Source organism: Micromys minutus (genome assembly GCF_963924665.1).
Source record: "Micromys minutus genome assembly, chromosome: X".
NCBI classification, from domain to species: domain Eukaryota; kingdom Metazoa; phylum Chordata; class Mammalia; order Rodentia; family Muridae; genus Micromys; species Micromys minutus.
The window spans coordinates 29,851,894-29,923,982 of NC_137970.1; the positions used below are offsets into that span (position 1 = coordinate 29,851,894).

A 72,089-nucleotide genomic window follows, 5' to 3' on the forward strand; every position below is an offset into this window, starting at 1 on the left:
TAACATCAACTCTCCTGTCTGTAATGTAAGAATACTAGTATTTTCTTTTAGTTAAACATATTAGTGTTCTATTTTTACTATGAAGTGAGATTGTTGATATGCCTGGCATGTTATATGTTAAATATCTATCATGTTTCACCCTTACTTCTGCTCTGAATTACCCTAAATTTTATACCCTTCGTTCAGAGTCTTTCTCAGCTCCTACATCTTGAAACCAGATCAACACCCACCACTACCACTCAATTGGCCTTTGATATGGTATTGGCTCATGATGCTGCTTAATTTCTTACTGAAGTATGTTGTCTTCTCAGAGGCCTTGTAAATTCCATAAAAGAAGAAAATATGTTTTTATGTGTTGTACATCAACCACATTGCAGGATTATATTTAATTTTCATGCCATATTCTTTATGAGGAAGGAGAACCACAAATAGAATTCAGTGGCAAAAAGAGCTGCTCAGTTGTATAGTTACATATGTGTTCATAAGAGCTCCAAGTTTGCTTTAATGCATAGTTGTCATTGTCTTTGAATTCTTAGGACTTTGTGGACATTGTTATTTGCATTCTGTTTTGTTCTAGGGCCTGCAAATTATGGAGTTCTGTTTGCAAGGCTCTATAATTCGAGGAGAAAATTGAAGTGTTCAGAGTACAGGGTAAATCAGGATGAGAGAAGAACACTATAAACGAGAAGGTATCTGCCGGGTTCTCTTCAAAATCTTCACCTGTTTACTGTTAAGGACACACATATATGATCTAGTCGAGCCTAGAGACAGAACCACTAGAAGAGAGAAGGCAGAATAATTACTAAAGTTGATTACTGCATGTAAAGAGAGCCATAATAAAGCAATAATCTATCCAGATGACATAAAAACATTCATAGAACTGATGACAGAACCTTAAAATGCATAAATTAAAAATGTATAGAACTGAGAGGAAAACCAGCTAAGTTCACAATGACGGTCTGAAATTTCAACATCCTTCTCTCAATAGTTGATAGGACTAGTCACCATAACACAAACAAACTATAAAATTGATTAACACTGACAGCTCACTGGCTTGGCCTACTTGACATTTATGAAACATCTCAACATAACCACTGCAGAATCTTCATTACTTTAAAGTCACATGAAACATTTAGAAAGACAGTCCCTCTTCTGGCCTGTTTTTAAATTGAAGTTTTATTATAATTCACCTATGGCAAGGCCAAAGGATCAGGAGAATATTCTGTTGAGAAGATGGTTATGTGGGGCGCTGCCTGCACATTCTCCATTACAAGATGGCTCTGACATCCAGCTGGAGTTAGCAGTAAACAAGTCATGTGCGCATGTGCTGGGTAACTTTCCACTCCTTGAGCTCTGCCTCTCCCGTGGCGTCATATGGCCTGATGAGTTTCAACCCATCAGGGGGCTCCACGTCCAAGGCGAGGACTGATTCCAATATAAGGGGACGGGCTAGATAGTTCGGGGTCTTCGCTTCTACTTGATGTAAGCTTATGCTCTGCCTCTCGAGAGCATTAAAGTTTACTGCAGAAGAATCCTATTTTGTGTGCCGCGTCGTTCTTGCTGGCGAGATGGTTGCGCGGGACATCTGGTGCCTGAACCCGGGAACTCAGACCACTCCATCGTCAGCACCAGCGAAGATCCCCTGTCTCCGGTCAGGGAGGATCCAGAACTGCAGGGAGATAAGTTCGGCAAGGTATGTCTGACCCTGGATCTTTCTTTAAATTTGGTTTAAATCTTCCACGGCCTGGAAGGGTCTGTAGAGGCTCTGGTCTTTGTCAGTGCAGTTTTTATTCTCTTCCTCTTAATTTCCTCTTGTGTCCATTGGGGCTAGGGTTAGTTTTGTGCTTACTCGCCTTTCAGTTTCACTTTGTGCCGCAATGTAAATAAGCCTCGGGCATTACAACGCTGTGATGGGCTCTTCACACTCGACCGTTACAGCCCTGCAGTCAATTCTTAAGCAGAGAGATCTAGAATTGCCCACCCGCATCTTACAGCATTTCGTAATAGAGGTAGAGCGTGCTGCCCCTTGGTTTGCAGTCTCTGGGTCTCTCTCACCAGCCTCATGGAAAAAATTGGGTAGAGATTTAGACTATGCGCAGACTTCCGGAGACCTCGGGCCTGGGACCATGGCCATTTGGGCGATGGTACAAAATTGTTTAAAAGATGAGAGTTGTAGGCCCGCTATCACTGCGGGGCAAGAGGCATTGAGTGAAGTCCAGGATAGACTATCAGAAGCCGAACAGAGTGAGAGGATGGGCGCGCGCAGGAAAAGATATTCCCCCCTAAGGAAAAAGGACCTCCAGGTACGCTGCACAGCGGGAGAGTTGTTACCCACAAACATTCAGATTTTCATTCCCTTATGCCCTCTAATATTTAATAAAAGGAGAGTCAGCTTGTACCTTGTAGAAGACCTTGAGGCTCTTAACATTGATAGCCCCGAGACTTCAGATGATAATGAGCGAAAAGGCTTAGACCCAAAGAAAGGCAGGGTCTGGGCTTTTCCTAAGCGCCATTGAGGCAGTACGGCCCATACCATAGAAAACAGAGGATCCGGTATGGGTTCCTCAATGGCCCCTTACCTCCAAAAAATTAGAAGCTGTTACCCAATTGATTAGAGAACAACTACAATTGGGTCGTGTAGAACCCTCTACTTCACCTTGGAATACCCCCATTTTTGTGATTAAAAAGAAATCAGGAAAATGGCGATTGTTGCATGACTTGAGAGCCATCAATAAACAAATGCATTTGCTTGGCCCTATACAACGTGGCCTACCGGTTCTCACGGCGCTTCCAAAACATTGGCCTTTAATGATAATAGATATTAAAGATTTTCTTTTCCATACCTTTACATTCTCAAGATAGGCCTAGGTTTGACTTTACCCTTCCTTCTATTAAGCAAATGGATGTTACCCATGTCTCCTCCTTTGGTAAGCTGCAATATGTACATGTATCCATTGACACCTGTTCGGGTGTAATTGCAGCCACTCCCTTATCTGGAGAGAAGGCCTCACATGCCATCCAACATTGTTTGGAGGCTTGGAGTGCATGGGGTAAACCAAAGTTCTTAAAGACAGATAATGTACCTGCTTATACCTCACAAAAATTTCAACAATTTTGTAGCCAGATGGCTGTGACTCATCTTACAGGTTTGCCGTATAATCCACAAGGACAAGATATTGTGGAATGTGTTCACCGCACCCTTAAATCATATCTAATAAAACAAAAAGGGGGAATTATGCAGGCTTTGCCCCCTGTGCCTAGGACCGCAGTATCCATGGCACTATTCATCTTAAATTTTAAAAATCTTGATGACCATGGCCATACGGCGGCTGAAAGGCATTGCCTACCCATGGACAAACCAAGAGAGATGGTGAAATGGAAAGATGTCATAACTAATAAATGGAAAGGACCGGATCTTGTGTTGATCAGATCCAGGGGAGCTATTTGTGTTTTCCCTCAGGATGAAAATAATCCCTTCTGGGTCCCCGAGAGGCTCACTCAAAAAATGGTGGAGACTCCTGATGACACCATAAAAACACAGCAACATGAGAGGCTCTGAGAGCTCAGACCCTAGTCAGTGCATCTCTGATCTTGTGGCAGGGAAAAAAGAGGGAATTCTAAAGAAATGTGTGACTCAGGATATAAGGGAAGTGTGGAGGGGTACGTGCAGGTGGCAGATGAGCCCCACCAGAGGCCCTCCGCTGTCCCACAGGCTAGCCACCTGGTCTGTAAGTCTAAGGAAGTAAAGTGTGATCCTGACACCTCCTGTCGGGCTCTCCCTGTAGCAGCAAGGACCTCAGAACCAGCAATGACTATGGTGGCAGAGAGGGACGATGGTGGCAGAGGGGGCCGCAGATGCACATAATTACCGATGGGTCTCGAACACAGTGAGACCCTGTTGCAAAAACAAATGGCTGTGGGTGTAGCTCGGGTGGTTGAGAGCTTGCCCAGTGTGCCTTTCAAAGCTCTGGGTTCAATCCCTAGCATGCCTGCCTGTGCAGCCACACAAAGGAGCACTAGCACATATTTAAATTAAGAGCGGCACAGACAAGGTACCCCACACGAGACAGGCATCCACGCCTTATTACACCTTCACTGTGCACTGACTGTATTATACTGAAGGCTTCAGGAAAATGGAAGGCCACAAGTGTCTTATAGCACCTGACTAACCTCCTGGGTGTTGGTAATCCAGAAACAAACATCCTAAGGAACACAGAATTGATACATATAACATAGGTGTGACCCCAAAGATTAGCAATTGTGTAAGTCCTGGTCTACTAGTGAAAAACTGTCTCGTTCTGTTAATAAGTGAGTATAGAAATTCTTGGAAACTTAAAAATGAAAGTTTTTTCTCCTCCCCTACCCCCCCCCCCGACACACAAACACTGTTTTCTTGAAGCCTTAGCTGAAAAAAAAAACTTAAGAAAGCAATGTATCTGATGTATGCCATTTAGACGCATGGGCTTAGAAAACAGACTGCCCAATACCCACCTCTTCCTGGCTGAGCTCTAGTTCACTTCTGCAAACTCATCAGAAACTCAGCACTGCCTTAAACAGCCCTCTGCGTGACAGACAGCTTAAGTGCAAAGGCATTAAGTAAGGGAAACCTTACTGGGGAGTTTCAGTGAAGGACTGAAGCAGGCAGATCTTTTTCTTGCCCCCTGTAAGGCCTTTGCAGGCTGCAATAACGAGTCTGTGAACAGCCTGTGTCTTGGGGTTTTTATTGTTTTCTAAGACAGGAAGATAACAGAACTTAGGGGTCATCGATAAAACTGGAATAAAGGTTTTGTAGAAAAGCTTGGGGCAGGAAGAGGGAACTACACCCCCCACAATTCTACCTTCCCATTCACATCGCTCATCAACTATCTAAAATCCTGGGTAAATCCCAGCTAAGAAGTTTCTTTGAAACTTGATTCCAGATGTTCTGGTTTCCACAGCTGGTGGTTCTGCCCCTGAATCTTATGATAAAGCAGAGCATGGTGCAAAGGTACCGAGAGCAGCTCTCAGATGCTTCCTGTGCAGACATTCTCAGAGTCCCAAGTGAAGAATGGAGCAGCGCTCGCTGTTAAAGCCGCTGTGCCCCCCCCCCTGTATAAAGCCTTTCTGTAAGTGGATTTGATTCTGACAATTTGATCATTAGAATCCAGTCTCCATGAGGGCAGGGGTCTCTGTCTTGGTTTCATTTGTCTGCTTGACAACTTGAGACAGGATTTTGCTCTGTAGCCCAGACTAGCCTCCAACTCTTGGGATTCCTACTTCAGCCTCCCAAGTGCTGATTTGCAGCCTGAGCGCACTCATCTGCGATCTCTGCTTCTTACAGGATGGTCAGCAGTCACCAGATACTGAATAAACAAGTCACAGGGGATCAGCTGCAAGTGTTCTGGGTCTGGGGTCTTTTGTGACTTATGGCAGTCACCAGCCACTGGTGGCAGTCACCTGTCAGAGCTGGGGATTTAAGATGCCTGTCGGTGCTGCTACCTTTAAGGACGTCTCACATTTTTTCCAAAAATATATTTATTGTTAAAAACAAATATCAGGTAAGCTTTCTGCCGTCCAAGTTTCCAGGAACAAGCCAGAATTTGGCTTCCAGCCTATCCAAAAAGTTGGACAGCAATAATTTCATACAGAAGTTATGTCTCCCTGCAGGAGACAGAAAACATTCTGCTTGGTTTTACACTTAATTCTCTAAACCTGGTTTGTACTTCTGTCGTCATTGTATCTAAAATTCAAAGTTTCCAAACTGAAATGTGCGATTGTTGGTCTTTAGTTGGGGGTTTATAACCAATTCGATCATTAATCATTTGTTCCCGGCTCGTGGGGTCACTGCTGAGCCCAGTACCTCCTTCTCCATCACTGGTTCCTACACCTTCCACATCTCCCTTCTGTTTCTTACGGGCCTCCAGATCCTTTCGAATGCTCTCAAACTCCTCAATGTCATCAAGCTTGAGCTCCAGGCGAGTGGGTTTTCGTCGCAGCATATTGACATCAGCCAGGCCTTCAGAGGCCCAGATCCAGTGAGCTAGGGGCTGTTAAAATGGCAGGAGAGGAGAAACTGCGAGTGCTGGATCTCAGCAACAAACAGGTGAATCTCTTTTCAGGCCTCTAAAGCTTCCCAGAACCTCAACTCCCACCATGACTCCATTGCTGCGTAGCCCGAACTCTAAATACAGGTTCCTAATGAAAGAGCTAGAGAAAGGACTGAAGGAGCTGAAAGGGTTTGCAACCTCATGGGAAGAACAACATTATCAACCAACCAAACCCACCACAGCTCCCAGGGACTAAAACACCAACCAATGAGCACATATGGAGAGACCCATGGCTCCAGTTGCACATGTAGCAGAGGATAGCATTGTCTGACATCAATGGGAGGAGATGCCTTTGGTCCAGTGAAGGATCCTTTTCCCAGTGTAGGGGAAAGTCAAGGTGCTGGGGTGGGAGAGGGAACACCTTCATAGAAGCAATGGGAGAAGGGGGTGATGAGATTGGGAAAATGGGATAACATTAGAAATGTAAATACAGAAAACATCCAATAAAAATGGGGGGGAAAGCTGCAAAGAGCTCTCCTGGTTCAAGCAGCAAGAGTGCACACTTACAGCCCAAGGCCAGACCTGGCCCAGCCACTTCTAGACTGGCAGCCCTCACACACACAGGTTCCTAGGAGCTCAGAAGAGCAGGAATACTTTTCATCCTAAGCAAAAAGATCCACAGGAGAGACAGGGTTTATGCAGAGTTTATAACAAGATCACATATAATCACAGACAATAAGATGGCAAAAAGAAAACGAAAGAACCTAAGCAATGGAAACCAAGACAACCTGACATCATCAGAACCCAGCTCTCCCACAAGGGCAAGTAGAGGATTGCAAAACACACCAGAAAAAGAAGACTCAGAGGTGAAATCATACTTCATGATGATGATGGAGATCTTGGAGAAGCACATAAATAACTCCCTTAAAAAATCAGTCAAAGAACTACAGGCAAACACAACGAAACAGATACGGAATTGAAAACAAAAATAGAAACAATAAAGAAAACACAAAAAGAGATAACCCTGGAGATGGAAAACCAAAAAGAGAAATCAAGAATTATAGATGCAAGCATAGCCAACAGACTACAAGAGATGGAAGAGAGGCTCTCAGGGGCCAAAGACAACATAGAAAACAGACACAACAGTCAGAAAATACAAAAATCAAAAAAGTTCCTGATCCAAAATGTCCAGGAGATCCAGGACACAATGAAAAGACCAAACCTAAGGAAAATAGGTATAGAAGAGGGAGAAGAATATCAACTAATAGGCACAGTAAATATCTTCAACAAAATCATAGAAGAAAACTTTCCTATCCTTAAAAACGAGATAACCATGAACATACAGGAAGCCTACATAACCCCAAATAAATTGGACCTGAAAAGAAACTCCTCCCAACACATAATAGTCAAAACACCAAATGTTCAAAACAAAGAAAGAAACCTAAAAGTAGTAAGGGAAAAAAGACAAGTAACATATAAAGTCAGACTGATCAGAATTACTCCAGACGTCTCAACAGAGATCATGAAAGCTAGAAGATCCTAGACTGACGTCATACAGACCCCTAAGAGAACACAAATGCCAGCCCAGGTTACTATATCCAACAAAACTCTCAATCACCATAGATAAAGAAACCAAGATATTCCAGGAAAAAACAAATTTACAAAATATCTGACCACAAACCCAGGTCTACAAAGGATGATAAATTGAAAAATCCAACAAAAGGAAGGAAATTAGACCTTCCTTGTAAAGAAAGGAAGGAAAAGCAAAAATAAATAAATAGGCCAGCCGGAAAGGCGGCTCGTACAGGCTGAGAAACTGCGACCTGGAACAGATCTTAGGAACTTCTGTTCCCACCCGGAGACAACTTCAGGACGCAGAGCGGAGCCTGGCCCAACTGCCAGCCGGAAAGGCGGCTTGTACAGGCTGAGAAACTGCGACCTGGAACAGATCTTAGGAACTTCTGTTCCCACCCGGAGACAACTTCAGGACGCAGAGCGGAGCCTGGCCCAACTGCCAGCCGGAAAGGCGGCTCGAACAGGCTGAGCAACTGGTGAGTGGGAGACCTAGGCTGCGGGGGAGCAGAGGGATCTCTGCTGAGTGCACACGGAAAGGGCACCCCCTGCCCTGACCTGCCCTGTCCTCCCCGATCCAGTGACTGGGAACAGATCTTAGGAACTTCTGTTCCCACCCGGAGACGAATTCAGGACACAGAGCAGAGCCTGACCCAACAGCCAGCCAGAAAGGCGGCTCGAACAGGCTGAGCAACTGGTGAGTGGGAGACCTAGGCTGCGGGAAAGCAGAGGGATCTCTGCGGAGTGCACACAGAAAGGGCACCCCCTGCCCTGACCTGCCCTGTCCTCCGCGACCCAGTGACCAGGAACAGATCTTAGGAACTTCTGTTCCCACCCTGAGACGACTTCAGGACAAAGAGCAGAGCCTGGCCCGCCTGGCCCACCTGCCAGCCGGAAAGGTGGCTCGGAGAGGCTGAGCATCTGTGACCAGGAACAGATCTTAGGAACGTCTATTCCCACCAGGACGCAACTTCAGTACGCAGAGCTGAGCCTGGCCCAGCTGCCACCCAGAACCTGGGCTGCCGGGGAGTAGAGAGATCTCTGCGGAGTGCACACGGAAAGTGTACCAGGGACACAGACCAGATACAAGAGAAAGGCAAGAACATATCACTGACAACAAAATGGCAAGAGGAAAGAGAAAGAGTATATCCCAAGGAAACCAAGACAATCTAGCAACACCAGAACCCAGCTCTCCGATAGTAGCAAACATCAGAATTCCAAACACTCCAGAGAAAGAAGACACAGACCTGAAATCATGCCTCAAGACGCTGATAGAGTTACTTAAACAAGAAAGGGAGGAAAAGCAAAAAGATTCAGAAGCTTTTAAAGAAGAAACAAGAAAAACACTCAAAGAACTCAAAGAACGAGGTGAAAACAGAACCAAAGAAATAAAGGAATGGAAGAGGGAAATTAAAACAGAAATTGACACAATAAAGAAAGCGCTAAAAGAGATAACCCTAGAGTCAGAACACCAAAAAAAGAAATCAGGAGTCACAGAAGCAAGCATTTCCAACAGATTACAAGAGATCGAGGAGAGAATCTCGGGGGCAGAAGACAACATTGCAAACATAGACAAAACAGCCAGAGAAGATGCAAAAAACAAAAAGCTCCTAACCCAAAATGTCCAGGAAATACAAGACACAATGAGAAGACCGAACCTAAGGATAATAGGAATAGAAGAGGGAGAAGAGTATCAAATAAGAGGCACAGTAAATATCTTCAACAAAATCATAGAAGAAAACTTCCCTACCCTCAAGAATGAGATGACCACGAGCATAAAAGAAGCCTTCAGAACTCCAAATAGGTTGGACCAGAAAAGAAATACCTCCCGACACATAATAGTAAAAACATCAAGTGCCCAAAGTAAAGAAAGAATACTAAAAGCAGTAAGGGAAAAAGGTCAGGTAACATATAAAGGCAGACCAACCAGACTCACACCCGATTTCTCAACAGAGACTATGAAAGCTAGAAGAGCCTGGACAGACATTATGCACTCCTTAAGAGAGCACAAGTGCCAGCCCAAGCTGCTATACCCAGCAAAACTATCAATCACCATCGATGGAGAGACAAAGATATTTCAAGACAAATCAAAATTCACACAATATCTGACCACAAACCCAGCACTACAACGAATTATAGGTGGAAAACCCAATACAAGGAGGGAAAATACAGCCTAGTAAAAACAAGAAAACTCCAAAACAAGAAACCTAAAAGAAGGAAAAAACACAGACACAACTCAACCCAAAAAAGCAAAAATGGCAGGAAACAGAAACAATTATTCCTTGATATCTATTAACATAAATGGTCTCAACTCCCCAATAAAGAGACATAGACTATCAGACTGGATACATAAACAAAATCCAGCCTTTTGCTGCATACAGGAAACTCATCTCAGAGACAGAGACAGACACTATCTCAGAGTAAAAGGGTGGGAAAAAAACTTCCAAGCAAACAGCTCCAAGAAGCAAGCTGGAGTGGCTATTCTAATATCGAATAAAGTAAACTTCCAACCAAAATTTATCAAAAAAGATAAAGAAGGACACTTTTTACTCATTACCGGGGAAATCTGTCAGGAGGAACTCTCAATCCTTAACATATATGCTCCAAATAAAAAATCACCCACATTCATAAAAGAAACTCTACTAAAGCTCAAAAAATACATTTCACCCCACACAATAATAGTGGGAGACTTTAACACCCCACTCTCACCAATGGACAGATCAGGGAAACAGAAACTGAACAAGGACACTGCAAAACTAGCAGAGACTTTGAACCAACTAGAATTAATAGATATATACAGAACATACTATCCTAAAGTAAAAGAATACACCTTCTTCTCACCACCCCATGGCACCTTCTCGAAAATTGACCACATAATTGGACACAGTATGAGCCTCAATCGATATAAGAAGATTGAAATACTCCCATGCATCCTCTCAGATCACCATGGTCTACGGCTGGTCTTTAACAACAACAAAGACAACAAAATGCCCACATACACATGGAAACTAAACAACGCTGTGTTAAAGGATAGCAGGGTCAAAGAAGAAATAAAGAAAGAAATTAAGGACTTTCTAGAATTCAACGAAAATGATAACACAACATACCCAAACCTATGGGATACAATGAAAGCAGTATTGAGAGGAAAACTCATTGCCCTAAGTGCTTCCAAGAAGAAACTGGAGAGAGCTCACATCAGCAACCTGACAGCACAGCTAAAAGCCCTAGAACAAAAGGAAGCAGATATACCCAAAAAGAGTAGACGGCAAGAAATAATCAAAATTAGGGCAGAAATAGACCAAATAGAAACAAAAAAAAAACATTGAAAAAATCAACAAAACAAAGAGTTGGTTCTTTGAGAAAATCAACAAGATTGATAAACCCCTAGCCAGACTAACTAAAGGGCAAAGAGAGAGTATCCAAATTAACAAAATCAGAAAGGAAAGTGGTGACATAACAACTGAAACTAAGGAAATTCAAGAAATCATCAGATCCTACTACAAAAACTTATACTCCACAAAATTGGAAAATCTGGAGGAAATGGACGAATTCCTAGACAGATACAAGGTCCCAAAGTTTAACCAGGACCAAGTAAACCATCTAAATAACCCTATAACACCTAAAGAAATAGAAGAAGTCATCAAAAGCCTCCCAACCAAAAAAAGCCCAGGTCCAGACGGGTTCAGTGCAGAATTTTATCAGACATTTATTGGGGATATAACACCAATATAGGCCAAACATTTCAAAAAGATAGAATCAGATGGAATGTTACCCAACTCATTTTTTGAGGCTACAATAACCCTCGTACCTAAGCCACACAAAGACCCTACAAGGAAAGAGAACTTCAGACCAATCTCACTTATGAACATTGATGCAAAAATACTCAACAAAATCCTTGCAAACCGAATCCAAGAACACATCAAAACCATCATTCATCATGACCAAGTAGGCTTCATCCCTGGGATGCAGGGATGGTTTAACATAAGGAAATCCATCAATGTAATCCACCATATAAACAAACTTAAAGACCAAAATCACATGGTCATCTCACTAGACGCTGAGAAAGCATTCGACAAAATCCAACACCCCTTCATGTTAAAAGTCCTGGAAAGAACAGAAATCCAAGGCCCATATTTAAACATAATAAAAGCAATATACAGCAAACAAACAGCCAACATCAAACTTAATGGCGAGAAACTTGAAGCAATCCCACTAAAATCAGGGACTCGACAAGGCTGCCCACTCTCTCCCTACCTATTCAACATAGTACTGGAAGTCCTGGCTGGAGCAATTAGACAGCAAAAGGAGATCAAGGGGATACAAATCAGAAAGGAAGAGATAGAAACATCACTCTTTGCCGATGACATGATAGTGTACTTGAGTGACCCCAAAAATTCCACCAGAGAACTCCTACAGCTGATAAACAAGTTCAGCAAAGTGGCCGGATACAAAATTAACTCAAACAAATCAGTAGCCTTCCTATACTCAAAGGACAAACATGTGGAGAAAGAAATTAGGGAAAAGATACCCTTCACAATAGTTACAAAAACTATGAAATACCTTGGTGTGACTCTAACTAAAGAAGTGAAGGACCTGTATGACAAGAACTTCAAACCTCTAAAGAAAGAAATTGAGGAGGATCTCAGAAAATGGAAAGATCTCCCATGCTCATGGATTAGAAAGATCAACATCTTAAAAATGGCCATCCTACCAAAAGCAATCTACAGATTCAATGCAATTCCCATCAAAATTCCAACCCAGTTCTTCATGGAATTGGAAAGATCAATGTGCAATTTCATCTGGAATAACAAAAGACCTAGAATAGCGAAATCCATCCTCAACAACAAAAAAACATCTGCGGGAATCACTATCCCTGACCTCAAGCTATATTACAAGGCAATTGTGCTGAAAACTGCATGGTACTGGTACAGAAATAGGCAAGTGGATCAATGGAATAGAATAGAAGATCCAGAAATGAGCCCTCATGTATATGGTCACCTGATTTTTGACAAAGAGCAGTAAACATTCAATGGAAAAAGGACAGCCTATTCAACAAATGGTGCTGGTCTAACTGGCACTCAACATGCAAAAGAATGAAAATAGACCCGTTCTTATCTCCTTGTACAAAGCTCAAGTGTAAGTGGATTAAAGATCTCCACATTAAACCAGATACACTGGAACTATTAGATGAGAAAGTAGGGAAAACCTTAGAACACATAGGCACAGGAGAAAATTTCCTGAACAAAACACTAATGGCTCAAGCTCTAAGGTCAAAGATTAACAAATGGGACTTAATGAGATTGCAAAGTTTCTGTAAGGCTAAGGACATCATCAAGAAACAAAACGGCAACCAACAGAATGGGAAAAGATCTTTACCAACACCACATCAGATAGAGGCCTAATATCCAAGGTGTACAAGGAACTCAAAAAGCTAGACACCAGAGAATCAAATAACCCTATTAAAAAATGGGGTACAGAGCTAAACAAATCATTTTCAGTTGAGGAACACCGAATGGCCGAAAAACATCTGAGGAAGTGCTCGACATCCTTAGCCATCAGGGAAATGCAAATCAAAACAACCCTAAGATTCCACCTCACACCAGTCAGATTGGCCAAGATCCAAAACTCAGATTACAGCAGATGCTGGCGAGGCTGCGGAAAAAGAGGAACACTTCTCCACTGTTGGTGGGGTTGCAAGCTAATACAACCACTCTGGAAATCTGTCTGGCGATACCTCAGAAAATTGGATATAGTACTACCTGAAGACCCAGCTATTCCACTTCTGGGCATATACCCCAGAGACACTTTAATACACAACAAAGATATATGCACCACAATGTTCATAGCGGCCCTATTTATAATAGCCAGAAGCTGGAAGGAACCCAGATGTCCTTCAGAAGACGAATGGATACAAAAATTGTGGTACATATACACAATGGAATACTACTCAGCCACCAGAAACAATGACTTAACCAAATTCTTAAGAAAATGGCTGCATCTAGAGAAGATCATCCTGAGTGAGATAACCCAGTCACAAAAGAACAGACATAATATGCAGTCACTGATAGTGGGATGCTAACCCCAGAGGCTTGCACTCCCCCAGAAACAACTCACAGACTGTATGAAGTCCAAGAAATAAAGAAAACAAAAAATATACATATATTCACAAAACAAGAAGACTTTGACTATTCCCATGTTGTGTTTTGTTTTGCATGTACGTTACGCTTATTGCAACTAATACGTTTTCAATGCAGACTGTCAAGCCCTTGAAAAAAATCAAGTACTGACTAAAAAACATATTCACATGGTTTTATGTAAAATTTATTTTAATGTCTGAAAAAACAGTACTGACAAAAATGTATAATTTTAAGCAAAAAATGTTTAAAATCTTTACATTTATCTTTGTTTTGCAAAATAAAGTCATTTAAAAAATAAATAAATAAATAAATAAATAAATAAATAATCATGCAAAAAAAACAAAAAATAAAAGAAGAAAAGCACACAAACATAGGTCTACCTCTAACAACAAAAATAACAAGAAGCAAAAATTACTATTCCATAATTTCTCTTAACATCAATGAATTCAATTTCCCAATAAAATGACATAGACTATCAGACTGGATACATAAACAGGATCCAGCATTTTGCTGCATACAGGAAATTCATCTCAGAGACAAAGACAGACACTACCTCAAAGTAAAACGCTGGGGTAAAAAACCTTCCAATCGAATGGTCCCAGGAAACAAACTGGGGTCTAATATCAAATATAATAAAATTTAAACCAAAAGTCATCAAAAAAGATAAGGAAGGACACTTATTACTCATCACAGGAAAAATCTATCAAGATGAACTCTCAATATTGAACATCTATGCTCCAAATACCAGGGTAGCCACATTGATAAGATAAATCCTACTAAAGTTCAAAGCACATATTACACCACACAAATAGTAATGGGAGACTTCAAACCCCACTCTCATCAATGGACAGATCATGGAGACAGAAACTGAATAGAGACACAGCAAAACTAGCAGAGATTATGAACAAACTGGAATTAACAGATATCTATGGGACATTTTATCCAAAAACAAAAATATATACTTGCTTCTCAGCACTTCGTGGTACCTCCTCCAAATTTCACCATATAGTCGGTCACAAAACAGGCCTCAACAGATACAAGAAGACCAAAATATTCCCATGCATCCTATCAGATCACTATGGACTAATGCTGGTCTTTAATAACAACAAAAACAACAAAAAGCCCACATACACATGAAAGCTGAACAGTGCTCTGCTCAATGATAGCTTGGTCAAGGAAGAAATAAAGAAAGGAAGTAAGGATTTTTTAGAATTTAACGGAAATGACACCACTAAATACCCAAACTTATGGGATGCTATGAAAGCAGTACTGAGAGGAAAACTCATAGCTTTGAGTGCTTCCAAAAAGAAACTGGAGAGAGCATATATGAGCAACTTGTCAGCACAGCTGAAAGTTCTAGAACAAAAAGAAGCAGATATACCCAAGAGGAATATATGGCAGGAAATAATCAAACTCAGAGCAGAAATCAACCAAATAGAGACAAAAAAACTATACAGATCGTCAACAAAAACAAGAACTGTTTTTTAAGAAAATCTACAAGATTGATAAGCCCTTAGCCAGACTAACTAGAGGGCACAGAGAAAGTATCAAAAATTAGCAAAATCAGAAGATAAAGGAGAGATATAACAACAGAAACTGAGGAAATTCAAGAAATCATCAACCCCTACTACAAAAGCTGGAAAATGTAGAGGAAATGGACAAGTTCCTAGACAATTATCAGGCAGCAAAGTTAAATCAGGATCAGACAGATTATCTAAACAGTCCATAAACTCTAAAGAAATAGAAGCAGTCATGAAAAGTCTCCCAACCAACAAAATCCCAGGACCAGATGGGTTTAGTGGAGAATTCTATCAGACTTTTATAGAAGACATAATACCCTCGACATCCTTAGCCTTCAGGGAAATGCAAATCAAAACAACCCTGAAATTCCACCTCACACCAGTCAGATTGGCCAAGATCCAAAACTCATATGACAAGAGATGCTGGCGAGGTTGTGAAGAAAGAGGAACACTTCTCCACTGTTGGTGGGGTTGCAAGCTAATACAACCACTCTGTAAATCTGTCTGGCGATACCTCAGAAAATTGGACATAGTACTACCTGAAGACCCAGCTATTCCACTTCTGAGCATATACCCCAGAGACACTTTAATACACAACAAAGATATATGCACCACAATGTTCATAGCAGCTCTATTAATAATAGCCAGAAGCTGAAAAGAACCCAGATGTCCTTCAGTAGATGAATGGATACAAAAATTGTGGTACATTTACACAATGGAATACTACTCAGCCACCAGAAACAATGACTTAACCAAATTCTTAAGAAAATGGCTGCATCTAGAGAATATCATCCTGAGTGAGATAACCCAGTCACAAAAGAAAAGACATAATATGCAGTCACTGATAGTGGGATGCTAAGCCCAGAGGCTCGCACTGCCCCAGAAACAACTCACAGACTGTATGAAATCCAAGAAAAAAAGAAAACAAAAAAAAAAAAGTCATGCTCAATCCTTACCCACCAAGAACACATTGACAAATTCCGGGTTGCACCCTATATTACATGTACTGTTTGCTCATTGTTTTAAAAAAAAAAACTTTACACACCAAGGAAAATAAATAAATAAATAAATAAATAAATAAATAAATAAATAAAAGATGGATTTTAAAATAAGACATAATACCTATACTTTCCAAACTATTCCACAAAATGAAAACAGAAGGAAAACTACCCAACTCATTCTCTGAAGCCACAATTGCTCTTATACCTAAACCACACAAAGACACTACAAAGAAAGAGAACTTCAGACCAATTTCTCTCATAAACATCAATGCAAAAATACCCAATAAATTTCTTGCAAACCAAATCCAAGAACACATCAAAACAATCATCCACCATGACCAAGAAGGCTTTATGCCAAGGATGAAAAATGGTCCAACATACAGAAACCCATCAATGTAATCCACCATATAAACAACTCAAAGAAAAAACCACATGATCCTCTCCCTAAATGCCCAGAAAGCATTCAACAAAATTCAACACCTTTCCATTGTAAAAGTCTTATATAGATCAGGAATCCAAAGCCCATACCTAAACATTTTAAAGGCAATATATAGCAAACAAGTAGCCAACATCAACCTACATAAAGAGAAACTTGAAGCAATCTCATTAAAATCAGGTTCTAGACAAGGCTGTTCACTGTCCCCCTACCTATTCAATATAGTACTGGAAGTCCTGGCCAGAGCAATTACACAACAAAAAGAAATCAAAGAGATACAAATCAGAAAGGAAGAGGTCAAAATATCACTATTTGCAGATGACATGATAGTATACTTAAGTGACCCCAAAACTTTCACCAGAGAACTTTTATAACTAATAAACAACTTCAGCAAAGTGGCTGGCTATAAATTTATCTCAAACAAATCAGTAGTTTTCCACTACTCAAAGGATAACCAGGCTGAGAAAGAAATAAGAGAATTGACACCCTTCACAATAATCACAAAGATTATAAAATACCTGGGGATGTCCCTAACAAAGGAAGTTAAGGATCTGTATGACAAGAACTTCAAGACTCTGAAGAAGGAAACTGAAGAAGATCTAAGAAGATGGAAAGATCTCACATGCTCATGGATTGGCAGGATCAACAGTGTAAAAAATGGCCATCTATCCTAAAGCAATCTACAGATTCAATGCAATCCCCATCAACTCAATTCTTCATAGAGTTGGAGAAAGCAATTTGTAAGTTCATCTGGAATAATAAGAAACCTAGAATAGTGAAATCTATTCTCAAGAATAAAAACACTTCTGGGGTAATCACCATCCCTGATCTCAAGATATATTACAAAGTAATTGTGATTTTAAAAAAACTGCATGGTATTGGTACAGACATTGGCAGGTAGATCAATGGAACAGAATCAAAGACACAGAAATGAACCCACACACCTATGGTCACTTGATCTTGGACAAAGGAGCTAAAATCATTCAATGGAAAAAGGACAGCCTCTTCAACAAATGGTGTTGGTTCAAGTGGCAGTCAGCATGCAGAAAAATGCAAATCAATCCTTTCCTATCCCCTTGTACAAAGTTCAAGTACAAGTGGATCAAATATTTCCACATAAAACAAGGTACACTGAAACTGTCAGAAGAGAAAGTGGGGAAGAGCTTAGAACACATAGACACAGGGGAAATTTTCCTGAATAGAACACCAATGACTTATGCTCTAAGATCAAGAATCAACTAATGGGACCTCATGAAGTTGTAAAGTTTCTGTAAGGCTAAGATCATTGTTAAGAAGACAAAATGGCAGCCTACAGATTGCGAAGGGATCTTTACCAATTCTATATCTGATAGAGGGCTAGTATCCAATATATACAAAGAACTCAGAAAGCTAGACTATAGAGAATTAAATAATCCTATTAAAAATGGGGTACAGAGCTAAACAAATAATTCTGAACTTAGGAACATCGAATGGCTGAGAAGCACCTAAAGAAATGTTCAACATCCCTAATCATCAGGGAAATGCAAATCCAAACAACCCTAAGATTCCATCTCACACCAGTCAGAATGGCTAAGATCGAAATCACAGGTGACAGCAGATGCTGGCAAGGATGTGGAGAAAGAGGAACACTTTCCCACTGCTAGTGGGGTTGTAAGCTGGTACCACCACTCTGGAAATCATTCTGTCAGTTCCTCAGAAAAGTGAACATAGTACTACCTGAAAACCCAGCCACTCTACTCCTGGGCATATACCTCAAAGATGCTCCAACATATAACAAGGACACATGATCCACCATTTTTATAGCAGCCTTATTTATAATATCTAAAAGCTGGAAAGAACCCAGATGTCCATCAACAGATGAATGGATACAGAAAGTGTGGTATATTTATACAATGGAGTGCTACTCAGCTATTAGAAACAATGACTTCATGAAATTTGTAGGCAAATGGATGAAACTAGAGACTATCATCCTGAGTGGGAAAACACATGGTATGCACTCACTGATAAGCAGATACTAGCCCCACCAAGCTCTGAATACCCAATACCCAAGAAACAATTCACAGACATTATGAAGCTCAAAAAAAAGGAAGACCAAAATGGGGTTGGAGAGGCAGACCAGAAGGGAGTGCACCTTTGTGAAGGCAAATGGAGTGGAAGGGAGGAGGTGGGTTAAGGGGATAACATCTCAAATGCAAATACAGAGTATCTAATTTTAAAAAAGATTTTTAAAAATTAAGGTAAAAAAATTGAAAAAATATCCACAGCTAGCAAACATGTACACACAAACACACAGACAGACAATTTGCTTCAGACACATACAGAATTTAATAATGCAAAAGCTTAAGCTGTGAACTTCTGGAAGAAAGCTAGAACTACAGGATGACTTCAGACAATTTTAGAATCCAAACTTGTCTTCCTGCACCAGCCTCTCAGACACTGGGATTACTAGTGAGTGCCACTATGACTCATTAAAAATTTCCTAAAAGCACATCGAAAGTACAGAATATTTCATAAAGTATACTTAATCAAAATGGAAATGTGTCTTTAAGCTTCGAGTTGTTATACAAAGGCCACATTCCTTCATGCAGGTATTCAGAAATAGTTGTACTTTATGATATATATTTGTACACTTTAAAAGGGCTCATACATATACTAATTTATAATGTTTTCACTTACTAGATCTTAGATTTAGATAATACCTTTACTAAAATATTCACGTGAAATTACAAATAAAATTGTCCAATTTAACATTAAAGGAAGCCTATGGCATACAATTAAATAGAATTCATTGGAATTATGAAAGGATGTGTCATTACTTGAAAGCACATTAATTTAACTCATAATTATTGTCTAGTAGAGAAAATTGTATATCATAAAAAATGTTGAGAAAACAATAGAAACTCATTTTGCTCCAAGTTAAGAATGTTTAATAGAAAAAGACATAGATGAATACTTAAAACAACTTATACCTAAACAAATGCTGACATAATATTGTAAAACCATTTTTAAAACACAATTTTCATCTTTATCACTGAAATAAAAAGTATATACTTGTTCTAGTCTTGGGTTTCCTTGCTTATTAAAACATTGGTTGTTAATTAAAGATATAAAATACGACAAGATAACTTTTATTGGAAATATGATCTGTCCTGCCAAAAAATATACTGATTACAATGTACTTTGTTATTAATTCTACATGCTACTTGATAAATAAAGAGGTATAGAAACCACATGCTTCTTTAATAAGGAGCTGTAGAAAGGATAAAAGAAAAAAGGAAGAGGTAGCCATAACAAAGGGGTAAGCAAGGCTGGGTGTGGTGATTCCTAGTATTTAATCCTAGTATTTAGGAGACTGAGGCAGGATTGCTACAAATTCAAGGCCAGCCTAACCCAGAAGTTTCAGGCTACCTGAACTATCACATGAGACTCTGTCTTAAATCACCATTCTCCAGAAAGATAAGTCACACTTTAGAAGAAAATGTTTACAAAGTTTATATTTGGAAAAGAACATTTATGGAAAACATGAAAAATTCTTACAACTTAGTAAGTTAAGTAATCTAATTTAAAAGCTACTGAAGGATTCAAAGTACAGTGGGTAGCATAAACATAAAAGTTTACTTTCTTACAGTCTCTGAGGTGATATTAAGTTATATATATATATATATATATATATATATATATATATATATATATATATATACTTCCTTCTGGGGTCCATGATGGAAAGGATTTATCTTAGAACTCTTTCCCTATGTGCTTACATGTTTTTCTTTCTCAATAAATGAGTGTCTAAACATTTTCTAATCCAAATTAATAAAATTAGAGATGAAAGAAAAAACATTATGACAGATACTGAGGAAATACAGAAAATCATAAGGATATACTTTAAAACTCTATACCCCACAAAATCAGAAAACCTAAAAGAAATGGGTAGATTTCATGACAGATATAGTCTATCAAAGTTAAATCAAGATCCAATAAGCAGCCAAAATAGACCACCATAGTGAAACATAAGCACTCAATAAAAATCTTCCACACAAAAAAGCACAGAGTCAAATTGGTGCAGTACAGAATTATATCAGACATTCAAAGAAAAAATAATGTTAATACTCCTAAAATTATAATTCAGAATAGAAACTGAAGAAACTTTTCTTAATTCTTTTTATAAAGGCACCCTAGTACCAAAATCATACAAAAACCCAACCAAAAAAGAAAACTAGAGATCAATATTCTTTATGGAAAAATTCTCAATAAAATACTTGCAAACAAAAATCACGAACACATTAGAAGCCTGATCCACCATGTTCAAGTTGGCCTCATCCCAGAGATTTAGGAATGGTTCAATATGCATATATCAATAAATTAATCTACCACATAAACAAACTGAAAGACAAGAATCACATGGCCATCTCAAAAATACAGAAAAAGAAAACTTTGTCAAAATCCAATATCCCTTCATGAGAAAATCCTAGAGAAACTAGGGATACAAGAGACATACTTCAATATAATAAAGGCAGTTTAGAGCAAGCCCATAGCCAACATCAACCTAAATAGAGAGAAACTCAAAGCAGTTCCACTAAAATCAGGAACAAGACAACATCGTCCACTGTTTACATACCTATTCAATATAATACGTGTAGTCTTATTTCAAGCAATAAGACAACTGAAGGAGATCAAGGGGCTACAAATAGGAAAGAAAGAAGGCAAAATATCTTCATTTTCAGATGATATAATTTTGTACATAAAAGACTAAAAATTCTACCAGAGAACTTCTACAGCAGAATTAACACTTTCAGTAAATTATCAGGATACAAAATTAACAGAAAGAAATCAATAGCTTCCCTATATAAAAATAGCAAACTGTGAAATCAGAAAAACAACACCTTTCACAATAGCCTCAAAAAATTAAACATCCTGGGGTAACTATAACCAATCAATCAAATGAACGATGTAAACTAAAACTTTTGAGACATTAAAGAGAAACATTGAAGATACCGGAAAGACAGAAAGATCTCCCAAGCTCAAGGATAACTAGGATTAACATAGTGAAAGTGGCCATCTTACCAAAAGCAATCTACAGATTCAGTGTAATACCCACTAAATACAACAAGACAAAGAATAATCCTGTATAATAAAAGAACTTCAGGAGGTATCACCAGTCCATATTTCAAGTTGACTGTGGAGCTGCAGAGCTATGGTAATAAGAGCAGCTGAAGACAATTCATACTTATGCTGTCAAACACAGAGAAGACAAACTTGTACCTAACTAGAAGCCCCCGCCACCCCACCCCTCTGACTATCATGTGTGGTACTAGAAGGCACTCTGCATGCTACAGGAGCAAGTTAGTCATTAATGTCACCCAGCTGCAAACCCTGTAACCTGCCAGCAAGATAGACTGGTATAATAATGAAATAAATGTTATGGAAGTAACCAACAGCTTTTTAAAGTTGGATTTAAGGCTCACTCTATGCAATTGAAACCACATTAGACACTGCTATAGTGGCCAAGACTCTGAGACTAGATAGATAATAGGCTTAAGGGAAAACCTACTGCTACTTTTTATTCTGTTAAAAGAACACAGCAATAAAATGACTCCAAATGACATACTATATTGAGGAACTTTGCTATTAAAGTAGTAGTCTCCCATGACTGGATGGTTTTTGGAGCAGTCGGTCCTAAACAGAATGTTTTTTTCAAATCTCCCCACTCAAGATTCAGAGATCTATATAGAAGAGGAGGCAGAAAGGTTGTAAGAGCCAGATGTCATGGATGATTCCAAGAAAAAGTATCTTCCAGACACAACAAGGGTGATGCACATAAAAAGTTACAGAAACTGAACCTGCACAGAGGAGACCTGCACAAGTTCAATCCAGGGAACCAACACTGAAAAAGGGAAGTGGACACATGCCTCCATCTTATTCCAGAAGCTATCTCCAGTTGATACCCACTGACAAGAGGAAGATCAGCTGTCTCCAATGCTGTCTCACTGTGTATATAACCACATATCAGGGAAGGCCCATGCTCAGGAGTAGTTGGTCAACACGAAAGAAACTCAATGGTGATTGCTAGGGGATCCTTTCGCTCAGCATGGCTGCGATTCCCCCAGACACCTGGCAGCCGCCCAACGTCTACCTGGAGACTAGATTTACCTGCAATCCGATTTTCATGGCAATTGAAGGGAACCTTGCTTGGAGCCTGATCAGCCAGCCATCTACTGACTTTAGCCCCACTTCGTCTGCCCCTGCATCCTGAGTGCAGACACTAAGAAGGCTCGAGCCATTGCTCCTAGCTCTACAAAGTGCTCACCTTGCTGGACCTCCTGAAGCTGCTCTATACAGATTCAACTCAGTCTTTACGTCCCTAGAGCTCACATGGGAGTCATTGTGCTGGAGCTGTACTGGAAGCATGCTCCGAAGACCTGCAAGAACTTTGCAGAGCTGGCTCGGCGGGGCTACTACAATGGCACCAAATTCCACAGGATCATCAAGGACTTCATGATCCAGGGCGATGACCCGACAGGCACAGGTCAAGGTGGCCCATCTATTTATGGCAAGCAGTTTGAAGATGAAGTTCACTGGGGCTGGGATTCTCGCAATGGCCAACGCAGGACCGGACACCAACTGCAGCCAGTTAGTTCTTCGTGACCCTGGCCCCCACACAATGGCTAGACAGCAAGCATACCATTTTTGGCCGAGTGTGCCAAGGCTTAGGGATGGTGAATCGAGTGGGCATGGTGGAGACAAATTCCCAGGACCGTCCTGTGGACGACGTGAAGATACTTAAGGCGTACCCTTCCGGATAGATAGGGTGCTGTCTCCAGTACATCCAGGTCCTAGTGAGCTGTTTTCCTTATGACACGGGGTGCCGAGATTCAGCATCATGCATACCTACTCTGAACCAGCGGGGTCGTCTCTGGGGACATTTGCATTCTGGCCGACAGTCACAGACTTGAGAAGCAGGCTGCGTGGATGAGCTGCACAGCCCCTTCCAGCCTCCAGCACGAGTTCTCCAGGAACATGCGCAGCTCTCTCTTCCTCTCAGAGCCCGAGCATCAATACTGCTGCTTCTGACACAAACATCCCACGCAAAGCCATATTGAATTGTTGCCAAATGAAAACTGCATCCAACAATCAAGTTGCTAAGAAGGTGTCAAGTGGGGAATGATAATGTGTAATGACTGGGCAGTGAGTCTCTGAGAGGAAGCAGAAGTGTTGGCCATTTTCCTCTGGGAGGGAGTGGGAGTTTAGTAAGCACAAGGCCAGGCCTTCATGAACCTCCCCACGAGAAGTGACACTCTTTAGGGCTTTAGAGAAAATAGGTAAGAGGTTTTGATGCATGATGTCTTTAGTTTTTTTATTTTTTTACTTTCTGAATTTGAAGGGGGTCGGGAAAGAAGGGTGTTTATACCTATGAAATATACAGAACTTCCAGAATAAAACAACACTGGTAGTTGGGAAAAAAAGAAACTCAATGATGTTTTGTGGACTTTTTGTTTCATTTTGTTTTATTTTAGCTTTTTTTTTTTTACTTATTTGTCTTTGTCTTATTTGTTTTGGTTTTCATTTTTGTGGTTTTTTTTTTTATGGAAGAGTTGTGTTTCTTGCTTTTTCTGGGGGTGTTTAAGGGAGAGGCACTCTGCAACCTGCAAGTAGCATCTCATGCTCCTTCCCTTTACATCCCCATCATTCTTTGAACATGTTTCCATAGACTGTACTTGGTACCTAGTGGACATACAATACCATTTCCACCAGCAGTCCATGTCATAAAATCAAGTGCATCCCTAGAATCTCCTTGCTGACATCTGTTCATGCTTGGATATGTCTTCTGGTCTTAGCTGCAGGGAAATCTGTATTGATGGTTTTAGCTAGGCATGTTGCCTTCTAGGTCAAAAGTATGTTGTGAATGAGAGGAAGTTGTGATGGTTTGCATATACTTGGTCCAAGGAGTGGCACTAGTAGAAGGTGTGGCCTTGTTGGAGGAAGTGTGTCACTCTGGGGATGGGCTTGGAAACACTCCTCCTAGCTGCCTGAGGATGCTCAGTCTGTTCCTGGCTTCCTTTGGATGAAAATGAAGAACTCTCAGCTCCTCCTGTACAATGCTTGCCTGGATGCTGCCATGCTCCTGCCTTGATGATGATGGACTGGACCTCTGAACCTGTAAGCCAGCCTCAATTAAATGTTTTTATTTATAAAACTTGCCTTGGTCATGGTGTCTGTTCACAGAAATAAAACCCTAACTAAGTCAGAAGTATTAGGCATGTGTTTACCAAAGTTTGGCCTGTCACTTAAAAGTTAAAAGAAGCTAGGATATTCTTCTTGCTCTCTATGGAATGTACCAAAACTTTTAAGGCATGGGAAGCTAAAGAAAAAAATGAAGAGGAGTAAAATATGTAATGATGTATTTCACCTAAAGGGCTAGCTGATTTTTGACATAAAATTAGCTCCTGTGTTTTTAGCATACAGAATCCTGTAATGATCCCAGACCACATATGATTATTCAGGATCTCTGGGAACAACATCATTCTGCCTGGGTACTAGTATTATTAGTCATATTGTATTTCATACCCACTACAGAGGTGGATGGAAAAACAGATAGATCTTGTGGTTCACTGCCCTGAAAAAAATTTTCTGTAATTGTATCCAGTAGAGTTAACTGTCTCTGGGAATCACCCACAATTACTTCTGGAAAAAGGATCATAGCAAGTAATAACTTTCATAGTGTTTGCCTTGTTAAAGTGTTAAGGACCATGGGATAAATCTTTTGGTCCCATATATAAAGGTTTTACCATGGTAGTATTAAATAAACTCTGTTCAGTATTCTGGATTTTTGTATGTCATTATACAAGAAAATAATTTTATATCTGACTAACAGATTAGTCCAAGATGGCAGACTACATTCCCTTCCAGACCAGCAGGTGCCCCTGTGAAGACACAAAGCTTTGGAAGTGACAGGCAAGCTATATACATACAGTTTCAAAAATAACATGTTAGTGTTAGAAAATAGCTACTGTTAGGAAAATCTGAAGACTGTATACAATTAGTAAGAAATAGAAATTTTATAAATGGTCTTTTAAAGTTTTAATGTGCATATATAGTATATGTGTGTGTTTGTGTGTGTGTGTGTGTGTGTGTAAGCACGTACATGCTCACACATGCACACACACATGCACATGGTATACCCATATGCACAAGTATGCCCATGTGCAAGGCCAGAAGTCAATGTCAATTGTCCTTTTCTAGTGACTGATCTCAACCTTACTTTTGGAGATAGATCCTCTTGCTGAACTTGGAGGTAAACAGCCCAACTGGCTGGTGAGCCCTCGGGATCCACCTGTCTCTGCCACCCAGCACTGGGATTCGAAATGTGCACTGCCACATTCTGCCATTTATGTGGGTACATAGGGATCTGAACTCAAGTATTCGTACTTGCATAGCAACAATAGAAATTACCATTGAGGTTGTTGTTGCTACTGTTTTGCCTGATGACTCCAAGCTACTAATAAGTCCTATGTTCTAAGCACAAAGCACTTTCCAACTTAATGGGTTGGTTGTTTAGGGGTTTTTTTTGTTTGTTTGTTTGTTTGTTTCATCACAGGAAAGACTGGAGAAATTACTCAGTGGTTGAGAGCCCTTAGTACTCTTTCAGAGGACCCAAGTTCAAATCACAGCATCCACATAGGTTATTTCATGACCATAACTCCAATTCCAGGGGATCCAACACTTTCTTCTGGCCTTCCTACTTACCCACACACAGATGACAACCAATAACATATACACAAAAATAAAGTCTAATAAACAAGTAAGGAAACAAATTATATACAACAGCTCTTTAAAAAAAGAAAGAAATCTTTTTTTTTTTTTAATTTGGAAAAGGGCCTCGGGTGATTCTGAAAGGCCAAGGCAAGTCTGATCAATTTATGAGCCCAGAGGAAAGAGAGAGCACTGCTTATGGAAAGCCAGCAAGTCAGTCTCCTTCCTAGCCATGAAGACACGCCATAAGATTCCATGAGTCTGAACAAGGCTTACATTGTGACCAATGCCAAGATGGCACTGGAAGCTTTGACAGAACCATCTGACTTTTTTTCATATGGTTTACAACCCTTGGGCTTTCCAAATCTCAGCTGGTAATACTAGAAGCAGAATTTCTCTCATAGTTTTGATGTTTGTCCGCTAAAATCACCTGTGTTTTTTGTACTAAGTGAAAGATTGGAATTTGACTGTATGAAGTGAATTATTATGCAATAAAATTATTTAAAATAATCTAGTGTATTCATTACTTGCCCATAATATTTGGCACAACTACAATAAAACTTAATTAAAGTGTGGGATTTCTTAGAGAAATCTGAAATGGCCAGGAGAATTACCTGCTTTTAAAAATGATGGGAAAAAAAGAGCACTTAGTTGTTTGAGAAACAATGGTTTCTTTGAATTACATATTCGTTAAGTTTTAGTATATGGTAGTTCTAGTGTATCTAATATTTTTATTTTTGTTGTTTTGTGAGTTTCATGTATCCTAGGCCAACCTTGAACTTGCTGTGTAGTTAAGGATTATCACCCTGTCTCTACCTCCCAAGTGCTAAGATAATATGTACATATCACAATGCCCATTATATGTGTTCCTAGAATGGAACTCAGGGCTTTATACATTCTAGACAAGTCATCTATCGACTGAGATACACCCCAGCATGCAAAAATATTATTTTATAACAATGAGAAAATGTCAGGTCTTTTTTTGTTTTGTTTTGTTTTGATTTGGTTTGGTTTTTTGTGGAGGTTTTCTCTTTTTTTTTTTCAACTTTATTTTAAAAAACAAAGATAAGTGTACAGATTTTAAGCATTTATGCATAAAGGTATGCAAATACATTTTTGTCAGTACTTGACTTTTTTAAAGGTTTGATAGTATGCATTAAAATCTTACTAGTTACAATGAGCATAAAGTACATGTAAAACAAGATGTAACCTGGAAATAGTCAAAGTTTGCTTGGTGTGTAAAGATTAAGTATAATGGTTTTTCATTTTCTTTTTTGTTTTTTTCTTGAACTTCATGTAGTCTGTGAGTTGTTTCTGGGGTGTTCAGAGCTTTCTGGAGTTAGTATCCAATATCAGTGACTACATATTATGTCTGTTCTTTTGTGACTGGGTTATCTCACTCAGGATGATATTCTCTAGATGCAACCATTTTCTTAAGAATTTCATGAAGTCATTGTTTCTAATAGCTGAGTAGTACTCCATTGTGTAAATATACAATTTTTGTATCCATTCATCTACTGAAGGACATCTGGGTTCTTTCCAGCTTCTGTCTATTATAAATAGAGCCGCTATGAACATTGTGGTGCGAAAATGTTGGTCTTAAGACAGAAAATTTTAATTTTAGTTCCACATCCACTTGCATGCCTAGTGACTTTGAACTTCAGTTTCTTCATGGATATTATGACAGTATTAGACAGAAATGTTCACAGTGTTTTTGTTTGTTTGTTTTTTGTTTGTTTGTTTACCTTTAAAATACTGTGGCTTCACTTTTGGCAAGGGTTCCTTTTTTCTTAATTTGAACTTTGCTCTCTCTCTCTCTCTCTCTCTCTCTCTCTGTGTGTGTGTGTGTGTGTGTGTGTGTGTGTGTGTGTGTGTGTTACCTGAATGCTTGTATATCACTTGCATGCCTGTTGCCACAGAAACCAGACATGAGCATCAGATACTCAAAACTGGACTGACAGACAGTTGTGAGCCACTGTGTGGTGCTGGGGATTGAACTTGGATCCTCTGAAAGATCACTCAGTGCTTTTAACAAGTGAGCTACCTTTTAACTCCACACAGGTTTTCTAATCCCCATACTTCCTCCATAAATTCTAAATCTTCAGCTACTCCTCTGTCTTTATTTCTTCTTCTATCTAGTGTTATCTACCCATAGCAGTGGGCACCAGTGCCTGTCCCGGGGACATAAATAGAAACTCACTGTCTTGTTTCCTTGGAGCCAGTCTGCTTATGGAAGACACACCCTTTGTCTAAAGTGGGAACATGATGCTGAGTTTGAGATACTATGTCCAGACCAGAATAGGAGAGGGTCAAATTCTGTTGTTTCTGGCTCCTTTAATTTTTTTTATTTTAAAAGTTTTATGATATATTCTCTTTTCCCAACTTCTTCCAGATCTACCACCCCCTAAACCACAACTGGAAAAAAATCTGCTATTTCTTACCTGCTACCAGAACCTTCTATGTGTGGTACCACACATACATGTAGGCACAATGCCACAATACCCATGTATAATATTCACAAGTTCTTATGAAGTCAAAAATCTCTCCACACACCAAGTTACTCTGAACATTTCTCCTGTATGGAATGGCTCAGCTGTGACTTTTTAATTCCCAAATTCAGTATGCAATCATATAAGTATGTGTTTATGCTACAGGTTAAATGATCTGGTTACAACTTTCTTTTAATATGTTTCAATGAGAAATGTCTCCAGCATATAATCTAAAACTCTAAGATTCATCCCTACCAAAAACATGATATCTTACCTGTCACCTATTAGAACCATGGTAGAAATCCTAAGTCTGCGAAAACTCAGGCAAGGAACTTCTGTATCCTCTCCCTTGGTGTTGAACTTCCCCACCCCCACCCTTGTGTCTAGACATTGTGGCAGGCTTCACAGTTACCACCCTTTTCCCCACATTTCATTAATAATCGTACAAGTCAAACAATAACTAATCTGGCAATTATGTGCAAGTTGAAGCACTGGAATATGTCACCCTGCATTGCCTGCCAAATCACACTGAAATCCAAATCAAGGAAAGCAGTGTAAGACTGTTCAAGGACATTTGTCCTCCATTTCTTCCTGGTTTTTTTGGGGGGGGGGAAGCAAAATTTTAAAGGAGACCAGACATAATTCAAAAGCAAATTAACAGCAACATGAATCCTCTCTCCTTGTTCCCCTGTTTTTCGCTGTTAACTGGAACCCAGAGTTTGGGGTAGGGGAGGAAAAAATGGGGAGTGAGGCAGAATGTACTCACACCCTGAGTTCATTGCATCAGGCTGAAAAAATGAGTACCACACCCCAGGCAGTCCGATGTCTTGGGTCACTTAATCATATGCTCTACACCTGTGCCCTGGGAGCAGCACAGCTACAAAGAAACTAAAGTCCTTGTTTCAACCTAGGCTCCAGGTATCCACAGCTCACAGAACCTCAATTTCCCATGACAATGATGTTTTATTCATGTCCTGAGTGGATGGTGAGCTCTATCCATGAGGGTCTCTTGCAGCCTCCAGGAGTGCTTTCAGAATTCAGGCAGTACCTAAAAATAGTGCAGGCTATCCAGACTATGTCATCCTGGGTTTCTTTGCCTCTGTTATTCCAAGGAGATTTTACAAAGAAGGAAGAACTCGCAGGAAGCAGAGCATCAGTTTTCCCTGAATCACAGATTCCCATGGAACTCTTGAAGCACAAAATTAGGTTCTTAGTCTAATCTTTTGTAAACTTCTGTCAGAGGTCTGTGGTGGATGATCATTCAAGTCAATATCGTCCTGAAATACTTCAATTCCTCGTCAACATACTTGACTGACATTTGGATCTGGTTTCCAATTACAGTAGTTACCTTCCTTGCATCAAAGGATGTTATGGTTCATGGTGGGTTCCTGGAGAGATCTGATCTACCTCACATGTACAAACAAGGACTCAGTATCTGGAAAGACAACGTGGGATGGTTTAATATTGCTATTTCATGAGCCCAAATCTACCTTGAAAACCTCCATAGAGATCTGCCTATCCATTTTCTATAGGACACGTGCATAGAGAAAGGTGTGGGATTGGCCTTAAACCTCTGAAGCAGTTATTAACAGAGCCCTATCCCATCATAGAAATCTAACTTACTGTTTACTTCCACTCACTTAGAGCACAGAGATGATGAAGTAGTCTTTATTATCCACTACCCACACCTTATTCTTTCTCTGTTTTTTTTCCTTACAGCTGATGAATATGCTCATAGATCACATGAGTGACACAAAATTCAGCATTTGGCCTGGCTTCATGAGCTCTGGTACTTCCCCCTGGCCCCCTCTCACTCAAATTCTACACTAACTTCTGATCTTGAACCTTCTACAGTCCATTTTCTACTGGAAAATACAGACACATCAGGTCATAGTCTTGCTCATGACACTCTACCGGCTTTCCGTTAACACTGATTTAGACTTCGTGTTTCTTTCCATGTTCCCATGTCACTTAAGATCCAGTCTGTGCTTATCTCTAGCCTCATTACTTACTTCTCCGTGTAGCTGTTGACAGCATGTACAAAACTCTTTAGTGCTTGCACTGCGCATGCCTTCCGGCCTTCATACCTACTATTCCTATTTCTGGAATGCTCTTTACCTCCTTTGCCCAGGCCACCTTTGGCATAATACCACCCTCCATCTTTCTCTCCCACAGAGCCCTTCGAATCACTGTAGAGGGGGACTTATATTGTTTTACAGCATCTCCAGCAATGCGTCTTTGTCATTGCTTGGGGTATTTGTCTGTTATCCCCACTGGACAAAAAGCTCCACACATGTAGAGAATTTCTGTTTGCCCAACTAGACATCTGAATGCATTCTTACTGGATGCATTCATTCAAAATTCAATTCAAATTTGCTTACAAATTTTAGCTTGAAACCTTTCATCTCTGTATCTGATATATTTTTAAAGGCAGTAATAATACCTAATAATTCCACTTTGTTCATCTTTGAGATATTATTATCCTGAAAGGTGATTAATGAACTCCATCTTAAGATAGCCCTCAGTCGGTTCTCTCAGTGTCTACAATAGAAAAGCCCCCATGACAGTAGCTAAGGATCAATGATGAACCTTTGAACCCGAAGATCTCAAAGTCCAGTCAGGAACAACACCTTCAAACTGTGAGGTGGAAAAATCTGAGCAGTAACAGAGGAGAATGGCTATTATAGTGGTCCTCAACCTATGGGTTGTGATCCATTTGGGGTTTGAATATCAAATATCCTGCATATCAGATATTTATATTACAATTCATAGCAGCAGCAAAATTAGTACTGAAATAGCAATAAAATAATTCTATGATGAGGAATCAGCACAACATGAGGAACTGTATTAAAGGGTCACAGCATTAGGAACTTGAGAATAAGTGCATTATTCAGTCAGTTTGGGGAAACTAAGAAAGATGACATTAAGCAAGTCCCTTTTCTCGTAATACAAACTTCTACTTCTCCTTTGAGACTAACTCGACAGGGACTTCTCCTTCTCTTCTCTCTATCCCTTTCTAAGGCTCCCTCAGTCATACACACAGGCAGGACAAGTTCAACTGGGTCAAAATAGGACACGTCATCTATAATTCTGTAAGTTTCTTTGTGTCTGTGGGAACTTTTACAACTTAGACAAAGTAAGAATTTTTGAGCCCAAAAAAATGTCTGGTACCTATAAACTAAGGGGTCTTCTGAGAGATAAGTTAGTCATAGACACAAAGAGATTGTTCTAATGTGGACCTTTGGATATCAATCAGGGGAGCAATCTAAGAGCAAAAGGATAGGATGCATTTCTAAGCATGGCATTTGAGATACTTTCGCCTCCTCCCCCTCCTCATCCTCCTTCATTTCTTCCTCCTCCTCCTCTCTTCTTTTACTCCCTCCTCCTCTTTATCTTTCTGTTTTCCTTTCTTATTTTGTGATTTTGGGTTTTTTTATGACTTTTTATTGTGATGGGCTAAGTGAGATAGCTCAGCAGGTAACAGCCTTGAAGGCTGACAACCTGAATTCAATGGCTAGAACTAGCAGTAGAAAGAAAGAACTAACTCCCAAAAGTTGTCCTCTGGCCTCCACATGTACACTGTGACATGTATGTACTGAGATAGATTCATAATAATAAATAAAATATTTAAGTTAAATTTCATTGTGTATATCAAATATATGTTTTATGTGTGTTATAAAGGTACAAAGCTATTTTCATACAAGACAACATATTCTTTTCCATGTCCCACTAGCTGCCTTCTTCTCTTTTCATCTTCTGTCAGTACCCCCATGTTCCTGTATGCTTTTACTTTACTTCCCTGTCATATATGTATGCATAATTTTATGCATATATATAAAATCCAAGGATAACAAATGAGAGAAGCCATATAATTGTGTTTCTGAGACTGGCTTGCTCCCATTTTTTGCAAATGATGCAATTTCATTCTTTATAGCTGAAAAATATATTCCATTGTGCATACATTTGGTATAAGTAGAGGCTACCATATTTCTAAGTTCATAAACAATCCTAGGGGAAGGTGTCAGTGGTGGTGGTGTCACACACCTTTAGTCGCAGCACTTTCCAGTCAGGAGCAGGCGGATCTGAGTTCAAGGTCAACCTGGTCTACAGAACACCCAGGACTACACTGAGAAACCTTGTCTCAAATAAAACAAAACAACAACAAAGAATCCCAGGAATAATTAGGAAGGGTTTGCAAAAGATACACTTATGCAGTATGGTAGCTGTGAGTGTGTGTGTGTGTGTGTGTGTGTGTAAGAGCATATACTACAAAAAAGAGTATAAGGTGAAATCTAGATCTAGAAGTTTATTCAACATGAAAACTTTAGTTGAAGCAACAATGAGTGTGTTCAAAAACAGTGGTTGAACCAAACACAAAACCTAAAGTTGGAAGAAGAAGAAAAAAGTAAAGGATCCAGAACAGAAAGTGGGAAAGAGCTTAGAACACATAGGCAAAAGAAAAAATTTCCAGAACAGAACACCAATGGTTTATGCTCTAAGATCAAGAATTGACAAATGGGATGTCATGAAATTGCAAAGCTTCTGTAAGAAAAAGGACACTGTCAAGAGGACAGATGGCAACCAACAGATTGGGAAAATATCTTTCCCAATCCTGTGTCTGATAGAGGGCTAATATCCACTATATACAAAGAACTCAGGAAGTTAGACTCCAGAGAACCAAATAATCCTATTTAAAAATAGGGGACAGCTATAAACAAAGAATTCTCAACTGAGAAATAACGAATGGCTGAGAAGCACCCAAAGAAATGCTCAATACCCCTAGTCATCAGGGAAATGCAAATCAAAACAACCCTGAGATTTCACCTCACACTAGTCAGAATGGCTAAGATCAAAAACTCAGATGACAGCAGATGCTAACGAGAACACAGAGAAAAAGGAACACTTCTCCACTGTTGGTGGGATTGTAAGCTGGTACAACTACTCTGGAAATCAGTCTGGCGGTTCCTCAGAAAAGTGGACATAATACTACCTGAAGAACCAGCTATTTCAATCCTGGGCATATACCCCAAAGATGCTCCAACATATAACAAAGACACATGCTCCATCGTGTTCATAGCAGCCCTATTTATAATAGCCAGAAGCTGGAAAGAACCCAGATGTCCTTCAACAGAGGAATGGATACAGAAATCGTGATACATTTACACTGTGGAGTACTACTCAGCTATTAGAAACAATGACTTCATGAAATTCATAGGCAAATGGATGGAACTAGACACTATATCATCCTGAGTGAGGTAACCCAGTCACAAAATAACATCCATAGTATGTACTCAGTAATAGGTGGATACTAGCCCCAAAATGCTCTTAATACCCAAGAAACAATTCATAGATCTTATGAAGCTTAAAAAGAAGGAAGGCCAGAATGTGGATGCCTCAGTCCTTCTTAGAAGGAAGAACAAAACTGTCACAGAAGGAAATACAAGGACAAATAGAGGAGCAGGGATTGAAGAAAAGATCATTCAGATACTTCCTCACCTCGAGATTCACCACATATGTAGCCACAAAACCCAAGCACTATTGCTGATGCCAAGAAGTGCTTGCTGGCAGGAACCAGACATGGATGACTCTTCAGAAGCTGTGTCAGAGTCATATCAATACAGTTGAGGATGCTTGCAGCTAACCATCGGACTGAAAGCAGGGACCCCAATGAAGGAGCTAGAGAAAGGATTGAAGGAACTGAAAGGGTTTGCAACCTCATGGGAAGAATAACATTATCAACCAACCAAACACACCACAGCTCCTAGGAACTAAAACACCTACCAATGAGCACACATGGAGAGACTCGTGGCTCCCATTGCATATGTAGTAGAGGATAGCATTGTCTGACATCATTGGGAGAAGAGGCCTTCGGTCCAGTAAAGGTGCGTTTTCATAGTGTAGCGGAATGCCAAGACACTGTGAGAGGGAGCACCTTCAAGGAAACAAGTAAAGGTGGAGGAGGGATGGGAGTGTGTGGAAAGGGGATAACATTTAAAATATAAATACAGAGAATATCTAATAAAAAGAGAAAAATAAGTTTGATGTTTGCTCATAATTAATTAGGCTTGTCCAGTGAGCCATATTATATAGTAGCTCAGAATTCTGGCTGGTCATTCAATGGAAAGAAATCAAGAAACAGGATCAGAGCAAAAAAAAAAAAAAAATGGAAGAAGGAAAAAGATGAAAAAATGAGCAATACGAAGAAATAAGGCTGACATCTTCTAGGATGGTCTTAAGAGCACACAAGACATCAGCAATGAAAAAAATAGAGCATTGAAACACATTATCCAGAGAACTCACACGCTAAAGATCCCAACTTCAGAGCGCTGTCACATGTGACTTCATGGTAAATCTAAAGATTCCAAGTGTCTTGTTTTATTTGGTGTTGCCAAGGCAGCCCCATAGCTTTGAAACTTTTGGCAAAGCAATCCTTGGCCAAGAGAGAAGCCATCTCTCAGAGGCCTCGCTTGGCCATTCCCCACAATGTTGATCTACTTGATGCTACTCTCAGAACAAATTTTCCAACAGATGCTAAGTTAATGAAAACACACTGAGAATCGCAAGAGAATTTCTTTTCCATCTGCTTACACCTGCGTTCAATTGAGACTCCCAGATCATAGCCTAGGCAATATGTGACAGAGGGCCAAGGGCTACTCCACCCACATTTTATAAAGTGCTGATGGTGCCAGTTTTAACATTACAGCTATAAATAACAAGACTGGAGAGTCCTAAGGAGTGATCTCACCCTCTAACATACATGTGATGCTTAAAGAAGTCCAATGTGTTGTAACGGATGTCCCTGAGCTCACTAACATTCATATGGCCCAGCTGCATTCCCTTAGGGTTCCCCTGTACATCTTCCTCTCCCTTCTCCATCTGGGAATTTTATAAACTGTCTCCCAGGGATTCAAATATAAATGCTATATGCAAGGAAACTTGGTACGAACTGACACAGTCACATCCACCACTACAAACATAGTCAGTTGATTCCATTTTTGTGTTATTCCATGAAAAGTTTCCTAATGAGGTGCTATAGTTTAGATTTCAAGTATTCCCAAAAGGCTCATATGTAGAAGGCTGTTCTCAGAACATTTAGGAGATGTGGCCTAGAGAGAGAAATTAGGTTACTGAGGATATACCCCTGACAAAGATATTGGGACACTGACCCTTTTTTTGGCCTTTCCTTTCCTTTTTGTTTTCCTTCCTGGCTACCATGAGGTGAGCAGTTTTGCCCTATGATATAGTCCTTTTCGGCAAAGACAAAAGGCCCAAGTGGCAATGAATTGCACTATTCAAAAATGTGTTCCCAAATAATTTCTTTTATGTTTATTTTAGATTAATTCATTTATTATATGTGAGTACACTGTAGTTGTCTTCAGACACACCAGAAGAGGGCATCTGATCCATCACAGATGGTTGTGAGCCACCATGTGGTTGCTGGGATTTGAACTCAGGGCCTCTGGAAGATCAGTCAGCACTCTTAACCACTGAGCCATCTCTCCAGCCCTTCTTTTATGTTTCTGTCAAGTATTTGTCATAGTGAATGAAAGCTAGCTAACACACAAAACATACCTGGACATGGCAACTGCTCACTTCTCCCTGTTAGAACACTTCTCAGCTTTCTCCAACCTTGAGAATCAAAAGAGAATCTCAGCTTCCTCCAACCTTGAGATCAAAGCCCTAGCATGTCTAATGAGGACTTCCGAGTTCCCTTACCCCTCCAGCATCACTCAATCCTTCACTACCTCTCACAAAGCTCACTTCTCACTCCCTCTGATTCCTTGGCAGAAAAGGTCTTGGTCCCTCTGTCTAGAATCCACTCTACTTCACACCCTCTCTTCACCTAGGTGGATATTTTTCCTTAAATCTACTAATTTAAAGTGGGGGCGGAAGTCAAGTGAACTTCCTTTGGTAATGGGCTACAATGTAGAACCAAACAAACTCTTTTCTCCCCAAATTGCTTCTGTTCATGGTGTTTCATCACAGCAATAGTAACTCTAACTAGGAAATCTAGATTATTTTGGATATTCAGAGTCCCTTGAATGTTCACATGAACATAGGGGTGAGTTAATCTATTTCTACAAACAAGCTGGCTGCTATTTTGCTAGAAGTTACTGAATCTGTAGCAATTTGAGAATCATTCCCATATTAAAAATATTAATTCTTCCTGCCCATAAACATGGGATAGCTTTCCACTTATTTAGGTCTTCTGAAGTTTCAACAATATTTGATAATTTTCAGCACATACGTTTTTTAATACCTATGCTAAATTTATTCCTTGCAAATACATTATTATTCTCAGTGTTATTATAAACGAAACTCTTTATTTATAAATGGAATGTCATTATTGTATTGCTCATTCGTGTGTAAAGGAAGAAATTTTTGTGCACTAATCCTGTACCATATAATCATACTGTTCAAACATCTTAAAGCTCTTACAACCTGGGACCTGAAGTGTAAGTTCTGTTTCATCTAATTAATCATTATACTGCCATTCAATGTTCATCTTTGTATAAAGGTCTTACATACATTTGTTTGTTTGTTTGTTTGTTTGTTTGTTTGTTTGTAGAGTACTACCAATGAAACCTGTGACTTCAATCCCGCTAGTAAGTGTTGTGCTACATTTATGTACTACGTAACTATGCCTAGCCACCTAAACAGATGTATTTAAAGAGCACTTAGCCCGAATATAAAATGCATAAACCATTCTTTAGTTTAACAACAGTGTTGGAAACATTACCCTGTTCTCTTTGGGCTAAACGTAGCCGTAGAGATGAGTTAAAGCAGCCATTTCACGGTCTCCTCTTTTGTGGTTGCTTTGTATTGTTCCACTAAGATTCTTGATTGAAACTCACTTACTTGCTAGTTTCATAGCTTTTTCCTAGAATGTAGTGGTGTCCCTTATATCCATAGCAGTTATAAGTCTCAGTAATGTAAAGGTCACTACACTTTAAATCTTGTGTACACGTTGCAGTTTTGCTAGTTGACCCAGTAACATTCCTTAAAGTATTTTCCCCTGGAATGCAGTCTTCTAGATGTTCATGTTTGAAATTAAGTTGTCAAGTTCTTTAATCCCTTTTAATGTAAATCATTTCCTCAGTATTTGTCCCTTATGACATTGATATTTTAAAAGAATTCTTCCTGTTGCCTTTAAATTAAAAGTGCCTTACCTTCTGCGTCTATATGTCCAACCGGAATACCGTGCATCATGTCTTTCTCCAGGTTCTATAAACATCTTACATCCATCTGACTCTCATTTCAGGTGGTTCTGATCCCCTGGTTGAGCTCTTACCCAATTGTATTTAGTTATTAATATTCTAAATTTTCCTCACTTTTCTTTTTCTTTACTTTTAACTATATAACCTCAAGATTTTGCTCTGTTATTAATTTGATAAGGTACTTTTAGTCCATTCTATTTCTAGTGAATTCTTCCAGCCCCTAACAGGGTTATGCTAGTTCTCAATGTGTTTTCTTAACTCCGTTATGTCACTTTTATACAATGTGTTATTTCAGCAATGTTTTTATTGTCTTTTATTTATTTTTAAATCTTGTATATATTTTGATCATACTTTTTCCCTTCCCCAATTCCTCCCAGAATCCCCACATCCCTACCCATCTAACTTCATATTCTTTCTCTCTTGAAAAAGAGAAAACAAAGCAAAAAGGTAAACATAAAAAGTAAAAAAAAAAAAAAGAAAGAAAAGAAAAGAAAAGAAAGAGAGAGAGAGAGAAATAAAAGAAAACAAAGCAAAACTTGGAGTCCATTTGTGTTGTTAGACAATTGTTCCTGAGCGATAGTCCTGTCCTGGATGTGGCTGATATACTCAGTGACACTCCACTGAAGAAAACTGATATTCTCTCTTCCTGCAGCCATCTTTGCCTGCCATTTAACTGTGTACAATCAAGCTTTCTCTGTCATTAATTTGTATTGTCTTTCTTATTTTATTGTTGTTGTTTGTTTGTTTTGTATATTCTGTGGATAAACTCTTGATCCTCTTCAAAGTTACTTAACCTTCTCTTAGAGCTCAGACACACATGCAAACAAAATTAGGCACAGAAAATAAAAGAAATAATTAATATACATATATCTGATATGTGTATATATCAAGAATGTATAAAGTATGCGTGTAGAAAGGTACTCCCACTATGTCCAAGTTCAAGGTGCCAATGTGATGTTTGCTACTATATGTGGAATTGGCACATCTGTCATGTAGGGTCATTATGAGGCATTGCAAGTATATGCTTATAGTGGGTGTGAAGAACCTCAAGAGCATAGATATCAAAGTGAGGTTAAAATTCGAAAGTAAAGTTTCTGAGAATTCACTACCTTTGTTTTAAATGTAACTTATTTCTAATAATTGCTGTACATATTAACTGGTCGGGAAGGTCTCTGACAATTGGGCTAATGGTTTCTTTTCTTTTCTTCTTTTGTTTTGTGCTATTTTTTAAGACAGACTCTCATCACATGTACTAGGCTGGCCTTGATTGTTCAGCAATTCTCTTGCCTCTGCCACCTGAGTTCTGACAATATAAGCACGCATCACCATACACTGCTTAACTACTGCTCATGTAAGCCAATGTGAGCCTGTTCCAGCACACCGCTGAGCCTAGAGTACGAGCCCAAATCATCCATTTCTTCCTGAAACCACCATTATTTTTATTTTTAATTATATTTACTCATTTATTTGAGTGCAGTGAGCTGTGTGTGCCTTCATGCACACAGAGGTTAGTAAATAATTTGCAGAGTTCTATCCTTCTACCTAGTGAGTTCCAAGGATCGGATTCAATTCATCAGGCTTGTGGGCCAACGTATTTATCCACTGAGCCATCTCATCAACCCTCATTTTGCAGTTTTTAGTACAGGAGCGTGCTTATTTATTTCTATGGTCTTCTATTGATAATTTTTTGCCATTCTTTCAAAATTTTCCCTTTTCTGAATTAAGGGGAAGAAATGCTATGCTTAACTTCTCCCATCTCTCTTTTTTTTAATTATATTGAGAATTTCACACATGAGTATTTACATCATTTTAACCACTTCTCCCCAACCTTTCCTATGTCTCCCCAATTTCATCTCAGACAATTGGTCTTTTTTTCTTTGTTATTGTTACACACACACACACACACACACACACACACACACACACACTGTTGAGTACATCTAGCCTTGTTCATGTATATGTACATATATATATATATATATATATATATATATATATATATATATATATATATATATATATATATATATATATGTTTAGGGCTGACCATTTGGGGTTGGACAGCCTGGCGGGGTGGGGGAGATGAGCATTTGTGGCTAAAGAAGACAGATTTTTCTCTCAACAGCCAGGAAGACTTCAACCTTGTACCATTTCTCCCATCTGCATCTGGATGCCAACTTGTATTATCATTATGCTGTTCTTGTTTACACTGCTACCATATTGTTGAGATTTTTGTGGATGCAGCTTCCTCGGCAGATATAAAAGCCAATATATCACAGCAGACTTCTCCATCCTCTGGCTCTTACTCTCGTTCTGCCCCTCTTCCTAAAAGTTCAATAAGCCTTAGGTGTAGGGGTCATGCTGTGAATGTATCAGCTGGAGCTGGGTATTACATGTTCAGTTGTTTACTGCACTTTAACCAGTTGTGGCTTTTGATAATGATCTTTGCCTGCTACGAAAAGAAACTTCTTCACATAAGGAGTGGGAGCTACATTTATCTGTCGTGCTGGAGAAAAGTATTAAGAATGCAATTAGAAATTTTACTGTTTTAGGAAAGGGGTCCTATGGTAGTAAGTTTTCTTCTAATGCCCATGTCTATCTATCCATTGGCCACTAGCTATGTTTAAAGTTCTAGGCATAAGTTCCCTCCTATTGAGTGGGCCTAAGCCCAACTAGACATCTGTCAGTTGTCCCCAAGTATTCAGAAGGAACCATTGTATATATCTTGCCATGGTGTTCATTGCTGGGGTCTTACAGCTCGGTTTTACAGCTCAGTGGGACTATTGGTTGCCTAGCTCCTTCAGATACTATAAGAGTGAGAAGGTCTCCAGGTTAGTAGCTCAGTTCTTCCAGGGTTTTAAAACTATAAAGTATCATTCTAAGTGAGGTGTCTCAGATGCAGAAAGACAAATGCTGCATATTTTCCCTTATTTGTGGATCATAGCTCCAAATACTTAGATCACCATATATAACTTAACCACAGACACCAGGGAAGTACAAAGGGACCATATGGGGGAAGGAGCTCTAGAAAGAGTGACAGTGAGACACTGGTGCTATGAGGGAAGGATGGAAAAATGGGAAGAGATTTTTAACTGCAAGGTGGAGGGGCAGTACAGAGGGGGAGAGAGGGAGGAGGCATAAAGAACAAAAGGATGGTTTTTTAAACACAGGGAAATATAGTGTTTTATATTTACTCCAATACATATCTAGGGGCTGGAGAGAGAGATGGTTCCATGCTTAAGAGCACTTGCTGCCCATCCACTGGACCCAGGTTTGATTCCCAGCAGCCACAGTCACCTGTAAATCCAGTTCCAGAAGATCTGACTCTTCTGGCTTCTACCAGCATAGGATGCATACATGGTGCACAGACATACATACAAGCAAAATACATATACACTTTAAATAGTGAAGTTTTAAAGAAATATTCAAATGAAAAACCACATTATATATATATATATATATGTGTGTGTGTGTGTGTGTGTGTGTGTGTGTCTATGTCTCCCCCCATGTGTGTGAGTGTGTGTGTGTGTGTGTGTGTGTGTGTGTGTTTTAAAAGAAATGATACCAAGTGCAGAGTGGTAGCACACACCTTTAATCCCAGCACCAAGGAGGCAGAGGCAGGTGGATCTATGAATTTGAGGCCAGCCTGATCTACATGAGTTCTGGGACAGCCAGGGCTATATAGAGAGACCTGTCTCCAAAAGAAACAACCAAAAAGAGATGACATCACTTGGGGTGATAATCACTTGGGGCTCACTCCAAGATCCATAACCTCTGTTTCAAGAAGTATAATAAAAGAGGAAAAACCCATGAGAAGCCTCTTCTTCAGTAGTTGGTTGGGAAAGTCCAAAAGATTCCCAAAACAATATAGGTTATTTGCCATTGCCCTTGGTTTTCTCCCAGAACTTGAAGGTGAGTCTCTGTTGCTGAACGAATCAAACACAATACATGCTTCCATTTCTAGCTCGAGATTGTGCTCCTTTTCTCATCAATGTTGCTTTGAGCCTCAGATTTTATGTACAAATGCACCATCATCTGTTTAGAACAAGAATGCTGTCTTCCTCTAAGCATAGCACTAACATAAGCTGTACAAACAGGAGCTAAGCACTCCAGCTGAGGAGAGGTAACAAAGAAACAGTAGCACAATTACATAAACACCTCTAATAGCTTGTATTCACGCCTAGAGATGGAAATCCATCACCCTAAAGAAAAAAAGAGTGATATCTCAACACACACCTCTTGTATATTATTTTAAAAGAGGTTTGGAGATGGCTTGGTAGGACAGTACTTGCCTGACATGAGGCCCCAAGTTCAGTTTCCAGAACCAGTAAATAAAAACTTGAGGGCTGGGAAGAAAGATCAGTTGATAAAGTACTTGTCACATGAGCCTAAGTAACTGAGATTGACTCTCCAGCAGTGACATAAAAGCCGGGCAGGGCAACATGTGTTTGTAGTGCTGTTGTGCTACAGAGACTGAAGACCAATCCGTAGAGCACATTTGAGCTTGCTGAATTCACCAGGACCAATTTCATTGACAGACTCTGTTTCAAGAAATATAATGAAAGAGCAGTTGAGAAAAACACCCAACTTGACCTCTGGCCTCCATATGCACGTACACACATGAGCAAACATTTCTGTAAGCACATATAACCATGCCCACATACATACATGCAAATACCACACATGAATGAATGAATGAACAAATAAATAAATATTAAAAACTTGGAAAGGCGAGGTTTGGTGAAATTTACCTTAGAGTGACCAAGAACATGAGCCCCGATTAGATTTATTACATTTATCACATACGTGTCTATATTATGCTTTAATGGAAATGACTCTATTTAGGGAAGTTGTTTTTAAAAGATTAGTTACTAAATGATTCATTGCTGAACCAAATCATACATTCTAGTCAATATTTCCAATAATGTAATTGTTCTAAGCCCTGTCTGGACATTAAAAGTCACCTAGGGAGCTTTTAAAACCACCAATGCCAGGACCCCACTCCAAAAACTTTGGATGGAATTGCCTGGGGTGGAGTTGGACTATTAGGAACTTTGAAAGACTCCCAGGTGATTCTAATTGGCAGCCAAGGTTTTGAATCCCTGTCATAATGTAACAGTTCACATTTTATTGATACTCTGGAGAATCGGCTAAAGTAAATATATTACCCCCCTAAGAGAGGGGAAATAGGAAAAATCTGTAAAATCTTGGTCATGTCTGAAGAAAAACAAGATCATAATCATATCACTAAGAAGTTCCTTTTGTTTGCTGAGCCTCTGAATGTTTTCTAATTAAAAACAAAGAAGTAGTAATGACTTACGGGGCAGCAGCAGGTTATGAAATGTAATCATATCAGGAAGAAAGTCTTTTAGGACAGAATTTCAGTTAACACTGGAGTCCAAAGATGGTTTTTGAGCTGTTTCTCAGGAGCATAATTTAAAAATCATAAATAAAATTGTGAGAGGGAGATCTCAGAAATATTTAGCAAATAAACGTTCCTGAAGGGCGTAATTATAAAACAAGCTCAAGGACTCATTAGGGGCTGTGGTCACCTGCTCTCTGAAGCAGAATCCCTGAAGGTCCCATCTACTTTTGAAAATTCGATTCAGCTGTTAACTGTTCAAAATGAGGCAATCATATTAGTCAGGATTTCTTGAGTTGTAAATAAGTCCAATTAAACTAAAATTAAAGGAAAACAGGATTTATTTCATTATATTAACTGAAAAGTTCAGGACTCACATAAGGCATGGCTGAATCTAGAAAGAGACTTGGAGAGTTTGGACCAGTAGAAGAGCTGCTACCTAGAAAGGGCAAGGCCCTGAGTTTGGTACCCATAAAACACACAAGAAAAGGCCTTGTATTTTTCATTTGACTTTTGTTCTTCCTGTAAGAAATCTCCATTCTCTGACTAGGTGTCTTCACTGTGCTATCAAGATGGCTGGAAGTAGTGTTAGGCTAGTACCACTGCCCTAGTTAGGTTAGTACTACTGCCCTAGTTAGGCTAGTACTACTGCCCTAGTCAAATATCATACCATCTCCAGATCTCAAAAAAAAAAAAAAAAGAAAGAAAACAAAAAACAAATAAACAAAAAACTCAGACTTACTGGTCTAGGCAGGACCTTGGGCACATGCTCATTCCAAAGTAACCCCAACAGCCACTAGAACACAATACTCTTTATGATCATACTTGTATCACATGGGAATCAGTGGGAAATGCACCTCCATGACTGAGGCTGGTCAAGATGACAGGTCCTCCCAAGAGAGGCTACCATCATAAGATTTGTGAGCAGATGGCAAGCAAAGAAATACAGAATTTTACTACAATTTAGAAAGAAATATTTCACACTTCTCTGCCACTCTTTCTTCTAACATCCCATTTAGCTATAAGATGGCAATTTATGACATCTTAGAAAGCATTCTTTCAAGCATCTTATTTTCCATTGGTATTGTGAATAAGCATCTTCTGATACTCAAATAGTAAATGCTGAAGGGTGTGGCCATTAGTAAAGTGTGGCATATTACTTTATGTGCCTAAACTAGAGCTACAATGTATCTGGTATGAGAAATGGGAGTTTTTAAGAATAGAATAAGGAGACTATAGCTTGGTGACAGAGCCCTCACTTAGCATGCATGAGGCCCCAGGTTCAAATTCTGCTGCTAAGGAAAAGAAAGGAAAGGAAGACAAAAGAGCTGATTAAATAGATTCGGGCCTGAAGAGATCGATCTGTGGTTAAGAGCACTGACAGTACATGGGTTTGATTCCCAGAATCCATATGGTGGCTCAAAGCTATCTGTAACTGCAGTTCCAGAAGATCTGGTGCTCTTTGCTGGCCTATTTGGACACTAGGCAGGCATACAGTGTGCACAGACTTTCATAAAAGTGGGGGGGGGGACCCACAGACATACACACAAAGAATAAAACAGTAATTTTTTTTGAAAAATTGATGAATAAAAAATATGGCCAAAGACACTGCTTAATACTCTTTAGCAGAAGTCAAAAAGCCTATATCTAAGTCTCTATTAAACATGAAGTTAGTATCTTCTGAGATGATTTTCAAGCTGCTGGCAGTAGATGAAGATAAAAATATGTACTACCTCGGAAACACCATTAACTTTCATGGTTCTGAGGTGGGCTGTTAGAAGCAAATTAGTGACCGATGTTGAAAGAGTTCATAGTTTGTATTTTGTTAGTCTCCGTTGTCATGGCAACCCACAAGCTCTGCATAAACTGCCTGAAGCCAGCAGACATGTAATGGAATACATTCCTCCCAGTGAGTCAAAGTCTCGTTGAAAAGGAAGCAATCACACTGTTATGGAAATAAATTATAAACTCCTATGAACGGCTCAGGATTGAAATAAGCAACTTTTTTGGAATTCACTCCCCCCCTTCCCACATACTTTTAGTGATAAGTAACTTGGCAATGCTTTCTTTCTGATGGCACTATCCACCACATCTTTAAGAAGGGGCGTGGTCACACATGGTCTGCCTACCAACCTCACAAGGTTGGAATGAGGAACCAATGAGAATGTGTGTAGAGGAACTATGAAAAATACAACGGACTGCACTAACATGACTAATGCTGTTTGTTGCCCTTCCTTAACTGCAGAAACGGAAGTTCCAGATCAGAGTTTTAACTTATTTCTGAGCCATTAGAGATGACTTCCTATGACACACCTGCTAGCTTTGCTCTGTGTAAAAACCCCACGTGATGAAAGCAAAGACACTCTGCTGCAGTATCCAGGGCAGAACCAGAAAGTTTATGCCAATAGAATAGCATCTTCTGAGGTATGGGAACCTGAGCGTATTACTAAATCTGCATTTTATATCCTCATTTACAAGGCTGGTAAAGGGAGTAATGGTACCTATCTACCCCATAGAGTTGTGAGGAGAATCTATAGAGAAAAGATCCTAGCAGTTTCTTGCTTATAGTTAAGAAGTGTTAATTACCTTATTCCTTAGGAAGTACTAAATTCCTACAATAATTAATGATTTTTCTCTTCTTGATTTTCTCCCTTGCTTTCAAACATCAATTTAATACTTTCTGCTGTCTTAATCCTCAGCGTTTGTCACCATCTCTCTGGTGAGGATAACCCATTTATTGCATAATCCTCAGATCCTAGATTCCACAGTGAAGGCATGTTTAATTCCACATTATCTGGGAGCTAGAGTGTCTAAAGTACCTGGGACATAATGAGCCCAATGCGCCTCCATATTCTTATGGCACATCACTAACTTGGCAATGAGGATGATCTTAAAGTGTCCGTGGGAGAGTCCATCTTGGAAAGCCAGATAGATACCTGGGGTCAACCTTGATGGCCATCCACTACCCAGCACCTTCACCTGGCAGGCAGCTGGACTCGGATGGTCCACAAAAGCCAAATTGCACAACTTTGGCAGCAAATTTTGTTCACTATGTATCCTTCACTTGGACAACCCGGGTAGATTCCTGCAACTTGAGCCTATCTGGGCTCTTCGTTTTAGCACTGTCAGCCCAAACAGACCAAGTCCAGCTTCAGGGAACATTCCTTTGGAGAGCAGCATAAATGTCGTCAGATTGTCTATTGCTCTTTCCAACTCCTAGACTGGTAAGGCCCATGAACCAATTCTCCTAATAGACTCAAAAAAAAAAAAAAAAAAAAAAAAAAAAAAACAAAAAACAGTATTTGAAGCTGCAAATTTGCATTGGATCAGTTTTTCCACGCAGTGCAGTCTCCCCTTGGGATGCTTAATTTGGAAACATTGGCATTTCTTTCTACCTGGCCACATGTGTTTTCTCCATCTTGGACACTGACCTTAAGTAGTCTTTCTATATCTGACTTTACAGAGATTCCATGTACTCTTTTCCAGCATCTTCATTAGTTTTAATACTAGACTGATTTTTCTTTTCCATAAAGGGATTTCAGAGTCTTTCATTGTTCGATGATTCCTCCTGAACCTACCCCTCCCATGTAGAGTAAACTTAACAAAAGGGAGTTTTACAAGCACACTGTGTACCTTATGACAGACGTGATAATTAATATAATTTCTTGGCCTTCTCTTTCACAAGTAAACCTTAATAGTTGGGGGTAAGGTACAGTAGTCAATTTCCAGAACAGACTTTTGTCTTCTTACTCAAAGACACCTTGGGAACCTCAAGTTTAAGCCAGAACTATTCTCGGTAAAAAGAAGATAAGATATTCAATACCTTTGTGTATGGTAAAACTCTTTCCAAATAGCACCAGATCTCAAAGGTTCCTTGTAGTTGCTAATGCTAATTATTCCTTTCTCATTCAAATTCTGAACTGAATGAAGACCACTTCCTTTTAGGCTAGACTCTCTGTAGTTGAAGCCCTGAAGGTCTGAAGGGAAAATGCTCTTGATTAGACACACACACACACACACACACACAAACAGAAGCCATGTGCTCCAAAATTATTTTATTCCATCCGACCAAGTGGCCTGGTTTCTATTTTGGAAAACATCTATTATGCACTGCAATAAACTTGCCATTTTCAGAATGCACCAAGCTCCAAGACAGTGATGTGTGCTGAGTGATTTCCAGGGGTATCAGGAAACCAGGGATACCTCACTTAATTGGAGTGTGGTTTTCAAATTGCCAAGTTACGGACGTTATTTCACACCAATTTCCACACTAATAGAGCTGTAATTGCATGTAGAGAAAAGTTCCTCAATTTCACCACTTGGAGTCAGATAATTCTTTGTTTAGGGTTGAAAAGGAGCTCTCCTATATATTTTATTTAGCAACATTCCTGACCCCTATACACTAGATGCCAATAGAAATTTCATTCCACTAGTGGCGGCCAAAAATGTCTCCAGATATTGCCAAATATCCCCAGAGGGACACAACCACCCCTAGTTGAGACTCACTGGTGTCTCTCCTTTGCTTGCTTTTGTAAACTATAAAAATCTTAGAGGCCAATGAAAACTAAGCACGTTGGGCCGTAGAGTGTACTATTTGGACGTTATTATCATAAAACCCTTCACTTTTCTAACTTGAGAATTTTTTTAAGACAATTAAGTTTCCAAATATAGTTGCAGTATATAAACACTAGTCCCTAGCAGCTCTTAGCTCTCTGTTCTCAGCACAATTTTACAGGAGGTTTCCCAAGAGTTTGTAGGGCCCCTGTCTGGCCTGGTTCATTGAGGGCCAGGATAAAACTACTCATTAGCAAAGTGACTAATCCAACAGCTTATTAGCTGAAATAGTCAGGGAGGGAAACAGGAGTGTCATGTTTCCTGAGCTCTGTCTTCCCTCCTAAAGCAGAATATGCAGCTGTCTGAGTAACCACATCCGGGTTGTTTTGGTGCATTGACAACCTCAGTCTTTATTATCCAATACCTAAATGAAAACAACCAACCATTCTCACTGAACAACCACCATCAGGTTCCCAACCAGAAACAAATGGCACACTCAATCTGTGACGTTTGAGGAAACTTAATAAAGGAGTGATTTGTAGAGTCTGATCAGAATTTAGAGTAAAGAGAACATGGCCCCATGCATCTATCTATATCAGGAACCTGGTACAACCCTAAGCAATCCTGAAATTGTAAAACAAAACAAAAATAGAAAGGAAGCTGCTGTGTTTCTTACACACCACCCAGGAAGCCACACTAACCAAGTATACGGCTTGCTGAGGAATAAATGCATTATAAACATGCCCAAAGGTTTCTCTTCTAGTTGAGTTCTCCAAGTGACAACATTATCAATTACATGGGGCATTACATCATTTGGCTTTTTTCTTGTAATTTGAAAAGTCATTGCTTCAAATTAGTAGCATTGCAAACCCTTGCAAGCCACAAGAGTAGGAATTCATCTTTGAATACCCACCTAAACTTGAAAAGTATCTTCCAAAGCATCCTACCATTCAGAAATATCAGTTTCAGTATGGGTTCTGGTTGGTGGGAGGTTGTATGAACAGTATGGTCAGGAAAGCCCTCACCAAAGAGGTTGAACAAATGTCAGTGGGTTGAGAAACAAGTTGTGAAAGTATGTAAAAAATATTTTTGGTGGAAAAGTTAACATGCACAACAGACCTGAGCTGACAATAAACTTGATGTGCTTAAAAATAGAAAGAAACATTAGGGTGGTCATGTAATCCCAGAATTTGGGAGGTAGAGGCCAAAGGATAGAGTCCCAAGGCCAACCTAGGCTATAGAGTGAGTTTGTAGCCAGCCTAGACTACATGAAATAATGCCTTAAGACAAACAACCAGCGGGCTGGAGAGATGGATCAGTGGTTAAGAGCACTGACTACTCTTCCAGACAGCTACAGTGTACTCATAAAATAATTAAATTAATAAAAATCATTTTAAAAAAAGACAAAAAAATAAAAAACAGCAAGAAGACCAACATGGAGTGAGCAAAATGTGCAATCAGAAGGAGAGTCTGTTTCTGTTTTACATACATGAGAAGGCATTGGAATATGATTGCAAGTAGGAGGAAAAGCTAGAAGAGGACTTTAGGTAAAGCAATAGGATTTCATTTAATCAGCTCACTCTGGTATTGTGTGCAGAATGGATGACAACAGGAAAGACTGAAGCACATAAACAGTGGAAATTGTCTCAGCAAAACTTTATGAGGGCCTTTTGGAAGGGAAATTAGGAACATACAGATAGAGTTGTCTTGTCTCAAATTATCTTCCCTTTTAACCATGGTCATCAAGCTGTTTGACATATTAATGAGACCATTAAATGTTTGTCTTTTTCTGTCTGGCTTATTTCACTTACTAAAATGCCTTTTATTTTCTTTCTTTCTTTTTAATATCCTTTTATTATGAAAACTATTTTCACACAGTATAGTCTGATCATAGTTCCCCTCCCCCATCTCCTTCCACATCCCCTCCTCATCCATCCAGTTTCACACCTTGTTCTTCCTCCACTTTCATTTTCACTCTCACTCTCTTGCTCTCTTGCTTTAGAAGACAAAGTGGGAAAAAAACACAAGAAATACACACACCCCACACAAAAACTAAACCAGAAGCCATAACCTTAAGCAAAGGATCAGTAAAAGAAAAAAAGTCCAAACGAAGTAATATGAGGTAAAGAAACAAAAACACCATTGAGTTTGTTTTGTGTTGGACATGGGACATTCTCTTATGTGTAGTTTATGTACTCAGTGGAATTCCATTGGAGAAAATTAATTCTTTCTTAGCAACACTTGTGTGTTATATCCTTCTCTTTCAGCAACATTTTTACAAATGTCAGGAGTTCCTTCTTTTTAAAATCTCAATAATATTCTGGGGAGAGAGGGAGGGAGGGAGGGAGGGAGGGAGGGAGGGAGGGAGGGAAAGAGAGAGAGAGAGAGAGAGAGAGAGAGAGAGAGAATGAGAAAGAAAATGAGAGAGTGTGTGTTTGTGTGTGTATGTGTGTGTACATGTATGTGTATGTATGTGTGTGTGTATGTGTGTGAGTGTGTGTATTCAATATCCATTCATAAATGCTCAGATAGTTTCATATCTGGGCTGTTATGATTAAAGCTGCAATGAAGGTGGCAGTGCAGATGCCTCTTTGGAATTCTGATTTCATTTCCTTCAGCTATGTACCCAGAAATAGAATTGCTATGTAATATATTAGTTCTGAAGTTTATGGTTGGTTATATATGGTTTCTCTGTCTTTTCATACTGTTTTCCGGAATGACTGGACCAGTTTACCTACAGTGTATAGGGTTCATTTTCACTTCATTCACAGTGAAACTTACTTTTTTCTTTCATCTTTAAGATTATAGTTAGAAAATTCGCCCCTTCCTTTTCCTCCCTTCAAGCCCTCCCATTTATTCCTCCGTGCTCTCCTCCAAATTCGTGGCCTTTTCCCCCACTGGGGAAAGATAAGCAAAAAGGAACCAGAATCAAGACAAATCTTATTTTGAAAAAGTGTTTCATCTCTGGCTCATTTACACTTACAGAGGGTGTAATCATGATCTTTGCAGTGGGAACCGACCAGCATGGCGTCAGAGCAGTCACGGAGAGCTTTCCATTCCCATCTTCAGGCAGCAGGCAGAAAGCAAGAGCCTCTGAGCCTAGCTTGAACTTTTGAAACCTCAACGCCCACTCCCCACTCCAAACAACACACCTCCTCCAAAGCCAACACACCTCCTAACCCTGCCAAACAGTTCAGCATCTGGGGACTAAGCATGAAAATGTATGAACCTATGGTGCTCATTTGCTTTCAAACCACTATACCACCTCTCGTGTTCCCAGCTTTCCTCAGTTAACTAACGTTTTTATGTAAGGTTGAGACCCTATACGTTTTTTTCCCTACCCAGATTGGAATGTCTACTATATAGCCAAGAAGGCTATCCTTCTTCAACGCATGTTTGGGAAGTCATATTGATGAAAATTTCTGACTATAGCTTCTGATGTTACTAGGAGACATAGTCTCATAGAAAACTCCCTGACCCTCTGGCTCTTTCTATCTTTCTGTTCTTCTTCCCAAATGTTCCCTGAGCCTTAAGTGCTTGGCTTTGCCTTTTTCCTGGTGATTTGTGATGATCACCTTTTTATATACCGAAGGTTCATTTTTTATGTCTCTGTTATATAAATGACCGTTCCAGTCCTTTGTCAGCTTTTATTTTTAAGCTAGGTTGTTGCTCTAGCAGTGAGTTATTGGAGTTCCTTATATATGTTAGATGATAATCCCTTATCAGATATATGGTTTATAGATATTTTCTCCCATTCTGTGTTGATACTTCACTCTGATAATTTTCCCTTTCTTGTTCAAAAGATATTTTAATTCCACTTATTTATTCTGTGTGTGGCTGTCAGGGAACAACTTGAAGGAGTCAGTTCTTTCCTTCCATCATATGGGGCCCAGAGATCAAACTCAGGTTGTCACACTTGGTAGCCAGATCCAGTGTTTCATTTTTTATATAGAAACTTTTTACTCTGAAACCCATTTATTATTTTTGCCTTTATTTTCTTTAACAAATCACCCCATATTACCTTTCTCTCTTTTCTAGTAGTTCTAACATTTTTGGTCTTATTATTTTAAGGCTTTAAAACATTATTTTCCATACTGCTTTAATTACTGTAGCTTTTTAAATTGTTTTGAAATCAGATAATGTGATATCACCACATTTCTTATTCAAGACTACTTTATTTACAGCCATTTTTAGTTCCACTGAATTTTCCATTTCTGTGAGAAATACTATTGGACTTTTGGTAGGAATTGCAGAGAACATGTTGACTACTTTGAACAAAATGGACAGCTTAATAGTAATAATTTTTCAATCTATAAACATAGGTATCTTTTAAACAATTTCTTCTTAAATTTTTTAATTAATAACTTACAATTTGAATATACCAGCCTTTCACCCAGCCTGGGTTAAATTTATTCCTACATTTTTTTTTGATATGGTTGTCCATAAGATCAATTCCTTAATTTGTTTTTTCAAATATTTTCCTATTAGTGTATATAATTAGAACTATTTGGGAATATTGACATTTTTGTGTCCTAGAACTTTATGAAGTTTATTTATTACTAAAATTTTGGTAGACTTTTGGGTTGTTGACACATGTACACACATTCATATGTATATATGTAGGTTATATGTGTGTATGCAGACTTGTGAGCATAAGCATGTGGAAGTCAGAGGAGAAATAACCTTGAGTGGCATTTCTCAATAACTGTCATCCTGTTTTGCTTTTTTAAAAAAATAAAGCCACTCACTGTCCTGAAACTCTTCAAATAATTCAGAGAACCACTGTTTCCATCTCCCCAGCACTAGCAAGAATTGGATTTCTTATGTGGTTCCTGATCTTAGAAGAAATAATTTAAGATTTTTACCTTTGAGTATGATATTAATGGTAGACTTGTCATATATGGCTCATAATGTGATATATAATCAGGTTATATATCATATACATGTATATGTTATATATAAAATGATATGATATCATAGCAATATAACATATATTTTTTCTATATAATTTGTTAACTTTTTGATCATAAAAGAAAATATTCATCTTTGTCAAATGCTTTTATCTGCATCCATGATCATAACTGTATGGTTTAATCCCTGTCACAGTGCAACACTGCATTTATTAATTTTCATATATTAAAATATTGTTGCATCACAGGAATAAATCTCAATTTATCATTATACAGTCTTTTATTGTGTTGTTTACTCTGGCTTCTAATACCTTATTGAGGATTTTTGTATCTGTGTCTATCAAGAATAATGTGACCTTTAATTTTCCATTCTCACAGTGTCCTTTTCTAGCTTTAATATCAATGTAATAATGTTAGCCTTATAAAATTAGTTTAGAAGTATTCCCTCAAAGCTTCTTGAGAAATCTGAACAGATTTGTGTTGTTTTATCTTTAAATAGTTGGTAGGATTTGCTACTGAGACCATCTGTTCTTGAGCTTTTCTTCACTGGGGAGTTCTTTTTTTTATTAGATTCTTCGTATTTACAATTGAGATGTTGACCCTCCCCCTCCCCTGCTCCTATCCCCCACTTCCCCTCCATTTGCCTTCACAAAGGTGTACTCCCTCCTAATCACCCTCTCCACCCCATTGCCTTGACATTTCTCTACATTGGGAAAATGTGCTGCTGGGGAGTTCTTGATCATTGATTCAGTCCCCAATATCCATTATTGAGCTATTCAAATTTTCTATTCCTACATATGTTCCACTCTCCTAGGAATGTATCTGTTCCTTTTAGACTATCTAATGTGTTGGTACCTGATCATAACAGTTGGGATATCTCCTCTTTTACTTGAAATTTTAACATCATTTTTCATTTGTTCTCTTAGTGAAGCTTAAAGTTTGTCATTTTATCTTTTCATAAAAGGGCTTCTAGAGCTAGAGGGATGAAGAATGTGGTCAAGACTCTTAGCTGCTCTTGCAGAGAACCACAGTGTAGTTCTAAGAACCAATACTGGATGGCTCACAATTTCAATTCTAGGGAATCCGATGGCTTCTTTCAGCCTCCACAGGCATTGTACTCATATGTACACACACACACACACATACACACACATACACACTTTTTTTAAATTATTAATCTTAAAAACATTCTTTAGTTTCATTGATTATTTCTATTTTCTCCATTAATTAATTCTGGGCTTGGTTAGTTATTGTTTTTGTTGTTGTTGTTGTTGTTGTTTGTTTGTTTTTGTTTTTGTTTTTGCTGGTTGAGGTACGAAATAAAATTGTTGAACTGCGATTTAACTTTTTACTTTTCAGGCATTCGTTGCCAGAAAATTTCCTCTTCAAAGTACTTTTACTAAACCCCATAAGATTTCTTGTATCTTAATTTATTCTTCTCCCCTCCAACTCCTCCAGACTCCCTAAATGTCCTCCTCCCAATTTCATGTTCGTCTCGTGAACTCACAGCAGCTCTCGTTACCTGTGCACAATTTGCACAAGACCTTCTACACAGTCATAATTCCAATGTTGATGGAGGCAGAGTTTCACAAGTCCCCACCTCTGAGGAGCTACTAGTAAATAATGGTGCTGGGGAATGGAGAGTCAACTTTCTTCAGGGGTTGACCTCCCAGAGGATTGCCCATATGTGCTGCACTAATTGAACTCACTGGTTTATTAAAAATTTGAGTTTTTTTTTAATGCATACTGTCAAGCCCTTGAAAAAAATCAAGTACTGACTAAAAAATATATTCACATGGTTTTATGTAAAAATTATTTTAATGTCTGAAAAAACAGTACTGACAAAAATGTATAATTTTAAGCAAAAAATGTTTAAAATCTGTACATTTATCTTTGTTTTGTAAAATAAAGTCGTTTAAAAAAAATTGAGTTTTGGCACCTGGAACTACAGCTCTCTATATCCAGACCATACTAGGAGAGATCTGGTCACCCAGAAGTGTTGACACACCTGAGAGCATAGGTAAGACGACAACTTTTGCTCTGATGGACCTACCCAGAGCCCCCAAGGACACAGGAACCAAGGAGCATATGGGACAGGATTCTTCTAGTTTCTGCCTGCACCCCGAGTTGACCTGGAGCCAGAGCTCTTTGCACCCAGACCCCACTGAGAGAGAGACAGTCTCACAGGAGCACTGACACATCTGAGAGCACAGGTGAGACCACCATCTCTGCTCAAAGTCCTGGCCCAAGAGGAACCTGTGCAGAGCCCTAAGGACAAAAGAACCTAGAAGCATTGTGGGAAATGATCCTTCCGGTTTCTGTCTGTGCCCTGTGCTGACCCTATACCATAGCTTTCTATACCCAGATCCTTCTGGGAGAGAGCTGGTCCCCCAGTAGTGCTGACACACAGGATTACAGGAGGGTCAAGCCACTGTCAGAATCAAGACCAGCTAACACCAGAGATAAGCAGATGGCAAGAGGCAAGTTCAAGAATCTAAGCAACAGAAACCAAGGCCATTTGGCATCATCAGAATCCAGTTCCCCCACCAGAGCAAGTCCTGGATACCCTAACACACCAAAAAAAAAAAAAAAAAAAAACAAGATTTTGATTTAAAATCAAAGCTCATGATGATGTTAGAGGACATTAAGAAGGTCATAAATAACTCCCTTAAAGAAATGCAGAGCATGATCTCAAACTATATTACAAAGCAATTGTGATTTAAAAAAAACTGCATGGTATTGGTACAGAGATAGGCACATGGATCAATGGAACAGAATAGAAGACTCAGAAATGAACCCACACACCTATGGTCACTTGATCTTTGACAAAAAAGCTGAAAACATTCAATGTATAAACAACAGCCTCTTCAACAAATGGTGCTGGTTCAACTGTCAGTCAGCATGCAGAAGAATGAAAATTGATCCTTTTTTATCTCCTTGTACAAAGCTCAAGTGTTCAAACCCAAAACAAAGTCTACAGTACCAAGTACTGATGAATGTGAGGAAAACTAAGACTCACTTGTGGGTGGAAGGACAAAGGATATGAACACTTTGGAAAAGCTGTGTTTGAGTATGCCCCATTGTAGCAGTGTGATGGTTTGTATATGCTTGGCCCAGGGAGTGGCGCTACTAGGTTTGGCCTTTCTGGAATAGTTGTGATCCTGTTGGCGTAGGTGTGTCACTGTGGGTGTGGGCTTTAAGACCCTCCCTAGCTGCCTGGAAGTCAATATCCTGCTAGCAGCCTTCAGATGAAGATGTAGAACTCTCAGCTCTGCCTGCACCATGTCTGCATGGACTCTGCCATGCATTGATGATAATGGACTGAACCTCTGAACCTGTAAGCCAGCCATAATTAAATGTTGTGTTTTATAAGAGTTGCCTTGGTCATGGTGTCTGCTCACAGCAGTAAAACCCTAAGTAGTGAATTTGGACTACACTACCTCTGTGCTCCCAGCAGGTCATGCACTTCCAGCCACCTGCTCAGGAACTCTTCAGATTAGCAAATGAAAGGCACACACACCCATTAACTTATTTTTGAAATGTCTTGGCTAACTCAATAATTGGGCACTCCTAAACCTTCTCCTGCTACCCCAGGCCCAATCTTACATGGCGTGTTGGCTCTCCCCCACGACCTCCCACCACATCTTTGGTTGGCTCTCTCCTCTTCTGCCTCCCACCACATCCTTGAGATCCTCCCCACTGCTTCCTAGCCTGCACCGCTCTAATGACCTCACCCCAGTTTTCTTTGCCCAATCATAGGCCACTGGCATCTTTATTGATCAATTAAAAACCTGATGGGGACAAGGATCTTTGGTGTACGGACATGTAGATTCCAGATTAAATCAAAGTATTAGAACCGATCTCCAACATCATATGACTAAGCAAATCCATTCCTAATGCATAACTAGCAACAGTGACTTGTTATGTCTATCAGAATCTATATAAGAAAGAATTGATGGAAGTATTATTCAATATAACCCAAAGCTAGAAATGCCATGGTTAGGCATGCTATAGAAAGGATTAAATAAGCATTGTGATATGTGCAAAATAAAATAGTATACAGCAGTTCAGAAAATCAGTGAACTAACCCTATATACAAACAAAAATAAATCTAACCAACAATTCTGAGAAAAAGAAGTCAGTTATCAAAAAAAAAAATGACATACTACATGATACAATTGATCTGCAGTTTGGGAACAGGAAAAGAAGTGTTTGTCAATACCATGACAGTTTGTCTTACAATAAGTGTGGAGGCTACTGACAAGGGACATGAGGGAGCTTCTTAGGGTAATGGGAACAGTCATTAAGATCTGTGTATTTTGCTCTGAGAAAGTTGTACCTCAGTTGGGAAACAAGTGAAGTTGAGAAGTAAAATCACATCTCCTCAATATTTAAGAGACTTGTTTTCAATTAAACAAAAGGAAAAAAAGTTTTCTGAGAAAAATGGAACCTCCTAACTTTCTAAAAGGCCTTTTGTTTGTTTAAGCATCATCTCCCTAAATTTAGCTTTTGACACCATTTTCTAAAAGCCTTTGTCGAAAGCCTGCCAATCCCTTCAGGATTTTGCAATTACATCCCAGGAATCTAACTAGGAATTGGTGTGTGGCAAGCCCTGTCCTGTGTGCTTATACAATGTTTTGCTGTTCATGAAGAGGAGAGACTCTTTTGATCCTTGCAACAACCTTGTGTGCAAGGGTTTTCAGTTTGCATTCATTACCAAAAAAAGAGGCTTGTGTTCTTTGGGAACAAATATGTCATTTAAACACAGCAGCATCTCTGACTTCTAGTCAGGATTTTCATAAGCACTGGCTTCAATACAAGTAAACACAGCAAATAATCCTGGATTACATACTAGAAGGGTAAAAAGCTATGAAGGATACTATTGGGACAGAGGATAAAATTTTATTACAGACTATATAGAGAGAGTAATAGTTTATCTACCACTGTTGAAATTTTATGGTGCTGGGAATAGAACTATGCACTATATTGTGCATAGTAGGTAAGCATTCTACCACTATACTATGTACCCAGCCCAATAACTATTCATTTCTGATTTTTAAGATTTATTTATTTATTTATATGAGTACACTGTAACTGTCTTCAGACACACCAGAAGACACATCAGATCCCATTACAGATGTTTGTGAGCCATCATGTGGTTGCTGGGAATTGAACTCAGGACCTCTGGAAGAACAGTCAGTGCTCTTAACTGCTGATCCATCTCTCCAGCCCAACTATTCATTTCTTGACCTTGATAATTATATTATTGTTGTGTAAGAAAGTGTCCTTTTTTGTACAAAGTATTCAGAGTTTAAGGTCATCATATCTACAGTTTAGCCTAGAGTAGCTCATTGAAAAGTGTATGTATACAGATGGGCAGGGAGAAGGCAAATGTTAACAAAATATGAATGCAAGGTGAATGCTGTACAAAATTTGTTGGATTTTCCTTACAACCTTCCCCATAAGGATGTTTCTTTTTTCTTTTAGGGAAATACTGTGAAGGGGATTTCCAGCTAAGAGCACCTATTGATCGATTTTGCTGAGGTCTGGCATTTGTTTGGTCAGGCAGCTCGGAAACCCCCTATACCTCTGGGGATATGATGCCATCTTCTGGCCTCTGTGCATACTGCACACACATGCACAAATTACCCCCAGCCACACACCTACAATCAAAAAGTAAAATCTTTCAAAGTAATTTACTCGCACATATTAGTAACATGTGCTAATGGGGTGGGCTTCATTATGAAGTTTGCATAACATATACAATGTGTTTTGGTCTCATTGCCCCCTATTAGTTTCTCTTGTCACCTTCCCACCCTACTGCTGGTCCTTTCCTTTGCCCAGCCAGTCTTACAGGACCACCAGTCAGGGGTTATTTACAGCAACAAAGGCAATTTATCAGGGACAATAGCACTGAAGAAAATGTCTTTCCATCGCCCGGCAACTCTTAACTGTCTATAAATCTCTCTCAAGAGAGGAGTGGAGCCTCATTAGCGTCCGTCCTCAGCTACATAAGCATTGCATTTTTCTAAATAAGTTTTAAAACTAATGAGAACACAATTTTCAGACAAAATCATGCTGTGCTTATCGTGGGCTCAAAACCATAATTATCTCAAGCAGTGTGTTAAAAACGACTGAATTCTAATTCCTAGCAGATTTATTAGTCATTTCATTTTATCAAAATACAGGCAAAATATCTGTCCTATTTTTTTTCCAGTTAGCATGGTCTATTGAATTTAAAAGAAAGGCTCGCTCTTCTGTGGCCAACTGAAGGTGTGATTATGAGGGACTTCAGGGATGAAAGGCATCATCACCTTTGTGATCCCTGCTGTTTTCTTGGTGCTCTAGAAAATTGACAAGACCTTGGAGGACCTAGCCACATGGTACACAAAGAACCTTAGGTCCCAGAGACAAAGGCTCCATCTTTGCCAGAGTGCCATGATCCAAATAGGTCTAAGAAACAACAAAGCTGCTCAACTTGAGAAGAACAGGTGGGACCCTGTCCAGTGTGGAAACATGGTCAACAGCCATTAAATAATTATGGAATCAGCAAGACTAGACAACCTGAGTTGGAACTTCCCCCACTGTGTCAAGATTGCTACCACACATTGAATTTAAGTTGAAGTAAATATAACATGTTTGAATGTTTGAGTCACCCTAATACATAAACAACATGCACTGAAGTGTGTGTTAAGTACCATTTGTTGGTTACCTCATCTTGTCCTTACAATACCCCTATGGCGTCAAAGAACAATCCCCACACTGTCCTAGAGCTATAGAGCTACCTATGTGATATCCCAGTGTGAAGACTCATGATTTGAATCCAGGCAACCTGACTACAAGATCAAAGCTCCTAGCCCATATGGCATGTTAGTGGGTGGCTACGTACTTCACTTCTGGGGCATTTCGCCCTTAAGAATTCTCACCTCTAGCTTCCACTCTGTAGAAGATGGGTTCGTTAAATAGAGTTGCTACCCTGTGTCATAACAGAAGTGGAAGAAGCCTCTCCAAGCTCAGTAGAGCCCAAGAAAATCACTCCTTCCATCCCTTTCAATAAGCAGCCAGACTTTCCATAGTGCAGATGACTAAAAGATGAGCTGATTGTGCCCAGGAGGGAGTAACTCTTCTGCCAAATGTCCTGGCCGGTAGTGTGCTCATCTCCTGCAAAGAGTGAAGTCCTTCCAAACGACTGGTATTCTCCATTCCCCTCATGGATGCATAACTGAGTCAGGGTAGCCTGCCAAATCCTAACACTGTTCCATAACCAGCGCCTGAAAAGAGCTGGTCGGGCATTAGCAGCAGTCTCAGAAACATAATTAGTTGCAGATTCTTCCTGGAGCTGCTTAAGCTGCTTGATGTCGCAGAGATGTGGCCAGCATGTAGCACTCCTTGGCAGTGAGGGGGCTAGAAAGAAGGTCCAGATGTCAGAAAGGGAGGGTATCATTCTGACCCAGCTTGGCTCATCCTGAGACATGATGGGGCAGGTTCACATGCATGAATGGGACTTTGGGGAGCATGTACCCTTTCAGCAGATCCAAACCACAGAGATCACAGAAATCTATGGGAAGTAATGGCTTCCTCATGAGCTGGACAAATGTTAGCAATAGTCTCCATTTGGCTCAGTTGTACCTTGCGTGGGAAAAGGATGTAAGGGGGCCTTCTCTCTTAGAAAAAGTAGCAATCTGGTTAAAAGACAAGTCAGGTACTTGTAATGATTTACAATCACACAGAAAACAAGCCTTTGAGCCAGGATGGATGTACAGGATGGATGAGGTTTCCAGATTAGGTTAATTTAAGTGGTGAGAGTCACCAGGAGTATGAACTTTGTTTTGTTTTTTTGGTTTTTTTTGACAATTTTTTATTTTAAAAAACAAAGAAAATGTACAAATTTTCAGCATTTTTGTATAAAAGTATACTAATACATTTTAAGGTTGTAATTACGTATTTATGGGTACATATACATACACATATGTATATATGTAACAATAATATAGGAAAAGAGGGTATTAATTTGAGGGGATAGGGGAGAAACTGGGAGGGGCTGTAGGGAGGAAAGAGGGGCATGATACAGTTCTATTTTAATTAAAATATATTCTTTTTTTCTTGAACTTCACACAATCTGTGGGTTGTTTCTGGGGTGTTCAGAGCTTTCTGGGGTTAGCATCCCACTATCAGTGACTGCATATTATGTCTATTCTTTTGTGACTGGGTTATCTCACTCAGGATGATATTCTCTAGATGCATCCATTTCCATAGGAATTTCATAAAGTCATTGTTTTTTATAGCTGAGCAGTACTCCATTGTGTAAATACACCACAAATTTTGTATCCATTCATCTACTGAAGAGCATCTGGGTTCTTTCCAGCTTCTGGCAATTATAAATAAGGCTGCTATGAACATGGTAGAGCATGTGTCCTTACTGTATGTTGGAGCATCTTTGGGGTATATGCCCAGAAGTGGAATTACTGGGTCTTTAAGTATGATTATGTCCAATTTTCTGAGGAATCACCAGACTGATTTCCAGAGCAGTTGTACCAGTTTACAACCCCACCGACAGTGGAGGAATGTTCCTCTTTCTCCACATCCTCACCAGCATCTGCTGTCATCTGAGTATTTGATCTTAGACATTTTGATTGGTGTGAGGTGGAATCTCAGGGTTGTTTGGATTTGCATTTCCCTGATGACTAGGGATGTTGAGCATTTCCTTAGATGCTTCTCAGCCATTTGATATTCCTCAATTGAGAATTCTTTGTTCTGTACCCAATTTTTAATAGGATTGTTTGATTCTCTGGAGTCTAACTTCTTGAGTTCTCTGTATATATTGGATATTAGACCTCTATCAGATGTGGGATTGGTAAAGATCTTTTCCCAATCTGTTGGCTGCCGTTTTGTTTTCTTGAAAGTGTCCTTAGCCTTACAGAAACTTTACGATCTCATTAAGTTTCACTTATCTATACTTGGTCTTAGGGCACAAGCCATTGGTATCCTGTTCAGGAAATTTTCCTCTGTGCCTGTGTTCTAAGGTTTTCCCCTATTTATCTTCTAATAGTTTCAGTGTACCTGGTTTTATGTGGAGATCTTTAATCCACTTGCACTTGAGCTTTGTACGAGGAGATAAGAAAGGGTCTATTTTCAATCTCCTGCATGCTGACTGCCAGATGGACCAACACCATCTGTTGAAGAGGCTGTCTTTTTTCCATTGAATGTTTTTAGTTCCTTTGTCAAAAATCAAGTGACCATATGTGTGAGAGTTCATTTCTGGATATTCTATTCTGTTCCATTGATCTACCTGCCTATCTGTGTACCAGTATCATGCAGTTTTTAACACAATTGCTTTGTAATATAACTTGAGGTCAGGGATGGTGATTCCCACAGAAGTTTTCTTGTTGTTGAGATTAGATTTCGATATTCAAGGTTTTTTTATATTTCAGATGAATTTGCAAATTGCTCTTTCCAATTCTATGAAGAATTGAGTTGGAATTTTGGTGGGAATTGCATTGAATCTGTAGATTGCTTTTGGTAAGATGGCCATATTTACAATGTTGATCCTTCCAATCCATGAGCATGGGAGATCTTTCCATCTTCTGAGATCTTCAATTTCCTTCTTCAGAGATTTGAAGTTCTTGTCATACAGGTCCTTCACCTGCTTAGTTAGGGTCACACTAAGGTATTTCATATTGTTTGTGACTATTGTGAAGGGTATCTTTTCCCTAATTTCTTTCTCAGCATGATTTTCCTTTGAGTAGAGGAAGGCTACTGATTTGTTTGAGTTAATTTTATATCCAGCCACTTTGCTGAACTTGTTTATCAGCTGTAGAAGTTCTCTGGTGGAATTTTTGGGGTCACTTATGTACACTATCATGTCATCTGCAAACAATGATGTTTTTACTACTTCCTTTCCAAATCGTATACAATTGATTTCCTTTTGCTGTCTAATCGCTCTGGCCAGGACTTCCAGTACTATGTTAAATAGGTAGGGGGAGAGTGGGCAGCCTTGTCTAGTCCCTGATTTTAGTGGGATTGCTTCAAGTTTCTCACCGTTAAGTTTGATGTTGGCTATTGGTTTTCTGTATATTGCTTTTATTATGTTTAGGTATGGGCCTTGGATTCCTGTACTTTCCAAGACTTTTAACATGAAGGGGTGTTGAATTTTGTCAAATGCTTTCTTAGCATCTAGTGAGATGACCATGTGGTTTTTTTCTTTGAGTTTGTTTATATGGTGAATTACGTTGGTGAATTTTTTTATATTAAACTATCCCAGCATCCCAGGGATGAAGCCAATTTGACCATAATGAATGATCTTTTTGATGTGTTTTTGGATTTGGTTTGCAAGAATTTTATTGAGTATTTTTGCATCAATGTTCATAAGGGAGGTTGGTCTGAAGTTCTCTTTCCTAGTAGGGTCTTTGTGTGGTTGAGGAATGAGAGTTATTGTGGTTTTGAAGAATGAGTTAGTGTTCCATCTGACTCTATTTTGTGGAATAGTTTGGAGAATATTAGAATTAGGTCATTAATAAATGTCTGATAGAATTCTGCAATGAATTTTTTTCTTTTTTTTTTTTTTTTTTTTTTTTTTTTTTTTTTTGGTTGAGAGGCTTTTTATGACTGCTTCTATTTCTTTAGGTGTTATGGGATTGTTTCAATGGTTAATCTGATCCTGATTTAACTTTAGTATCTGGTACCTAGTTTCTGTCTAGAAATCTATCCATTTCCTCCAGTTTTCTTGAGTATAAGCTTTTGTAGTAGGATCTGATGATTTCTTCAATTTCCTCAGTTTCTGTTGTTATGTCTCCCCTTTCATTTCTGATTTTGTTAATTTAAATACTCTCTCTTTGCCCTCTAGTTAGTCTGGCTCAGGGTTTATCAATCTTGTTAGTTTTCTCAAAGAACCAGTTCCTGGTTTTGTTGATTCTTTGTATGCTTTTTTTTGTTTCTATTTGGTTGATTTCTGCTCTGAGTTTGATGATTTCCTGCTGTCTACTCCTCTTGGATGTATCTTCTTCCTTTCGTTCTAGAGCTTTCAGCTGAGCTCTCTCCAGTTTCTTTTTAGAGGCACTCAGAGCTATGAGTTTTCTTCTTAGTACTGCTTTCATTGCATCCCATAGGTTTGGGTATGTTGTGCTATCATTTTCATTAAATTTTAGAAAATCCTTAATTTCTTTCTTTATTTCTTCTTTGACCATGCTATCGTTGAGTTGAGCATTATTCAGCTTCCATGTGTATGTGGGTTTTTGTTGTCTTTGTTGTTATTAAAGACCAGCCTTAGTCTATGGTGATCTGATCAGATGTATGGGAGTATTTCAATCTTCTCGTATCTATTGAGGCTTGTTTTGTGACCAACTATATGGTCAATTTTGGAAAAGGTGCCGTGAGGTGCTTAGAAGAAGGTGTAGATTTTTGTTTTAGGATGTCTGTTAATTCTAATTGGTTCATAACCTCTGCTAGTTTCACTGCATCTCTGTTTAGTTTCTGCTTCCATGATCTGTCCATTGATGAGAGTGGGGTGTTGAGGTCTCCCACTATTATTGTGTGTGGTGCAATGTATGTTTTGAGCTTTAGTAGGGTTTCTTTTATGAATATGGGTGCTCTTGTATTTGGAGAATATATGTTTAGGATTGAAAATTCATCCTGATAAATTTTTTCCCGTAATAAGCAAAATGTGTCCTTCCTTAACTTTTTTGATAACTTTTGGTTGAAAATCTATTTTATTCGATATTAGAATGGCTACTCTAGCTTGGTTCTTGAGGCCGTTTGCTTGGAAGGTTTTTCCCAGCCTTTTATTCTGAGATAGTATCTGTCTTTGTCTCTGAGATGAGTTTCCTGTGTGCAGCAAATTGCTGGATTCTGTTTATGTATCCAGTCTGATAGTCTATGTCTCTTTCTTAGGGAATTGAGTCCATTTATGTTAACAGATATTAAGGAATACTGATTGTTGTTTCCTGCTATTTTTGCTGTTAGAGGTAGAATTATGTCTGTGTGTCTTTCTTCTTTTGGTTTTCTTGCTTAGTTATTTTCTTGCTTTTCCTAGGGTTTAGTTTCCCTCCTTGTATTGGGTTTTCCATCTATTATTCTTTGTAGGGCTGGATTTGTGTTCAGATATTGTGTATATTTAGTTTTGTCCTAGAATATCTTGATCTTTCCATCTATGGTAATTGAGAGTTTTGCTGGATATAGTAATCTGGGCTGACATTTGTGTTCTCTTAGAGTCTGTATGATGTCTGTCTAGGATCTTCTAGCTTTCGTAGTCTCTGCTGAAAAGTCGGGTGTAATTCTGATTGGTTTGCCTGTATATGTTACATGTCCCTTTTCCCTTACTGCTTTTGGTATTCTTCCTTTGTTTTGAACACTTGGTGTTTTGACTATTATGTGTCAGGAAGAATGTTTTTTTTTTTTTTTTTTTTCGGGTCCAATCTATTTGGGATTCTGTAGGTGTCTTTTATGCTCATGGTCATCTCATTCTTAAGGGAAGTTTTCTTCTGTGATTTTGCTGAAGGTATTTACTGTTCCTCTTAGTTGATATTCTTTGCCCTCTTCTATTCCTATTATCCTTAGATTTGGTCTTCTCATTGTGTCCTGAATCTCCTGGACATTTTTGGTTAGGAGCTTTTTGGTTTTTGCACTTTCTCTGAATGTTTTGTCTATGTTTTCTATGTTGTCTTCAGCCCCTGAGATTCTCTCTTCCATGTCTTGTAATCTCTTGGTGATGCTTGCATCTGTGACTCCTGATTTCTTTTTTTAGGTTTTCTTTCTCCAGGTTCATCTCTTTCTGTGTTTTCTTTATTGTTTCTATTTCCATTTTTAATTCCTTCACCTGTTTGGTTGTGTTTTCCTGTAGTTCTTTGAGTGATTTTGTGTTTCCTTTTTAAGAGCTTCTTTTTTTATATGTGTTCTCCTGTGGTTGTTTAAGGGAGTTATTCATGTGCTTCTCCAAGATCTTCATCATCATTGGGAAGTATGATTTCAGGTCTGAGTCTTCTTTTTCTGGAGTGTTTGGCAATCCACTGCTTGCCGTGGTAGGAGAGCTGGGTTCTGATGTTGCCAGGTTCTCTCGGTTTCCATTGCTTAAGCTCTTTCATTTTACTCTTGCGATCTTGTAATCTGTGATTATAAGTGGTCTTGTCAGTGACTGGCACCTGTCTCTCCTGTGGATCTGAGGGTTCGTAGACTCAGGAAGAAAATTGCTTCTGAGTATTCAGCTTTTTGTGGGCAAGCAGTGAGTTCTGGTGGCAGTGATTCAGCTCTGTCTTTGTGGGCTCAGGTGTAGGAGCTCTTGTGAGGCTGTTCTGGGAGCTCAGCCCTCTGCCCCACAGGTCCTGAGTACTACTGGCGGGGACCTGGCTCTTTCTCTAGGCCAAAAATGACCCTTTTCCAAAGAGCACAGTACTCTCTGCTCTCTGAGAACTCCCGGTGTGCCCCCCCTGGGCCTATGTGTCAGGCTCACCTCTGGTCCGGGTGTAAAAGTGCCTGTGGAGCTGATCTTCGAGCATCGCCTTTACCAGGCAGATCCCAGTTCCCTCTGGCAAAGGCCCAAGCCTTACTGTTGGCTGGAAAGGAACCTTTTCCACAAGCACTGCTAAGCACTCTCTGCTCTGGGTACTGACACCGCAACCTCACCAGGCCTGTGTCCCAGGTTCTCTGTTGGTCCAGGTGGAAAAGAGCCTGTGTGTCTAGTCCACAAGCACAGCCCTTCCAGACAGATCTCGATTCTCTCTGACAGAGGCCCGGCCCCCAGTGTGGGCTGGAGGGGAACCCTTTCCATGAGCACTACTAAGCACTCTCTGTGCTCTGGGTACTCATGGCACAACCTCACCAGGCCTGTGCCTGCTTTATGCTCTTGCTGCCATGATTTCCTACCATGGTGGATCGTATTCCCTACAACTGAAAGCCAAAAGCCCTTCCCTCTTAAGTTGGCTCTTGTCAAATATCTGGTCACAGCAATAAGTAACTAATACAGATAATTCATTTGTGTCCAGACAAGTAAGAACTTTGTTTCTGATACTGTACTGTTTCCAATTGTATTTAGTATGATTATGAAATTACAAAATTAATATGGATATAATTACCTATACTTTAGAGTTTTCCTCTGGCTTTACGAACGAACCATCATCTTTCCTTTTCAAATAATTAACCAAGCCAATAGAGCCTAATCATCATCTTTTATAGAACCATTCATGCAATTTAAATTATATACTACTCCAGGTACCATAGTAAAATTTCTCCTTGTTTTACTCCATCTTGCCCAAAATGTGAACCATTCCTCAGTGCAACATATCCACACTGTATATGTTACCCACCCATTAGCTACTTGGTACCATCTCTATTGTCAGACCAACCATCCAGGCTACACCTCTGTGCTTATCTAAACTCTTCTAACATCACAGACCCAAAGTGATACTGACAGTTTATATATGCAGATAAGTTGCCAAGTGCTTCTTCAAGTGTGAAAGCATGAGGAGATACGAGAAGGAGACAACACTCACAGAGCTGCTGGTGCACTATAATAGTACGGCCGTTCTATTTGACTGCATCCCATGGATGTCTTTTCAAAATAGCTTACAAATAGATTTCCTTATTCAGAGCTTGTATTTGTTTTTGTTTTCCAAGCAAGGTTTCTCTCTGTAACCCTGGTTGTCCTGGAACTTACTTTGTAGACCCGGCTGGTCTCAAACTCAGAGATCAACCTGTCACTGCCTCCCGAGAGCTGGGATCAAAAGAATGTGTCACTACTGCCTAGCTCTCCGTATGCACTTTTTAAACATACTTCATTATAGGAGATCCTTTCTTCCCACTCTCCCCCATCTCCCTGCCCACTGTAGTCTTTCATTTCTACTACCCCCTTCCACTTCCTTCTATTGTCTCTCCTGCTCCCCTCCCTTAAAACCTCCTTTGTCCAATCACATGGCCTCCTTTCTAGTTTCCTGGTCTTTGTATCCATTTTTACTCCTACCTGGACTTGCATACTTGACAGACACTAGGATCTAGAGATGAGAGAGAATAGACAGTATTTGTTTTTCTGAGCCTGGGTTACATCTCTTAATATAATGTTTTCCAGTTCCATTCCTTTTTCTGAAATTCTTATAATTTTACTTTCTTTGTGGCCAAATAAAAGTCTCTTGTATGTATGTATGTATGTATGTATGTATGTATGTGTGAATGCATGTATCACATTTTCACTATTTATTTGTCCATTGTAGCCAATCTAGGCTGATTGCACTTACTACGAGAGCCTGATGTTCTGAGTTTAATCCCTAGAACCCTCAAAAATGGGGAAGAAAAGAACTGGGATGGTTTGAATGTTCCTGGCCATGGGAAGCAGCACTACTAGGAGGTGTACCCTTGTTGGAATAGGGGTGGCCTTGTTGAAGGAGGTGTGTCACTGTGTATGTGCGCGCACACAGGCTTCCAGGGCTCCTAGAGTGCAAGCTCCGCCCAGTGTGGGAGAGAGGGCCAGAGAGCCTCCTCCTGGCTGCCCATGGAGCAAGTGTCCTCCTACCCGAAGACTTCCATCAAGATGCAAAACTCTCAGCTCCTCCAGCACCATGTCTGCCTGCACACTGCCATGCTTCCCACCATGATGTTAATGGACTAAACCTCTGAACCTGTAAGCCAGCCTCAATTAAATACTTTCTTTTAGAGTAGTGGCCAGTAGCTACCATGTATGTACAGAAAGAATAATGAAGAAGCACTAAGTGGATCCGAATAAACATCAAACAGTCCTTCTAGACAAAGGAATTCATAAGCTTGCTGTGAAGAGAGTTTACCTGAAGATTTGCCGGCAGCCATCCTGTGTACAGTTGAAAACTCCCTCACTGTTCCTTCGTCTAGAACTGTTTGATGTTTATTCGGATATAATAAGTGTTTCTTCATTATGATATAAAATCAAGGTGTCTTATATTACATGGGAAGAGGAGTCAAATCTAGATAATGTATGCATATACCGTTTTGAATAAAACTCTTCCAGATTTTTATCCCTTCTCTATGTACATAGTAACTACTCTCTCACACCAAGAACACCATCAAGAATCCCACCTACATGGGTCCCTTCAGGGTGGCCCCACAGCAGTAATCAAATTGGGAGTGTGATTTCAATGACTACTTCATTGTGAACACTCAAGAGAACTAATGATATATAATGTATACCGGCTTGGGCTATACAGTGATCGTGCTGACTATGACAAAGAGGCTATATGTCCCCAACGCCCATGACATGGACTATCCCAAACATTACAAGAAAACTTCCTGACCACCACTCTAAAAGAGTTTCAATCTAAAATTTAACCACATTGTGTGGTTTATTTGTTTGTTTGCGGTATTGATGGTTTATTTATTTTGCGTATGGGTGTTTTGCTGGGCAGTCTTTGTACTACTTGCCTGAAATACCAGCCAAGGCCAGAAGAGGTCATTAGACCCTCTGTAACTGGAGTTGTAACTGTTTGTAAGCTGTCCTGCAGATGATGGGAGTTGAACCCAGGCCTTCTAGAAGAGCAACAACAGTCCTTAACATCCCTAGCCCGTTTGCTTGTTTTGAGGTAGAATTTCTAGCCCCAAAAACAATCCCTATGTAGCCAACAAAAACTTTGAACAGTCAGTTCCTGCTGTCTCCACCTCCTAAGTCTGGCACATTTGTATAATTTATGTATTTTATATTAATATATTTATGGAGAGCATTGTGCCAATGGCAAGCATGTGGAGTTTAGAGGACAACTTGAAGGAGTCAGTTCTCTCCTTAGTCTATGTGAGACCCAGAGACCAAACTCAGGGACCTATTTTTTGGTAGCGAGTACCCTTCCATCATATTGGCCCTTATATTTGCATAAGCTTTAAATAAATATGTATAGCAAAAAAGTCGATATTCAAAATGAGAAAGGGAAAAGAAAAAGGCATAAAAAGATATACTGTATACATGAGTAAAGCTTATGTTAATACAATAGAATACTTATGTCATTTTATACATTTTTATATATCAGTCTAATACACAAACATTTTTAATGAAGAACATTTTCATACACTATATTAAATCATGGTTTCTTATCTTCCAACTCCTCCCAGATCCTCTCTACCACCCCCTCACCCAAATCCACACCCCTTTGTTATTTAATATCTCTCTCTCTCTCTCTCTCTCTCTCTCTCTCTCTCTCTCTCTTTCTCTCAAACAAAAACAAAAGAACAAAAACAAAAAAAAAAAAAAACGAGAAAATAAAATAAACAAACCAGATTTAAAAAAAGAACAGTGATGGGTGTAGTGACCCACACCTTTAAGCCCAGTGTTCTGGAGTCTCCAGTAAGTAGATTTCTGAGTTTGAGGCCAACCTGATCTACAGAGCAGAGTTCTAGGATATCCAGGGCTACACAGAGAAATCCTTCCTCAAAATAACCAAAAAAAGAAAAAAGAAAAAGAAAGAAAGAAAGGAAAATGAAAGAAATAAGAAATACAACAGACACAAGAAAGCAAAACTCATAAAATACAAAATCAGAAACTAAAATATACAATCAAAAGACCAGTAAAACAAAATAAATAATAAATAAGTATACATACAAAGACCAAAAGTTTACAAAAATACTCCGGAATTTGTTTTGTATTGGCCATCCATTGGCCAGCATGGGGTCTCCCCTTAGGTGTGGTCAGTATAGTCAGTGAGATTCCACTGGAGAAAACTTTCTTGGATGTTGATGGAATTCAATGTCCACTTCCCATCTTGGCACTGGGATCCCATGTGGCTTGAACCTGTGCAGATCCTGTGTGTGCTGTCAGTGTGCTGCCAGAGTTTCTGTGACTTCATATGTGCATCACTCCTTGTGTCTGGAAAATACAGTTGCCTTGGAGTCATCCATCACCTCTGGCTCTTAATGATCTTCTTGTCTTTTTTTAAAGATTTATTTATTCATTTAATGTATAGGAGTAGCACACTGTAGCTATCCTCAGACACATTAGGAAAGGGCATCAGATCCCATTACAGATGGTTGTGAGCCACCATGTGGTTGTTGGGAATTGAACTCAGGACCTCTGGAAAAGCAGTCAGTGTCAGTGCTCTTAACCACTGAGCCATCTCTTCACCCTGGTCTTTTTGTCTCTTCTGCATAGTTCCCTGATCCTTGGGGGACTTAATGAAGACATCCTATTTAGGACTCAGGTTCCAAAAGCTCTCACTCTCTGCACACTGTCCAGCTGTGTTAGCTCCTTTACTTTGAAAGGAAGCTTCTCTGATGAGTATAGCCGAATGTCCTCAGGAGTCATTTTATTGCTAAACTCCTTTGAGAAGGCTAAGCTGCTTCTGTGACAGACTTCAAATTGGCAGTTAAGGAGACTGTACCTAAGAACTAGGCAAGTCCAGGCAAGTCCATTACTACTAGAAAACCCACAGGCTCCAGCCTTCACACCCCAATAATGGTTCTAGAATACCTAGAGATAGAGTAAAGGTAGTCATCTACCCTGGAACTTCCTAGTGTGCTTTAGATCAGGCCTGCAAGCTCACTTAGTTGTCCCTCGGTCTTGGTAAGGAGAGACTGCAGCATGCTGGTCTTCTGCAGAATAAAACACTCTTTCAGTTTACATACTATTTGAGTCCAAGGTATCATTCTTTGACAAATCATGAACCCTTACACCTTCAGCAGAACAATAGTAATTGCTTTTCCACTAGGACTATGGCATATCCAATCTTGAGTTCTTAAACATATTAACAGTGTCAGATCTAGGGACACACCCACCCACTGTCGTCGTCATCGTCATTGTCATCATCATCTCATCTGGGTCTGTTTTGGTGAGAAGACTATCCCACAGAAACTCAAACTACAATTTATTTGAAGCCCCACTCTCCTAGCTCTCCTTTCCTCACAACATCTACTTCCCAGAGACTTCTCCCTGGGTTTAATTAGCCAGTCTCCTTCCACCCAGTGACCTCAGTCCAGTCTCACACATGAACTGCCTCCAAGCCATATTCCCTTCCAGCACTTCCTCCATGACGTCACCAAAATGGAGTTGCTAAGATGGAAGGCCAACAATGTTATCTTAGCTTTAAAAAAGAAAGAAACTGCCATCAACATAAAAACCATAGCTCTCATCTTAAAGGGAATAACAGATTGTTTATTCTGAAGCCATTTTGAATGCCCATGGTCT

General features: G+C 39.4%; 2 pseudogenes across 2 annotated transcripts; one reads left to right on the plus strand and one right to left on the minus strand.

Annotated features, from left to right (window-relative positions):
- Positions 1 to 5,719: 5,719 nt before the first annotated feature.
- On the minus strand, positions 5,720 to 5,978 carry LOC308414573 (anaphase-promoting complex subunit CDC26-like; annotated as a pseudogene). Its single transcript has one exon. The product of its transcript is annotated as an anaphase-promoting complex subunit CDC26-like (transcript).
- A 16,802-nt stretch (positions 5,979 to 22,780) lies between these two features.
- Positions 22,781 to 23,495, plus strand: LOC308415638 (peptidyl-prolyl cis-trans isomerase-like 1; annotated as a pseudogene). The gene is made up of 2 exons: positions 22,781 to 22,836; positions 23,058 to 23,495. The product of its transcript is annotated as a peptidyl-prolyl cis-trans isomerase-like 1 (transcript).
- Positions 23,496 to 72,089: the final 48,594 nt, after the last annotated feature.